This window comes from Caretta caretta, chromosome 5 (assembly GCF_965140235.1).
Source record: "Caretta caretta isolate rCarCar2 chromosome 5, rCarCar1.hap1, whole genome shotgun sequence".
NCBI classification, from domain to species: domain Eukaryota; kingdom Metazoa; phylum Chordata; order Testudines; family Cheloniidae; genus Caretta; species Caretta caretta.
The window spans coordinates 133,617,054-133,688,732 of NC_134210.1; the positions used below are offsets into that span (position 1 = coordinate 133,617,054).

General features: G+C 47.0%; 2 protein-coding genes across 3 annotated transcripts in view; one reads left to right on the forward strand and one right to left on the reverse strand.

Annotated features, from left to right (window-relative positions):
* Nucleotides 1-20,933: 20,933 nt before the first annotated feature.
* On the reverse strand, nt 20,934-22,802 carry LOC142072070 (uncharacterized). The gene is made up of 2 exons (XM_075128276.1): nt 21,892-22,802; nt 20,934-21,504 (listed from the first exon to the last, which is right to left on the reverse strand). The coding sequence occupies exons 1-2, from the start codon at nt 22,469-22,471 to the stop codon at nt 20,984-20,986; spliced, it is 1,101 nt and encodes a 366-aa protein (XP_074984377.1). The 5' UTR covers nt 22,472-22,802; the 3' UTR covers nt 20,934-20,983.
* Nucleotides 22,803-66,488: 43,686 nt separating this feature from the next.
* The window catches only part of SLC44A1 (solute carrier family 44 member 1), an 87,472-nt gene continuing 82,281 nt past the window's right edge, over nt 66,489-71,679 (forward strand). The window contains exon 1 of one of the 2 annotated variants that reach the window (XM_048849897.2): nt 66,489-66,797. In XM_048849897.2, the coding sequence (XP_048705854.1) occupies nt 66,771-66,797 (27 nt within the window). In that variant the 5' untranslated portion in view covers nt 66,489-66,770. The remainder of the gene's footprint in view (nt 66,798-71,679) is intronic. The other variant, XM_048849898.2, reaches the window with a different exon arrangement.

The following is a 71,679-nucleotide window of genomic DNA, read 5'->3' on the forward strand; positions in this document are numbered from 1 at the left end:
AACTCTACCCTGTCTTTTCTGATCTATAAAAATCTCTCTAAGGGTCAGGCATACAGATGGCATAAATCAGTGCCATGCCAAATCACTGGGTCGGCTCCAAGGTACACCAGCTGACGAGCTGCCCGGGTAACAGTAACGAGGCAAATGGTTCAGTTTTATCCCTGTCTTGCTCTGTTTTCCAAGATACACTTCTATTAACACAGCTCCCCGAACTCTTGTATAGAGGGAGTCCCGTACACTAAGACACTCTCAAACCAGGGCACCTTTTAAAAATCAAGCCACTTTTAATAAGAGGCCTAAATATGGGTTTAGGTACCTAACTTTAGGCCCCTGGATATGAACCCCAGGTTAGTATAAAGTCACTGATGAAAAAAACTGTAAGGCCATTTCCAAGCAAGTGTGAAAATTGTGGGGGGAGGAGAGAGTGTCAGAGCATCCAGCCTGCCATTGACTTGGGCCAAGAATAAGGATGGAGGGGTGGTATGACACAGGCTGCGTACAATGGCATGAAAGAGGGGCTGTTCATTGGTCCCACTCTCTGTAGCTATTTACTTCTCTGGTTGCTTCATGAGCAGCAGTGCTCTAGGTACGGGCCAACTTCACAAACCATCCAAGCAAGGCTTTGGGCAGCCTCAGCAGCCTTCCGAGGCACCGTCAGTTGTGACATAACATTACTGTCCAGAAATAGCTGCCAGGGCTCAGGAATTTCGGCTCCCAAAGGGTGATGACAATGGCCCCAATTCAGCAAGGTGCATAAGCCGGCAGTTAACATTAAAACACAGAAAACATGACCTATGAGGAAAGACTAAGGAAAAAATGGGTTTGTTTAGTCTGGAGAAGAGAAGACTGAGGGGGGACATGATAAGTTTTCAAGGACATAAAAGATTGTTACAAGGCAGAGGGTGAAAATTGTTCTCGTTAACCTCTGAGGATAGGACAAGAAGCAATGGGCTTAAATTGTAGCAAGGGCAGTTTAGGTTGGACATTAGGAAAAATTTCCTAACTCTCAGGGTATTTAAGCCCTGGAACAAATTGCCTAGAGAGGTTGTGGAATCTCGGTCATTGGAGGTTTTAAAGAACAGGTTAGACAAACACCTGTCAGGGATGGTCTAGTTATTACTTAGTCCTGCCATGAGTGCAGGGGACTGGACTAGATGACTTCTTGAGGTCCCTTCCAGTCCTACACTTCTATGATTCTGTGAATAAGTATGTGCTTAAGTATCAGAGGGGTAGCCGTGTTAGTCTGGATCTGTAAAAGCGGCAAAGAGTCCTGTGGCACCTTATAGCAATTCACCCATGAAAACTTATGCTCCAATATGTCTGTTAGTCTGGAGCATAAGTTTTCATGGGTGAATTTCTATAAGGTGCCACAAGACTCTTTGCCTCTTTATGTGCTTAAGCTCATCCCTATTCAGCAATGCATTTAAACACATGCTTAATGTTAACCGCCTGCTTACACGTTTTGCTGAATTGGGTGCCCAGGTCAATCCTGTTTGAATTTCTCCACCACACTGCGAGTCATCCCTAGGAACCAATGTTATGAAAAGCATTTTATGATGAATAAACAGTCATTATATCAAGAATAACAATACACCCTATTGGGGATTTAATCTTTGGCTGTGAATATCCCTGAAAAGTCATCGATAGCTCTTTTTCCCCCTTCTCCAAAATTAGCACTGAAGCATCCCATTGTTTTAAAGAGCCTGGCAATCGAAGAGAACAATCCTAAATCATTGTTTGCAAAACTAAAAAAGCTCTTATCTTGGGAGAACAATTGCAATGTAGGAAAAATTCTTCACTGCAAAGCTACTGTTTTAAAAGAGGAGTTAGCATTTGTGCTCAGACTCCCAAATGTCAGAGGCTAAAAATACTTTGTCCTGTTGCAGAATTTCAATATGCACAAAGGGGAAGTTGCTCTTTTCTCTGAACTTGGAACAGGTCTGACTTCTAGGGCCAGCTATTCAAAAGAGTAGAATAACATGACTTTGCACACACACACACACACACACACACACACACGCATGCAGCTGTGTTCTATTTTATACATGCAATTACTGCAAGTGTGCAGCAAACTGGGTACTTGCATGTGCAGATGGTCAGATGAGCATCTAATTGGACATTTGCATCTACAAGTACCCAGCTTATGTGTACATTGGCCAATATGCTTGTGCAAAACTATTCTGTGAAACCCCTGGCTTCCACCCTCTTGAAAATAAACTGCCATAAAAATCAAATCTTAAAAATTGGACTGAAAATTGTATTGCTTATCTTAAGCAAGAGTGCCTATGGCAGGCAAAGGGGATCGTGTCACAGATGCTAGTGGGTGCCCCTTCCTGGCCACCCACTGGGATTGCTGTGAGGAGAATTCAAGCCTCTCTGCTCTGGATTCTCGGGGCTGTTTCAAGCTGCTGGAGCCTAAATGGAGTCCAGCCCCTGCCCCAATCTGTTGTCCCTAGCACAGTCTCACACTTCTACCTGACACCCCTATCAGAGTATTGGAACCTGCTGTCCAGCCACCTAGCCCCTCTGGGCTCAGTGTGGCCCCTCAGACTCCTGGGTACTTAAACACACCCCGCTCCCAGAACTCCACCCCAAAGGTGGGAAGCTTCTGGCAGACAGTTGAACTCTCTCAGGGGCACGCAGTGGTTGTGAAGCCGTCAACACAGACATGCACACTTGATACAGTCCAACATCTTCAGGCTCTTTAATCATGTAAAGCACAGGAGAGTACAGACCATAGAAAACATCCTCAACACAATGCCTCTCACTAGCTCCCCCTTCCCTGAGGAGTCCTTAGGGCAGGGGTGGCCAACCTGAGCCTGAGAAGGAGCCAGAATTTGCCAATGGACATTGCCAAAGAGCCACAGTAATACGTCAGCAGCCCCCCATCAGCTCCCCTCTCCCAGAGCCGCACCCGCTCCCCCCCGGAATCTCCGGATCAGCTGTTTCGTGGCGTGCAGGAGGCTCTGGGGGGGAGAGGGAGGAGCAAGAGCACGGCAGGCTCAGGGGAGGGGGCGGGAAGGGGTGGAGTGGGGGCAGGGCCTGGGGCAGAGCCAGGGGTTGAGCAGTGCGCACCCCCCGGCACCTTGGAAAGTTGGCACCTGTAGCTCCAGCCCCGGGGTCGGTGCCCAGACAAGAAGCCGCATCTTAACTTCTGAAGAGCCGCACGAGGCTCCGGAGCCCCAGGTTGGCCACCTCTGCCTTAGAGGATTATCTGTATTCTGTCAGTCAGGCAGGGTCCTCTGCCCCATTGCCTGCCCTCCTGCAGCAATTTCCCTCACCTTAATTTGTTGTTAATGACTCTCCCCTCCACTTTCCCCCCTTGAGTCCCTTTATAGACTCTTGCTGGGGTCACCTGCTTCTTTTGTTCTGCCTTTTGGTAATTTCCCACTGGTCTCAAACCCCCCTTCTTTTGGACAAGAGGAGGAAGTGTCTTCTCCCAGCTACAGCAAATCTATTGTCCCAAGTTGTTTTACTTTGTACACTCAGTATTTGTAGCTGTGTTGGTCCCAGGATATTAGAGAGACAATGCGGGTGAGATAATATCTTTTTTGGACCAACTTCTGTTGCTGAGAGAGACACGCTTTCAAAATGAGGGCTGATCACCCAGCATTGTCTCTGGCCTGCCAAAGAAGTCACACAGCCCTGCTACTCCAGGATGGATCCACACACACATAGGCTTTCCATGGCACACTAATTTCCTAATACAATTTCATAATATCATCCACAGTTCAGAAGTGATCAAACAGAACCCCTAAATCGTCACCGAATAAACATAATATTTACCATAGCAGAACTCACTCAAATATCCTGTCTCCAGCAGCCAATGGCAGATAATGCAAAGTGTGAAACGTCCACATTGCATTTAACTGTGCAGTACGAAACTATGGGAGAAACCTCCTTCCGGAAATATAGCTGGTGACCAGCTTATGGCTAAAATAGGGCTGTCAAGCAATAAAAAAAATGAATCACGATTAATCGTGTGATTAAAAAAATTAATTGCAATTATTCGCACTGTTAAGCAATAATAGAATATCATTTGTTTAAATTTTTTTGGATGTTTTTTACATTTTCAAATATATTGATTTCACTGACAACACAGAATACAAAGTGTACAGTGCTCACTTTATATTTATTTTTATTACAAATATTTGCACTGTAAAAACCAAACAAAAATATTTTTCAATTTACCTAGTACAAGTTCTGTAGTGCAATCTCTTTATCGTGAAAGTGTACTTTACAAATGTAGATTTTTTTTGTTACATAACTGCACTCAAAAACAAAACAATGTAAAACTTTAGAGCCTACAAGTCCACTCAGTCCTACTTCTTGATCAGCAAATCGCTCAGACAAACAAGTTTGGTTACAATTTGCAGGAGATAATGCTGCCCGCTTCTTGTTTGCAATGTCACCTGAAAGTGAGAACAGGCATTTGCATGGCACTGTTGTAGCCGGCATCACAAGATATTTATGTGCCAGATATGCTAAACATTGTATGTCCCTTCATGCTTCAGCCACCATTCCAGAGGACACGCTTCCATGCTGATGATGCTTGTTAAACAAATAATACAATAATTAAATTTGTGACTGAACTCCTTGGGGGAGAATTGTATGTCTCCTGCTCTGTTTTACCCGCATTCTGCCATATATTTCATGTTGTTATAGAAGTCTCGGATGATGACCCAGCACGCGTTTGTTTGAAGAACACTTTCACGGCAGATTTGACAAAACGCAAAGAAGGTGCCAATGTGAGATTTCTGAAGATAGCTACAGCACTCGACCCAAAGTTTAAGAATCTGAAGTGCCTTCCAAAATCTGAGAGGGACGAGGTGTGGAGCATGCTCTCAGAAGCCTTAAAAGAGCAACACTCCAATATGGAAACTACAGAACTCGAACCACCAAAAAAGAAAATCAACCTTCATCTGGTGGCATCTGACTCAGATAATGAAAATGAACATGAGTTGGTTCACTCTGCTTTGGATCATTATTGAGCAGAACCCATACTTGTATGAGGTGAATTGAAAAATACTTTTATCTTTTGTTTATCATTTTTACAGTGCAAATATTTGTAATCAAAAATAATAATATAAAGTAACCACTGTACACTTTGTATTCTGTGTTGTAATAGAAATCGATACATTTGAAAATGTAGAACATCCAAAAATATTTAATAAATTTCTGTTGGTTTTCTATTGTTTAACAGTGCAATTAATTGTGATTCATTTTTTTTTGTTAATCGCGTGAGTTAACTGCGATTAATCGACAGCCCTAGGCTAAAAGCATGAACACTTTTCTTCTGATGGAGGGAGGGAAACTGGCTGCAGTCAGCCACTCTGGCTTTCTTGACTTCTTAAGCTGTTTATATCCATATCCGTTTCTTCCCTAGTTACCACTGCTATCTCCAATGCTTTACCACCCACAGTGTGAAAGCAGAAGCTTTGCATGTGGCTCTTTGGTCTGGACTAGCTCGAAACTGTTCTCCTTTGGGGCCCACCGCCAGGCCAGGTTTTCAGGCATAGGGGACATAAGAGCTGCTGTCTGGCTAGGTTGGGTTTTGATTTAATCTTTGGTTAAATATTTTCTGGCTTTGGGGTGAGACGCAGCTGCTGTGTTAATTGTTTCTACGTGAGTGTATTTGTAAGGTGTGGCGAAGGCACACTTCTAATGTGAGAGAAATGGGGCGGGAGAAATAAATAAATTGCCATTTGCTAAGAAAAAAGGAAATTCTTAGTAAAAACTTCCTACAGAAGAGACATAGGAAACAAACATCTAAGTGCAAGAAACCCAAGGGAGCAAGAAAAAACAACATTAAATTGATTGAGCCACCAAGAGAAGCAATTGCCTTCTGGGCTTTCAATGTGCAAAGCTGGTGAAAACAGTTGAGAAAGGTTAAGAGCACTGAAATGTGGGTGTATACAGAAGAATTCTCAGTGGGGGCTCAGTAATTCTTGGGGCTTGGCTCAGCTCATTACAGAGATGAGCCAGAGTGTGTGAAATGCAGATTTTGATCTAGATCCATATGCTTCCCCCCAAAACAGGGGATTTTGGTGCAGATTCTTAAACCAGACCCACCTCTAACATCACCCCTACACACAACTGAGAGGAAGCAATCTCCCTTAACCCCAGCCCCAGTGATATCAGATGCTGTACTGATGTGTGCAATATTAGAACCTGAATGAAATGTGAGGGGGACAGGGGAGTTCTTCCCTTAACCAATGCAATGATGTATTACAGTAACTTCAGGATTAACTCCTTAGAGTAGCTGTAATTTTGATCTGATCTACTTCACACATTGTTTCATTCTGTTTTACCTTTTTTCTAATGTATCTGGGCTCACTATGTCAGTAAAAAACCCACTCCCAAAACATCTCCCTCCCCCTGCCATTGTTTTCCATTAACCAAAATGGCATTGAATTTAGAAGGAACATTAACAAGCTGATGCCCTAGCTTGTGTGACACAGGAACCCAGTGCGAACACAAAGAAGCTAACCACAAAAGACTCTCCAGGTCTGAGATTTTCCAGGTGCCTTAGTTCACCTCGCTCTCAGCGATCTGGATCAAACCTGAGGCCTCTTTTGGCCCCTTGAGTGCACTGGAGGAGAGAGAGAGATAGGTGTAAAGGCCAGATGGACATGAATGCTGGCCCAGTGCCACAGGCCCCCTCCTAGATACAGATTCTTGTCGATCAAGCTTTCAACATGTATAGGCAGCCCAACAACCGCAGAAATTGCTGGGAAGAAGTTCTGAGCCACCCCTCTTAGTCAGCTAAGAAGCCAGAGCTAGAGGGATGCTCTCCAGAAAAGACTGGGTAATTATAGAGCGGCAATGAGTCCTGTGGCACCTTATAGACTAACAGGCGTATTGGAGCATAAGCTTTCGCCGGTGAATACCCACTTCATCAGATGCAGTTATAGAGACGTAATTATAGAGACGCAACTGGACTTCTTTACCCTGAGCCCAGTATAGTGCTATCACCAGCCAGCTGTGTACGAGAACTGCCTCGAGAGGTTGCCATGCAGTATGTAAGAAACGGAACCGAGATTGTTCCACCCCACCTCTCCCTCCACTGCACCCTTAGCAAATGCTGAGCAATGCAATCTGCAGGAGGGAATCGAGAAGTCAACTGTAACCATTAAGGAAATCCTGCACGGTTTAGTAATGCCAATTCTGCCATCTAGTGACAAAGGAAGATGAACCTAGGCTTTCTCAAAGGGGTGAGGGAGCTGGCTCGCGGTTAAAGCTGGGCTTTAAAAGCCATCCCCTTGCATGGGACGGTGCCGAGGGTACCGCACGAGTGGCAGTTCCCGAGGGCTTTCGGCCTGTATAGGACAGAGGCAGGGTAGCTCTGGAGGCAGTGGCTATAACCAGATGCAGTATATGCTGGCCCCCGTCTGCTAGTCAGCTCAGAAAAGGGTCACATCCAGGATTCAGCCAGCAGCACACCCTTGCACTGCTTGAGCTGCAACTTGCAGACCTTTGCTTGGTAAAGGTTCCGATGTCACAAGCACAGGAGCACAAGGGCTGTTGGCGGGGTGGGGGGCAACATCCTCTCCCCACCCTTTTGCATCCCTGAAAGAGCAGACATAATCTGGTCCTAAATTCCTAGCCGATACTCTAGTTATTCAGATGATTCCTCCTATGCAAAGGTAATGTATATATGAGCCCTTCAAGCAGCAGCATCCACTTGAAGTGGAGTTCCAGAGAATCCCTATCCAGACAAATTGCTGGCAATCACAGGGCTCTGTCTCTCCAAAGCTTGTGAGCCCCTGTGTGAGTCAATGCAACTTATTAAAGGGCCAGGGGAATCTTCCAAGCTGAGCAATACATGAAAAGGACATCATCTGCATCTAGTGAAAATGTATGCTCCCCTCCCTGTCCAGGATCCCATACATGTATTTGTATTGCCTGGCACTCGTTGGTAAGGATGCCATGGGGAGCACAAACAGCAAAAGGTGGAAAAGGCACAACTGTTCCTGCTGCTATTAAGGGAAAGAGCGAATAGCCTGGTATTTGGGGACGTTCCCACAACCAAAACATCTCGGTGAACAAAATTGACTTCTACAAACCGGTTTTGGAAGCAGCCCAAGCAGAAATTCCCCAGCTGCATCCCTTCCTGCTGTGCTTCACTTTCCCACCTCTGTAAAATAGATGAGCAAAGCTGTCCAAGTGCAAAGTAAAACATCTTCACCTGTTTACAGCTGGGAAGGCAGGCCTGCTTCCTGCTCACGACCCAACTGCCTTCAAAAACTAATCTTCACTAACAGATGCAGGAACAGATGCAGTTCCTTGCTCTTAACTACTAGAAAATCTCTTTTCCCTGAAATAATGTGTAGATCTTTACTAAAGCCATGATAGAAACAGCAGTTGGAAGTAAAGCTGCGGGGTTTAAGCTTTACTGGAGGCAAATGGGCCAGTTTCTGATTTTGCTTACACTGATGTAAAGCAGGACCCACTCCATTGAAATCAGTGGCAATAGACCAGCGCAGGAGGAGAAACTGGCCTAATGTCTTAAACTTCATTTCCTCATGAGACCCTGATTCCTGAAAGCATCTCTGGTCAGGAAAGCCCTGAAGGAGGGTTTTAAATTCCATTGGCTTCAGTACTTCAGCACATGCTAAACTTTGTGTTTTCCTGAGTTGGGGGCCTTAAAGCATCCTAAATAGCTAAAGCTATTTGCAACAGCTGGCTGAGACAAACAAGGAAGTAAGTGTTGTAGCAACCAGGCAAGGTACTAACCAACTTCAACAGGACTTTATTTTTAAAGTCTTTACGAAGCTGCTGCTGCACCCTCAGTAGCTCTCACTCAGCCTTCTCAACTCCTCTCCCCTCCCCCCATTCCTGTTTCCTGTCCTTTCAGACTCCAACAGCCAGTGCTCCCAGTTCTAATAATTACAAGCAGCATCTAAACACCATATTCCCTCCTCTCTTAAGAAACTCTCCCAATTAAAATAAACATTGTTGTTCTTACCACAGGAACAAATATGAAACAAGACACTATACTGCTGGCAGAAATATTACACTGAAAACACTGGAGATACTACATAACCTAGTCTCTAGTCCAGACAGGTGGTTGTCTGGGTCTGACAGGCCGTCTCTCAAGCCCCGGTTCCAGTGCAATGTCTTGTTGTGTTGATACTACGGTGAAACCATCCCATGCAGGCTGGGTGTTGGCATAATCTCCTCTTGGTGCATAGGCAGGTGCCAGAGAAGAAGCATGCCATACCCGCCCATCAGAAAGTCGATAGGTGTAAGGTCCCTTCTTCTCTATGATTTTAAGAGGAGCTGTGAATTTATGGTCCCCTTTGCGTAAAATTCCAGGTTTTCGTATTCTAACGAAGGAACCACACTCAAACTTTGGTTCCTTAGCACCCTGCCGCTTGTCTGTGAAAGCCTTAGAGTTTGCTTGGTTCTGTTCAACTGTTTTTCTCACGTCATCCTTAATTGGGGCATCAGGTCGTGCCTTTAACAATCCAGCAATGTTCCGTTTAGTATTTATCTGTTTCCCATGCCGTAACTCTGCGGGTGACCTTTGCGTTGTGGCATGTCGTGTAGCCCGGTATGCTTTCAAGAAATCAGTTGTGAAGGTTATCCACAATCGCCCTTCCAGTTTAGCCATTTGCAAACTCTCTTTCAAACTTCTGTTAAACCGTTCGATTTCCCCATTGGCTTGAGGGTAATATAGGGATGACCTTCTGTGTAAAATGTTTCTCTCTGCTAGAAAAGTTTCAAACTCCAGGAAAGTAAATTGACTATCATTATCTGAAACCCGTTCTTTGGGGTTACCTTCCCTGCTAAAAACTGAAGAGAGGAACTTAATTACTGTAGCAGAAGAGATTTGCAATGTAAACGTTCCCTCAGGCCATTTTCTGAAATAGTCTATTAAAGTGATGGCATAACGGCAGTCACTTGGAGCAATATCAAAGGGTCCTACAATGTCAATCGCCACTTTTTCCCATGCAGATTCAGAAAGAGGAACAGGCTGTAATGGAGGGGTACATGTCACTGCTGTCTTATCACGCATTTGGCAAGTGACACAGGATTTTATGAGTGCTTCAGTTTAAGAGTCCATCCCTGGCCACCAATACAGATTCTGTAGTCATCGTTTGGTTCTGACAATTCCTTGATGAGTATCATGTGCCAGGTGTATGAGTTTTGACTGTAATTCTTCTGGCACAAGTAGCTGGTGAGTACCTCGTAGCACACCGCCATCAAGCAAAGAAAGTTCATCCCAAACTCTAAAATAAGGCAGCAAAACTGGGTCAAGGTTTTCAGGGTTACTGGGCCATCTCTTTGTCAGAAATCCCCATAGTTTTTGTTGAATTGGACACGCTGAACAAGCAGCTTAAAATTGTTGTCTTGTAACTGCAGTAAGAGTGCTTGTAATAAGCGCAACCACTACATCCTCATCCTCCAGTGGACCATCTGGTGAAGGCAAAGGCAGGTGAGAAAGGCAATCAGCAACCACATTTTGGTTTCCAGGGTTATATTCCAGTTCATAATTGAAAGAGAGTAGTCTTGCAGACCATCTAGCAATACGATATCCTGCTCTTCCCAGTCCTTTCGTGGTGAGCAACGTCGTCAAAGGACTGTGGTCTGTGCGCAACTTAAACGTGCGGCCCCACAGGTAAGTTCTCCATTTTTCAGTAGCCCAGACACAAGAAAGTGGTTCTTTTTCGACTGTAGAATATTTCCTCTCAGCATTACTTAGTGTCCTTGAAGCAAATTCAACAGTCCTCTCTGTGTCGTCCTCATGAAGTTGTGTGAGAACAGCCCCAAGTCCATAATCAGAAGCGTCAGTAGTTACAATTGTTGGCAATGCAGGACTGAATAGTGCAAGTACTGGACTATGTACAATCAAGTCTTTCACCGTTTCAAAACTAGCTTGTGCATCTGTTGTCCACACTAAGGTTGAACTTCTCCGTAGTAATTCTCGTAACGGTTTAATGACAGAAGCATAACTGGGAATAAATTTTGCATACCAGGAGGTAAGACCCAAGAAGGAACATAAGGTTTGCAAATCTGTTGGAGGAGGAGCATCTGAAATTGCCAGGATATGATCTGGATCACGTTTTAGTCCAGCCTGTGAAATTGTATGCCCCAGAAAGGAGAGTTCAGTTTGTCTAAATTTGCATTTGGACCTATTGAGCTTGAGGCCTGCTTTGCTGATGCAGTTTAATATAGACTGCAGGTTATTCTCATGCTCCTCAGAAGTATTTCCAAACATGATAATATCATCCAGATAGCACTAAACTCCATGTTGATTCTTCAGAATCAATGACATCATTTTTTGGAAGGCATTTGGGGCAGATGCGAGACCGTATGGAACAAGTTTAAAAATAAATAGTCCCTCATGTGTAATAAATGCTGTGAGGTCTCTGCTATCTTCATGCAACATAACCTGGTAGTATGAGCTCTGCAAATCAAGAGGAGAAAATATCTTTGCTCCACAGAGTTCTGCAAATACTTCTTCTATGTGAGGAAGAGGATGGCTGTCAATCACAATAGCTTTATTTGGCTCCCTTAAGTCCACACAAAGGTGAATGCCTCCACCCTTTTGCGTCACTACTATAGGTGAAACCCATTCCGAGGAATCAATCTCCTCAATTATGTCCTTTTGAATACGTTTTCTCAGTTCCTCTGAAACAGCTTCCCTGACTGAAAATGGTAAGCGCCATAACATCTGTCATACAGGCATCACATTATTCCACATTTTAACTTTATGCAGAAACCCATAAGCACAGCCGAGTTTCTCCTCAACCTGGTGTTGGGTCCCAGTTGAAACTGGTGTGTGTACCGCAAGAGTGCTTTGCTGAGGAAGATCAATTCATCCATTAAGTACCCTGAGATTTAAAACAGCCAACACATCTCTGCCGAGGATAGCAGTGCCTTTGTGGACAGTGTAGAACTCTGCAGTTACACAGCAATCACCAACAGTAACTATCCTGGCAGGCAGTCATGTACTGGAATATGGTTTTTCAAATAGCACGCCAAGTGAAGTTTGGGTTCAGTAAGAGGCACATCTTTAAAGTAATGCAGATAAATGGAATCAGGTAGTATAGATACTGCTGAGCCAGTGTCCAGCATTAGCTGAATAGAGTGTGATTTACCTGAGGGTATGGTGGAAATGTTTACAGTGCACTTTATTTGTTCTTGAATATGTGCAGCAGTGATTTTGTCCACGCTCAGCAGCAGTAACATCTGGTGTTGTAACTGCATGCACCTGTTGATTGAACTGGCTGCTGCGACATACTTTAGCAAAATGCCTAATCTTTTTGCAATGATTGCACTGAGCTACTTTTGCCGGACATCCTGTGTAGTTTGCAAGGTATTGTGGGGATCCACTGCGAAAGCATGCTTTTACTGTATTTTGAATTTACTGATTCGGTGGTTTTTTATTAGGTTTCCTCTTGTAATCATTTGTTTGCAGTGATAGTGAACTTTTCTGCAAAGGAGTCACAGCCTGGACTGTGCCTCTTATATCCATGCTCATTATTTTGGCTTCAGCTGTAGCTGACTCAATCTGCGTAGCAATGGTTATTGCTTTTTCTAGTGTAAGTTGTGGTTCTAGAAGTAAGCGTTCTCTTACACGAAGCTTGGTTGTTTTCTCAATGAGCTGGTCTCTAATCATCACATCTGCCATATTCCCAAAGTCACAAGTTGCAATCAGACTCCTCAGGGAAGCAATATGCTGCATTATAGTCTCCCCTGTTTTCTGCTCACGCTGGCGAAATCTGTAGCGATTAGTTACTACATTCACTTTTGGCACAAAAAAGTTCTTTAATGAGTGAGTGCAGTCTCATATTTATCATCTGCAAGGGGAAAAGTGTAAAATATATGCTTCCCTTCTGCTCCAAGGCAGTGGATTAGCAGAGCACGCTTTCTTACTTCAGAAATCTCTGTAGCAGTGATTGCAAGCAGATAAGTCTCAAACATATGGATCCAGGCAGTAAAAGCAATTGGAGGCTCACCTGGGCTTTGCAGAAAGGGTGCAGGTGGGTTCAGAGGCAGAAGATCCATCCTCGTCACCAAAATGTTGTAGCAACCAGGCAAGGTACTAACAAACTTCAACAGGACTTTACTTTTGAAGTGGAAACCTCTTTACCAAGCTGCTGCTGCACCCTCGGTAGCTCTCACTCAGCCTCCTCAACTCTCCCCCTCCTTCCTGTTTCCTGTCCTTTCAGACTCCCAACAGCCAGTGCTCCCAGTGCTAATAATTACAAGCAGCATCTAAACACCATGGTAAGACAAAAGGCATTTGCCTTCAGTGCTGAAGGAGAGGTTTTCTGCCTTGTGCAATTATTCCTACGATACTTGTGTAAGCAGTGTCAGGATGAGCTCCACCCTGACATCTGGTGGTGAGGTGTGGCAAGTTGTGGAAAAGAACTTTAGGGGCTGATCTCATTTGCATAGGCACACCCACCCCGCCTAGAATGAGGCCATAGCTGCCCAAATGGTCACTTTGGCTGCTGTGGGATCCCCAGTGTCTCTGTTATTGGGGCAGGAAGAATAAATTGTTATTACCCTGATTATGGGAACTGTGCTTGGAACTGTACTTGGCCTTTTGTTATGATGGAGGGACTCACCATCAACTAAGTAGCACTTGCTAGGCAAGGGTCATGGGTTCCAAAACTCTGTGAATTGAGAGAGGTTGGGGACAAGTATTAATACTTGGTGGTATGGGCCCCTGGGTGGGGGCCTTACATGCTCATTGTACTTTCTCCTCTCTCCCCTGTAGAATATCAGAGCTAATTCTGATTCTATTAGGAGTCTAGTTACAGGCTACTGAGCTCACTTTGGGCTAATGGTGGACCAGCACTGAGGCTCCCCTACTACAAGCTGAATTCACCAAAGAGCTGAACTGACTAAGAGCTGAAATCACTGAGCATTGTGTTAAGTGTTGGGGAAGCCTGAAGATACATTGTGGAGCAGTTTGTGGGATGGCTGGAGTGCCTTGTGGACAGGCTGGTGGAGCAGTTCATAGGACAGCGGGAGCTGCTTGTGAGATGCGGAGCAGTCCTGTACCAGGAAGTGGAAGGCAAACGTAAACCTGTAGCCTTTGCCAGCCGAGGATTGTCTGATAGTGAAACTCGCTATCCCACCCAGAAGCTGGAATTCTTGGCCTTGAAATGGGCCATTACTGAGAAATTTCGAGACTACTTGTATGGTGCTCAGTTCCAGGTGTGGACAGACAACAATCCACTAACTTATGTGTTAATAAGTGCTAAGCTGGATACTACAGGGCAGAGATGGGTGGCTGCCTTGGCTAGCTATGAGTTCAGCATTCAGTACCAATCAGGGAGAAGCAATGTAGATGCAGATGTATTGTCCAGGCGTCCGCAGGCTCCAGAAATTGCTGTGATACCCACAGATGGAGTGAGAGCTATTTGCAGTGTGAGTCGCCGAGAGCCAGAGGCCCGTGAGAGCCTTCAGGGATGTGTTGCAGAAGCTTTGGGCCTGCCCCCTGAATGCATCTCTTCTGCTTCAGTGAACTATAGTGCATTGGAGCAATCTCCTTTGCCCATGCTCAATGCAGCTGACTGGCAAGAAGCCCAGCGGCAAGATATTGACATTCGTGATACACTACTTGCCAAAAGGGAGGGGCGAAGCCCAGCTGTGGTTGTCCCACCTAACCCGGAGGGTAAACTACTATTGAGAGAATGGACCAAACTAAAACTGATTCAGGGAGTGCTACACCAAATGACCACCGACCCTTTACAAAAACAATGAGCACAACTAGTGCTGCCAAAAAAGTACAGAGCCCTGGCCATGAGGACCCTGCATGATGACTTTGGGCATTTAGGGATGGAGAGGACCCTGGAACTTATTCTTAGTAGGTTCTATTGGCCCCGAATGGCTGAAGATGTTCGCAGGAAATGTGAGACTTGCACTCGATGTGTTCAAAGGAAAACTCTGCCCACGAGGGCTGCATATCTCAAGAACATCACCAGCAACAAACCTTTGGAATTGGTATGCATTGATTTCTTGTCTGTAGAGGTAGGCAAGAGGAATGTTGGGAACATTCTAGTAGTGACTGACCATTTTACATGGTATGCACAGGCATATCCCACACATGATCAGAGGGCCACCACCGTCGCTCAAGTATTGTGGGACAAATATTTCTCAGTCTATGGATTCCCGGCTTGGATACACTCTGATCAGGGGCAGGATTTTGAGAGTCACCTTCTGAAGGAGATGCTGAAGGTAGCAGGAATTAAAAAGTCTAGGACAACACCTTATCACCCCCAAGGTGATCCTCAGCCAGAGAGGTTCAACCGAACCCTATTAGATATGTTGGGAACCTTGCGACCAGAGCAGAAGGCAACCTGGAGCCAGCATGTCGCATTTCTGGTGCATGCCTACAATGCCACAAAGAACGATGCTACGGGAGTCACACCATATCTCTTGATGTTTGGGCGAAAACCAAGATTACCTATAGACTTGTGCTTTGGTGTATCAGAGGATGGAGATAGCTATGAAACTCATCAGCAATATGTATCCCGACTAAGAGAAAAGCTGCGGGATGCTTATCACTTAGCTACCGCGGTGGCTCGGATGAACGCAGACCGCAACAAACATCGATATGATGCCAGAGTGCATTCGCAGGAGCTCCAGCTGCGGGACAGAGTCCTGCTGCGAAATTTGGGTAGCTGTGGGGCGGTCAGCTTCAGATCATGTAAGGTGCCCCTTACCTCTCTCCCACCCCCCCATCTCCACCCAGGTTGGGAGGTAAAGCTCTGCAGATAAACTTTTGAACTCTGGGGCTGCCCTGACCAGGGACACAGCCTTTTGGGTCATTGGACTTTTGGGACTTTGGGTGATTTGGGGTTGCTGGACTCAAGAACCAAAGGGAAAGGGCATGCCCCAATTTGCTTGGGGTGGATTTTTTTTGCTCATGGGTTGTGTTATGAATCCTGTTGGTGGTGTTTCCCCAACGTAATACCACATTGTTTCTCTCTGTTATTAAAAGGCTTTTTGCTACACTCAGACTATGTGCTTGCGAGAGGGGAAATATTGCCTCTTGGAGGCGCCCAGCGGGGGTGGTATATATTTGTCCCAGGTCACTGGGTGGGGGCTGGAGCCGGTTTGCATTGTGTTATTGGAATGAATCCCCTAGATATTGAACCCGGCCCTTGTTGCTGAAAACTCTGACGGGCAGAAGGGTTACATTTTTGGGGGCTCATCCAGGATCCCTGGGACAGTACCCCTAGCAAGCACCTGTTGAGTGATCCACTACATTGGGAAACAATTTATATTTTGTTTGTGCTTATATTTTGAGGAAATTATATTATATGTTTGTATCATGGCTAATATGTCAGGTTTGTTGGGCCCTGGCTCAGCAGCTTCTAGCTCAGAGGCTGCAGCCTCGGCTGATGATTGGACAAAAGCTCTGGGGCAAACATTGGAAAAGGTTGTGCTGTCCCATGCTGCATCAGACTCCTGTCGTAAGTTAAGATTATTTGCTGGGGAGGAGGAGTTTGAACCCTGGTTAGAGCATACCACTGAAATGCTGCAAGAGTGGGCCGTACCAGATGCAGAAAAGCGAAGATGCCTCATAGAGAGCCTTGGCGGCCCAACATTAGATGTGATTCGCACCCTGAAGCTCATTGACCCTGGGGTCAGTGTGAAGGACTACCTAGAGGCCCTTGAACACACCTTTGGGAGCGTAGAGGGCCCTGAAGACAGCTACTGTAAGTTCCTTAATTCCCGACAGCAAAAGGGCGAGAAGGCTTCAGCCTACATACAGAGACTGGAGAGACTGCTTCAGAGAGCTGTCATGAGGGGAGCAGTGACTGCTGAGCAGATGGATCAGACCAGACTGGCTCAAACTGTAAGAGGAACTCAATATCAGAACCCGATTCTACTTCATCTCCAGCTTAGAGAACGACAGGAACATCCCCCAAGTTACTCCCAGCTGATAAAAGAGGTCAGAGAGGAGGAAGAAAGGCAGGCTGCCAGTGAGTTTTGGGAAGCTCAAACATGGGATCCAGCCAGCACAACACCACTGCGAACGGCCAGTGTACTGATGGTGAGCACCAGAGAGGAACGAGTCCCCAAAAATGTAACCCTTCTGTCCGTCAGAGTTGGCAGCAACAAGGGCCGGGTTCAATATCTAGGGATTCATTACAGTAACACAATGCAAACTGGCATTTTTTGCTCATGGGTTGTGTTACGAATCCTGTTGGTGGTAAGATGAAAAGGAGTACTTGTGGCACCTTAGGGTATGTCTACACTACGGAATAAGGTCGAATTATAGAAGTCGGTTTTTTAGAAATCGGTTTTATAAATTCGAGTGTGTGTGTCCCCACAGAAAATGCTCTAAGTGCATTAAGTGCATTAACTCGGCGGAGCGCTTCCACAGTACCGAGGCAAGCGTCGACTTCCGGAGCGTTGCACTGTGGGTAGCTATCCCACAGTTCCCGCAGTCTCCGCTGCCCATTGGAATTCTGGGTTGAGATCCCAATGCCTGATGGGGCTAAAACATTGTCGCGGGTGGTTCTGGGTACATATCGTCAGCCCCCCGTTCCCTCCCTCCCCCCGTGAAAGCAAGGGCAGACAATCATTTCGCGCCTTTTTTCCTGAGTTACCTGTGCAGACGCCATACCATGGCAAGCATGGAGCCCGCTCAGGCTATGTCTCACCCTATGTCTCCTGGGTGCTGGCAGACGCGGTACGGCATTGCTACACAGTAGCAGCAACCCCTTGCCTTGTGGCAGCAGACGGTACAGTACGACTGGTAGCCGTCATCGTCATGTCTGAGGTGCTCCTGGTCGCCTCTGTGAGGTCAATCAGGAGCGCCTGGGCAGACATGGGCACAGGGACTAAATTTGGAGTGACTTGACCAGGTCATTCTCTTTAGTCCTGCAGTCAGTCCTATTGAACCGTCTTATGGTGAGCGGGCAGGCGATACGGACTGCTAGCAGTCGTACTGTACCATCTTCTGCCGAGCAGCCATGAGATGTGGATGGCATGCAGTCCTTCTGCACCGTCTGCTGCCAGCCAAAGATGTAAAAGATAGATGGAGTGGGTCAAAACAAGAAATAGACCAGATTTGTTTTGTACTCATTTGCTTCCCCCCCTCCCCTGTCTAGGGGACTCATTCTTCTAGATCACACTGCAGTCACTCACAGAGAAGGTGCAGCGAGGTAAATCTAGCCATGTATCAATCAGAGGCCAGGCTAACCTTCTTGCTCCAATAAGGACAATAACTTAGGTGCACCATTTCTTATTGGAACCCTCCGTGAAGTCCTGCCTGAAATACTCCTTGATGTAAAGCCACCCCCTTTGTTGATTTTAGCTCCCTGAAGCCAACCCTGTAAGCGCCCCTCCCAGCGTCAGAGCAATGGCAAACAATCGGGCATCTGAGAGTGCTGTCCAGAGCAGTCACAATGGAGCACTCTGATGGGGCTAAAACATTGTCGCGGGTGGTTCTGGGTACGTGTCGTCAGGCCCCCGTTCCCTCCCTCCCTCCGTGAAAGCAAGGGCAGACAATCATTTCGCGCCTTTTTTCCTGAGTTACCTGTGCAGACGCCATACCACAGCAAGCATGGAGCCCGCTCAGGTAACCGTCACCCTATGTCTCCTGGGTGCTAGCAGACGCGGTACGGCTTTGCTGCACAGTAGCAGCAACCCCTTGCCTTCTGGCAGCAGACAGTGCAGTACGACTGGTAGTCGTCCTCATCGTGTCCGAGGTGCTCCTGGCCGCGTCGGCTGGGAGCGCCTGGGCAGACATGGGCGCAGGGACTAAATTTGGAGTGACTTGACCAGGTCATTCTCTTTAGTCCTGCAGTCAGTCCTATTGAACCGTCTTATGGTGAGCGGGCAGGCGATACGGACTGCTAGCAGTCGTACTGTACCATCTTCTGCCAGGCAGGCAAGAGATGAGGATTGCTAGCAGTCGTATTGCACCATCTTCTGCCAGGCAGGCAAGAGATGGGGATGGCTAGCAGTCGTACTGTACCATCTTCTGCCGAGCAGCCATGAGATGTGGATGGCATGCAGTCCTTCTGCACCGTCTGCTGCCAGCCAAAGATGTAAAAGATAGATGGAGTGGGTCAAAACAAGAAATAGACCAGATTTGTTTTGTACTCATTTGCCTCCTCCCCTGTCTAGGGGACTCATTCCTCTAGGTCACACTGCAGTCACTCACAGAGAAGGTGCAGCGAGGTAAATCTAGCCATGTATCAATCAGAGGCCAGGCTAACCTCCTTGTTCCAATAACAACGATAACTTAGGTGCACCATTTCTTATTGGAACCCTCCGTGCAGTCCTGCCTGAAATACTCCTTGATGTACAGGCACCCCCTTTGTTGATTTTAGCTCCCTGAAGCCAACCCTGTAAGCCGTGTTGTCAGTCGCCCCTCCCTCCGTCAGAGCAACGGCAGACAATCGTTCCGCGCCTTTTTTCTGTGCGGACGCCATACCACGGCAAGCATGGAGCCCGCTCAGCTCACTTTGGCAATTAGGAGCACATTAACCACCACACGCATTATCCAGCAGTATATGCAGCACCAGAACATGGCAACGCGATACCGGGTGAGGAGGCGACGTCAGCGCGGTCCCGTGAGTGATCAGGACATGGACACAGATTTCTCTGAAAGCATGGGCCCTGACAATGCATGCATCATGGTGCTAATGGGGCAGGTTCATGCTGTGGAACGCCGATTCTGGGCTCGGGAAACAAGCACAGACTGGTGGGACCGCATAGTGTTGCAGGTCTGGGACGATTCCCAGTGGCTACGAAACTTTCGCATGCGTAAGGGCACTTTCATGGAACTTTGTGACTTGCTTTCCCCTGCCCTGAAGCGCATGAATACCAAGATGAGAGCAGCCCTCACAGTTGAGAAGCGAGTGGCGATAGCCCTGTGGAAGCTTGCAACGCCAGACAGCTACCGGTCAGTTGGGAATCAATTTGGAGTGGGCAAATCTACTGTGGGGGCTGCTGTGATGCAAGTAGCCCACGCAATCAAAGATCTGCTGATATCAAGGGTAGTGACCCTGGGAAATGTGCAGGTCATAGTGGATGGCTTTGCTGCAATGGGATTCCCTAACTGTGGTGGGGCTATAGACGGAACCCATATCCCTATCTTGGCACCGGAGCACCAAGCCGCCGAGTACATAAACCGCAAGGGGTACTTTTCGATAGTGCTGCAAGCTCTGGTGGATCACAAGGGACGTTTCACCAACATCAACGTGGGATGGCCGGGAAAGGTGCATGATGCTCGCATCTTCAGGAACTCTGGTCTGTTTCAAAAGCTGCAGGAAGGGACTTTATTCCCAGACCAGAAAATAACTGTTGGGGATGTTGAAATGCCTATATGTATCCTTGGGGACCCAGCCTACCCCTTAATGCCATGGCTCATGAAGCCATACACAGGCAGCCTGGACAGTGGTCAGGAGCTGTTCAACTACAGGCTGAGCAAGTGCAGAATGGTGGTAGAATGTGCATTTGGACATTTAAAGGCGCGCTGGCGCAGTTTACTGACTCGCTTAGACCTCAGCGAAACCAATATTCCCACTGTTATTACTGCTTGCTGTGTGCTCCACAATATCTGTGAGAGTAAGGGGGAGACGTTTATGGCGGGGTGGGAGGTTGAGGCAAATCGCCTGGCTGCTGGTTACGCGCAGCCAGACACCAGGGCGGTTAGAAGAGCACAGGAGGGCGCGGTACGCATCAGAGAAGCTTTGAAAAACAGTTTCATGACTGGCCAGGCTACGGTGTGAAAGTTCTGTTTGTTTCTCCTTGATGAACCCCCCCCGCCCCTTGGTTCACTCTACTTCCCTGTAAGCTAACCACCCTCCCCTCCTCCCTTTAATCATTGCTTGCAGAGCCAATAAAGTCATTGTTGCTTCACATTCATGCATTCGTTATTCATTCATCACACAAATAGGGGGATGACTACCAAGGTAGCCCAGGAGAGGTGGTGGAGGAGGGAAGGAAAATGCCACACAGCACTTTAAGCACAGCACTTTAAAAGTTTACAACTTTAAAATTTATTGAATGACAGCCTTCTTTTTTTTGGGCAATCCTCTGTGGGGGAGTGGCTGGTTGGCCGGAGGCCCCCCCACCGCGTTCTTGGGCGTCTGGGTGTGGAGGCTATGGAACTTGGGGAGGAGGGCGGTTGGTTACAGAGGGGCTGCAGTGGCAGTCTGTGCTCCAGCTGCCTTTGCTGCAGCTCAACCATACACTGGAGCATATTGGTTTGGTCCTGCAGCAGCCTCAGCATTGAATCCTGCCTCCTCTCATCACGCTGCCGCCACCTTTGAGCTTCAGCCCTGTCTTCAGCCCGCCACTTACTCTCTTCAGCCCGCCACCTCTCCTCCCGGTCATTTTGTGCTTTCCTGCACTCTGACATTATTTGCCTCCATGCATTCGTCTGTGCTCTGTCAGTGTGGGAGGACAGCATGAGCTCGGAGAACATTTCATCGCGAGTGCGTTTTTTTTTCTTTCTAAGCTTCACTAGCCTCTGGGAAGGAGAAGATCCTGTGATCATTGAAACACATGCAGCTGGTGGAGAAAAAAAAAGGGACAGCGGTATTTAAAAAGACACATTTTATAAAACAGTCGCTACACTCTTTCAGGGTAAACCTTGCTGTTAACATTACATACATAGCACATGTGCTTTCGTTACAAGGTCGCATTTTGCCTCCTCCCACCGCGTGAACGGATTTTGGTTGAATGCCAGCAAACATACACTGCAATGCTTTGTTCTACAGTGATTCCCCAGTACGTGTTGCTGGCCTGGAGTGGTAAAGTGTCCTACCATGAAGGACGAAATAAGGCTGCCCTCCCCAGAAACCTTTTGCAAAGGCAGAACCGCAAATGCCAGGGCAAAGTAATCCTTTCACATGCTTGCTTTTAAACCATGTATAGCATTTTAAAAGGTACACTCACCAGAGGTCCCTTCTCCGCCTGCTGAGTCCAGGAGGCAGCCTTGGGTGGGTTCGGGGGGTACTGGCTCCAGGTCTAGGGTGAGAAACAGTTCCTGGCTGTCGGGAAAACCGGTTTCTCCGCTTGCTTGCTGTGAGCTATCTACAACCTCCTCATCATCATCTTCTTCGTCCCCAAAACCTACTTCCGTATTGCCTCCATCTCCATTGAAGGAGTCAAACAACACAGCTGGGGTAGTGGTGGCTGAACCCCCTAAAATGGCATGCAGCTCATCATAGAAGCGGCATGTTTGGGGCTCTGACCCAGAGCGGCTCTTCACCTCTCTGGTTTTCTGGTAGGCTTGCCTCAGCTCCTTCAGTTTCACGCGGCACTGCTTCGGGTCCCTGTTATGGCCTCTGTCCTTCATGCCCTGGGAGATTTTCACAAAGGTTTTGGCATTTCGAAAACTGGAACGGAGTTCTGATAGCACAGATTCCTCTCCCCAAACAGCAATCAGATCCCGTACCTCCTGTTCGGTCCATGCTGGAGCTCTTTTGCGATTCTGGGACTCCATCATGCTCACCTCTGCTGATGAGCTCTGCATGGTCACCTGCAGCTTGCCACGCTGGCCAAACAGGAAATGAGATTCAAAAGTTCGCGGTTCTTTTCCTGTCTACCTGGCCAGTGCATCTGAGTTGAGAGCGCTGTCCAGAGCGGTCAGAATGGAGCACTCTGGGATAGCTCCAGGAGGCCAATACCATCGAATTCTGTCCACAGTACCCCAAATTCGAGCCGGCAACGACGATTTAAGCGCTAATCCACTTGTCAGGGGTGGAGTAAGGAAATCGATTTTAAGAGCCCTTTAAGTCGAAATAAAGGGCTTCATTGTGTGGACGGGTGCAGGTTTAAATCGATTTAACGCTGCTAAATTCGACCTAAAGTCCTAGTGTAGACCAGGGCTTAGAGACTAACCAATTTATTTCAGCATAAGCTTTTGTGAGCTACAGCTCACTTCATCGGATGCATACTGTGGATAGTGTCAAAGATCTTTTTATGTACACACAAAGCATGAAAAAATACCTCCTCCCACCCCACTCTCCTGCTGGTAATAGCTTATCTAAAGTGATCACTCTCCTTACAATGGGTATGATAATCAAGTTGGGCCATTTCCAGCACAAATCCAGGTTTTCTCACCTCCCCCCCCACACACACAAACCCACTCTCCTGCTGGTAATAGCTTATTTAAAGTGACCACTTTCCTTACAATGTGTATGAAAATCAAGGTGGGCCATTTCCAGCACAAATCCAGGGTTTAACACAAACGTCTGAGGGGGGAGGGGTAGGAAAAAACAAGGGGAAATAGGTTACCTTGCATAATGACTTAGCCACTCCCAGTCTCTATTCAAGCCTAAGTTAATTGTATCCAATTTGCAAATGAATTCCAATTCAACAGTTTCTTGCTGGAGTCTGGATTTGAAGTTTTTTTGTTTTAATATTGCAACCTTTAGGTCTGAGATTGAGTGACCAGAGAGATTGAAGTGTTCTCCGACTGGTTTATGAATGTTATAATTCTTGACATCTGATTTGTGTCCATTTATTCTTTTATGTAGAGACTGTCCAGTTTGACCAATGTAAATGGCAGAGGGGCACATGATGGCATATATCACATTGGTGGATGTGCAGGTGAACGAGCCTCTGATAGTGTGGCTGATGTTATTAGGCCCTGTGATGGTGTCCCCTGAATAGATATGTGGGCACAGTTGGCAACAGGCTTTGTTGCAAGGATAGGTTCCTGGGTTAGTGGTTCTGTTGTGTGGTATGTGGTTGCTGGTGAGTATTTGCTTCAGGTTGGGGGGCTGTCTGTAGGCAAGGACTGGCCTGTCTCCCAAGATTTGTGAGAGTGTTGGGTCATCCTTCAGGATAGGTTGTAGATCCCTAATCATGCGTTGGAGGGGTTTTAGTTGGGGGCTGAAGGTGATGGCTAGTGGCGTTCTGTTATTTTCTTTGTTAGGCCTGTCCTGTAGTAGGTGACTTCTGGGAACTCTTCTGGCTCTATCAATCTGTTTCTTCACTTCCGCAGGTGGGTATTGTAGTTGTAAGAATGCTTGATAGAGATCTTGTAGGTGTTTGTCTCTGTCTGAGGGGTTGGAGCAAATGCGGTTGTATCGCAGAGCTTGGCTGTAGACGATGGATCGTGTGGTGTGGTCAGGGTGAAAGCTGGAGGCATGTAGGTAGGAATAGCGGTCAGTAGGTTTCCGGTATAGGGTGGTGTTTATGTGACCATCGTTTATTAGCACTGTAGTGTCCAGGATGTATCTCTTGTATGGACTGGACCAGGCTGAGGTTGATGGTGGGATGGAAATTGTTGAAATCATGGTGGAATTCCTCAAGGGCTTCTTTTCCATGGGTCCAGATGATGAAGATGTCATCAATATAGCGCAAGTAGAGTAGGGGCGTTAGGGGACGAGAGCTGAGGAAGCGTTGTTCTAAGTCAGCCATAAAAATGTTGGCATACCGTGGGGCCATGCGGGTACCCATAGCAGTGCCGCTGATCTGAAGGTATACATTGTCCCCAAATGTAAAATAGTTATGGGTAAGGACAAAGTCACAAAGTTCAGCCACCAGGTTTGCCGTGACATTATCGGGGATCGTGTTCTTGATGGCTTGTAGTCCATCTTTATGTGGAATGTCGGTGTAGAGGGCTTCTACATCCATAGTGGCCAGGATGGTGTTATCAGGAAGATCACCGATGGATTGTAGTTTCCTCAGGAAGTCAGTGGTGTCTCGAAGGTAGCTGGGAGTGCTGGTAGTGTAGGGCCTGAGGAGGGAGTCTACATAGCCAGACAATCCTGCTGTCAGGGTGCCAATGCCTGAGATGATGGGGCACCCAGGATTTCCAGGTTTATGGATCTTGGGTAGTAGATAGAATATCCCAGGTCGGGGTTCCAGGGGTGTGTCTGTGTGGATTTGATCTTGTGCTTTTTCAGGGAGTTTCTTGAGCAAATGCTGTAGTTTCTTTTGGTGGGATCATAGGGTAATGGCTTGTAGAAAGTGGTGTTGGAGAGCTGCCGAGCAGCCTCTTGTTCATATTCCGACCTATTCATGATGACAACAGCACCTCCTTTGTCAGCCTTTTTGATTATGATATCAGAGTTGTTTCTGAGGCTGTGGATGGCATTGTGTTCCACACAGCTGAGGTTATGGGGCAAGTGATGCTGCTTCTCCACAATTTCAGCCCGTGCACATCGGCGGAAGTACTCTATGTAGAAGTCCAGTCTGCTGTTTCGACCTTCAGGAGGAGTCCACCCAGAATCCTTCTTTTTGTAGTCTTGGTAGGAAGGTCTCTGTGGATTAGTATGTTGTTCAGAGGTATGTTGGAAATATTCCTTGAGTTGGAGACGTCGAAAATAGGATTCTAGGTCACCACAGAACTGTATCATGTTCGTGGGGGTGGAAGAGCAGAAGGAGAGGCCCCGAGCTAAGACAGCTGCTTCTGCTGGGCTGAGAGTATAGTTGGATAGGTTAACAATATTGCTGGGTGGGTTGAGGGAACCATTGCTGTGGCCCCTTGTGGCATGTAGTAGTTTAGAAAGTTTAGTGTCCTTTTTCTTTTGTAGAGAAGCAAAGTGTGTGTTGTAAATGGCTTGTCTAGTTTTAGTAAAGTCCAGCCACGAGGAAGTTTGTGTGGAAGGTTGGTTTTTTATGAGAGTATCCATTTTTGAGAGAAAAGGAGTACTTGTGGCACCTTAGAGACTAACCAATTTATTTGAGCATGAGCTTTCGTGAGCTACAGCTCACTTCATCAGATGTTTACCGTGGAAACTGCAGCAGACTTTATATACACACAGAGAATATGAAACAATACCTCCTCCCACCCCACTGTCCTGCTGGTAATAGCTTATCTAAAGTGATGAACAGGTGGGCCATTTCCAGCACAAATCCAGGTATTCTCACCCTCCACCCCCCACACAAATTCACTCTCCTGCTAGTGCTAGCCCATCCAAAGTGACAACTCTTTACATAATCAAGTCGGGCTATTTCCTGCATAGATCAAGGTTTTCTCACATCCCCCCCACCCCCATACACACACAAACTCACTCTCCTGCTGGTAATAGCTCATCTAAACTGACCAGTTTAGATGAGCTATTACCAGCAGGAGAGTGAGTTTGTGTGTGTATGGGGGTGGGGGGGATGTGAGAAAACCTTGATCTATGCAGGAAATAGCCCGACTTGATTATGTAAAGAGTTGTCACTTTGGATGGGCTAGCACTAGCAGGAGAGTGAATTTGTGTGGGGGGTGGAGGGTGAGAATACCTGGATTTGTGCTGGAAATGGCCCACCTGTTCATCACTTTAGATAAGCTATTACCAGCAGGACAGTGGGGTGGGAGGAGGTATTGTTTCATATTCTCTGTGTGTATATAAAGTCTGCTGCAGTTTCCACGGTAAACATCTGATGAAGTGAGCTGTAGCTCACGAAAGCTCATGCTCAAATAAATTGGTTAGTCTCTAAGGTGCCACAAGTACTCCTTTTCTTTTTGCGAATACAGACTAACACGGCTGTTCCTCTGAAACCTGTCATTTTTGAGAGCTCATTCTTAATCTTTCCCTGTTTGCTGTAGAGGATGTTGATCAGGTGATTCCGCAGTTTCTTTGAGAGCGTGTGGCACAAGCTGTCAGCATAGTCTGTGTGGTATGTAGATTGTAATGGATTTTTTACCTTCAGTCCTTTTGGTACGATGTCCATCTGTTTGCATTTGGAAAGGAAGATGATGTCTGTCTGTATCTGTACAAGTTTTTTCATGCAGTTTCACAGGGCCTAATAACATCAGCCACACTATCAGAGGCTCGTTCACCTGCACATCCACCAATGTGATATATGCCATCATGTGCCCCTCTGCCATTTACATTGGTCAAACTGGACAGTCTCTACGTAAAAGAATAAATGGACACAAATCAGATGTCAAGAATTATAACATTCATAAACCAGTCGGAGAACACTTCAATCTCTCTGGTCACTCAATCTCAGACCTAAAGGTTGCAATATTAAAACAAAAAAACTTCAAATCCAGACTCCAGCAAGAAACTGTTGAATTGGAATTCATTTGCAAATTGGATACAATTAACTTAGGCTTGAATAGAGACTGGGAGTGGCTAAGTCATTATGCAAGGTAACCTATTTCCCCTTGTTTTTTCCTACCCCCCCCCCTCAGACGTTTGTGTTAAACCCTGGATTTGTGCTGGAAATGGCCCACCTTGATTTTCATACACATTGTAAGGAAAGTGGTCACTTTAAATAAGCTATTACCAGCAGGAGAGTGGGTTTGTGTGTGTGGGGGGGGAGGTGAGAAAACCTGGATTTGTGCTGGAAATGGCCCAACTTGATTATCATACCCATTGTAAGGAGCGTGATCACTTTAGATAAGCTGTTACCAGCAGGAGAGTGGGGTGGGAGGAGGTATTTTTTCATGCTTTGTGTGTACATAAAAAGATCTTCTACACTTTCCACAGTATGCATCCGATGAAGTGAGCTGTAGCTCACGAAAGCTTATGCTGAAATAAATTGGTTAGTCTCTAAGGTGCCACAAGTACTCCTTTTCATCTTACCACCAACAGGATTCGTAACACAACCCATGAGCAAAAAAAACCCCATCCCAAGCAAATTGGGGCATGCCCTTTCCCTTTGGTTCTTGAGTCCAGCAACCCCAAATCACCCAAAGTCCCAAAAGTCCAATGACCCAAAAGGCTGTGTCCCTGGTTAGGGCAGCCCCAGAGTTCAAAAGTTTATCTGCAGAGCTTTACTTCCCAATCTGGGTGGAGATGGGGGGGTGGGAGAGAGGTAAGGGGCACCTTACATGATCTGAAGCTGACTGCCCCACAGCTCCATAGGCCTCCGCTCCACTCAGCTCAGCCAGCTGCCCCACGAACTGCTTCGCTCGGCTCCGCGACCCACAAGCAGCTCCCACCTCCCCACAAGCAGCTCCTGCCATCCTATGAACTGCTCCACCAGCCTGTCCACAAGGCACTCCAGCCATCCCACAAACTGCTCCACAATATATCTTCAGGCTTCCCCAATACTTAACACAACACTCAGTGATTTCAGCTCTTAGGTGAATTCAGCTTGTAGTAGGGGAGCCTCAGTGCTGGTGCACCATTAGCCCAAAGTGAGCTCAGTAGCCTGTAACTAGACTCCTAATAGAATCAGAATTAGCTCTGATATTCCACAGTGGAGAGAGGAGAAAGTACAATGAGCATGTAAGGCCCTCACCCAGGGGCCCATACCACCAAGTATTAATACTTGTCCCCAGCCTCTCTCCATTCACAGAGTTTTGGAACCCATGACCCTTGCCTAGCAAGTGCTACTTAGTTGATGGTGAATCCCTCCATCATAACAAAAGGCCAAGTACAGTTCCAAGCACAGTTCCCATAATCAGGGTAATAACAATTTATTCTTTCTGCCCCAATAACAGAGACACTGGGGATCCCACAGCAGCCAAAGTGACCATTTGGGCAGCTATGGCCTCATTCTAGGCAGGGTGGGTGTGCCTATGCAAATGAGATCAGCCCCTGAAGTTCTTTTCCATAACTTACCACACCTCACCACCAGATGTCAGGGTGGAGCTCATCCTGACACCGCTTACACTTGGAAGGCATTTTTTGTTCCTGTAAACTGTATTTAGCTTTCCCAGTTGGAGGAATCCATGATACTTGGGGTTAACAAGGATGCTATGAAATGTATGTAGACTGTCCAGAAAGCCAGTCTTGGTTTTATCCCACTGAAATAAACATTGTCATGCAAAATAGACATGCTGCATTCTTGGTGATTAAAGCATGTATCAGAGCAAGTAAATAGAGCAAGGAGCTGCAAGGGGAGAGAGAAATGCCAGCTAGGTGTTCCACAGTGAATTTTATCTTCCAGCTCCATCTGGTTCCCAAGCCTGCCCTGTTTTGTGTGTGGAATAGCAAATTACACCACATCTAAGAAAAGCCCTGGCTGCTCTAGAGAACAAGAAGTAGAACCTGTGGTGCCGTGATGGTGGTGGTTTTCAAAAACAAGTTGGATTCAAAGGGCAAGGGGGGAGGAAAAAGCAAGTTTGGGGATCACAGAGAGATGTTTTTAGCTCCCCATGTAGAATGTTGTTGTCTTAATGATACACATACTGTACAATGGCTAAGATGTTCAAGAGTGATTAGGGATTTTGGGTGCCCAACAGGCCTGATTTTCAGAATGGGTGCTGTGCACTCTTTGAAAATCGGACCCCAAAAATCTGAGGCCTGCAAGACACTCCTTAAAAAAAATCTTACTCGGGGATGTTGGTATGACACCCACATGATAATAGATCACTGAACATCACTGACTGAAAATCAAAATGTTTGCCAGTTCTTCAGATGAAAAACACCTTGTTAGGCTCAAGCACATAACTGGGCTGAGGTTTTCTAAGCTAGAGAGAAGTAGAACCAGGAAGAGACCTGAAGGCAGCCAAACTCAGAAGTAGACCTGAGCAGAAAGTTCCAAATGAAGTAGTGGGTGGTTGTGTGTTTTGATTTGTGGGAAAGGACAATTTTTCATGAAGAAGTGCCCCTCTTCCAGATGTGCTCTGATCAAAGAAAGCCCAGGCTCTTCCTTTTATTTACGTTAAAGGCAAACGCCTGAAAGGGAGAGGGTGAGGTTGGGCCAATATTGCATGTCAGGAACAGGCTGGGAACAACAAATAAGAGGGCTCCTCTGGAAAGCCATATCTCTTTGCTCCCGGGGAGGAACAACTACAATAAGATGGACTTTTTCACTCCCTGTTCAGAGCAGCTGTGACAACAACAGGAGCCAAGGTTGTCTCTTCACCCCTCACTACCCAGGGTAGAAATAACTGTGTTTTCCCTCTCTGCGCAGAAGGCAGGACAATCATCCCCCATCTGCTGAATTCCACGGCGAGTGACAGAATCAAACCTTCTTCTAGCAGAGTCAAGTTTAATCATGGGGCCAAATGAGTCCAACACCTAGCCAGTGTAGCTGGGCTGGGTTCTGCAGAGATGGCATGTGCAGTCACCATCCTCTTCCCACCCAAGCCCGTGGAACTGCCCCATAGGTTACTCCAGAGATATTCCACTGCAGCATAGAGCGGGACCAAAGGACCTCTCTAAAGGAGGAACAAGGAATTTGGGCCGTCCCTTCCTTAGGCCACCTATAGCTTAGCCCCACTGACCCCCCCAGACCTGGATGCATTCCATGCAGCATGTGAACCTCAGAATGCTCCCAAGGAATACTCCCCCCACCTAGCATATCAGGATTGGGCTGGTTTCATTGTCCAGGGAACTTGCAGGTTTGGAATTGGCCCCTATGAACAGTGTGAGCAAAGTGTTAACTATACTAGGGAAACTTGTCATTGTAACACTAGACAATTTTAGAAGATTCTTGGTGCCGCAAGACTGAAGGAGTGACAGTCCCTCTACCATCACTGAGGCACTTCAGGAATCTGACATTACCATTAGTTTTGTTTCACTGTCCCTGAATCAAGTTCCATTTAGATCGTGTTAAAATAATGAGGCCAGTTTCTCCTCTCTCTGCATCACAGATCTTTTTGACCCTCATGGCATTCATTCTCTGCATGTTGGTCCTATTGACATGAATGGAAATTGCATGCACTGAACAAGTGCAATCAGGCCTGCCCACAGCAATTCTGGGTCCCAGGGGCAGGGCCATCCCTAGGGGGGTGCAAGGCCTGGGGCAGAAGGGACAAATCCGTCACTTCCGGGACCGACCCGTCACTTCCAGGACTGACCACACTGGCTAATCATGCCAGCCCATGGGGCCTGGAGCAGTTGCCCTGATTCACCATACCCTAGGGACACCTCTGCCCAGGGCAGAATAGTCAGTTGGACCCCCTTGAAAGGTCCACCTGACATTTGGGCAGCGCAGCACCTGTGCTGGCTGGTGCCCAGCGAGCTGCCAGCTGCGCTGCTGGGCGCACACTTCCAGCATGGCCAGAGCTTCCACATGCCCACCTGGCTGCCTTCGCTGCTGACGGTATCACCCTGCACAAGCCTAGAAGCCCTGCGGCCCGCCCGGGCGATTTAAAAGGGCCCAGGGCTCCCAGATGCTGCTACTGAGGCAGCGGTGGTGGCCGGGAGCCCCTGGGCAATTGCCCCTTTTGCCCCCCTTGTCGGCGGGCCTGAGTGCAATATACAATCGAGATCTGGAGCCAGAGAGGAAAGGTTTTCCTAGTTGTTTCCAAAATTTACATGAGAGCTTCTGGTAAGCATGTACCGCATGGACGCCAGTTGGATCTTCCAGTCTTTGATCATCAAGGGGGTTCCATCTGTGTCTAGAAGATGGGACACTTTTGCAGTATTGTTGCTTTCTTTTGATTTTTTGAATAAATATTTTGGGTTGGAATAATCTTTGTCTGGGCTTGAAAAGCCTTGCCAAATATTCAAAATTAAAAGTCAAAGACCTAGTTTCAGTCCTCTCACCCAAGTGACCTGCCCAGAATAACAGGCAGGTTAGGGTGCTTGCTTGGGTTGTGAGAGAATCATAGAATATCTGGGTTGGAAGGGACCAGAGGAGATCATCTAATTCAACCCCCTGCTCAAAGCAGGACCCATCCCCAATTTCCCTCCCCCCCTTGATCCCTAAAGTGGCCCCCTCAGGGATTGAACTCACAACCCTGGGTTTAGCAGGCCAATGCTCAAACCACTGAGCTACCCCTCCCCCCCACTGAGCTACCCCTCCCCCCCACTGAGCTCTCCCTCCCCCCTGTTCGAGAGAGGCCTAGTTCAAGTCTCTGACTTCAAACAGGAACTTGAACCCTGATCTCTCACATCGCTGGCGTGTGCCCCACGTCACTGTCAAGTGTCAGAGGGGCGGCCGTCTTCGTCTGGATCTGTAAAAGCGGCAAAGAGTCCCGTGGCACCCTACAGACTAACAGACGTATTGGAGCATAAGCTTTCGTGGGTGAATATCCACTTCGTCAGATGCATGAAGTGGAAGTTTCCAGAGGCAGGGATAAATATGCAAGCACTAAGCCACTGTGTTATTGGCTGTTCTAGGGTGGGGCTCTCTCAAGATTTCATCCTGGACCTCAGAAACTTTCCCACTGAAGGTTTGTCAGAACTGACCCCTTTCTATGAAAAGTCTTGGTTTTGACAAATGGCCTTTTCTGAGGGGTGGGGGAATCATTTTGTCTAAAAATTCCTAACCATATCTACAAATAATACCCAGCCTGTTAGCCAGATCTCTCCTCAAAGGCCAGCCATAACAAATGGTTCTGCTGTGTGCCCAGGAAGTCAGCAATTCTGGGCTATTTCAGAGCAGGGGCAGGAGGGCATTAGAGTCCAACCGCTTGAGAACTGCCCAGACTCATAGACTTTAAGTCAGACTATGATCATCTAGTCTGACCACCTGCACATTGCAGGCCACATAACCTTATCCACTCAATCCTATAATAGACCCCTCACCTCTGGCTGAGTTACAATTAGATTTAGAGGGGATCCAATGTCAGTGTCTCTGCTGATAACCATGACACTGTCATAGGAAGAGAGCTGTTTCTCAGGTAAGCTGGTCCCCAGGCCTCAGAAGGCTTGATAGATTTTTAGGTGATGGTTTTTAACCTAACAGAACAGGCCCTGGGACACAGGTGTCACATCCTCTCTAGAGGATGCTGCTTACCAACCAGGCCTTCTGTACCAGTTCCAGCTTGCAAATTTAAGATCTAGACCCACCAAGGCATGCCTTGTAGTAATCTAACTGTCAAGTGAAGCTAGCAGAGGTGGGAATATAAAACAATTAGTTACAGCCAAACTGCTTATGACGTTGCACTCCATGTGCTTTATGGAAATATGAATATGACATAACTGGCATATGTTTTATGCTAAATACTCCTTGTATGGTGCCATTAGAAAGCTTGTAATCTACCAAGTGTGTTCATCCTATTTGTTCCCATGTATTATCTAGAGAGATGTCTGATGGATCTAACAAAGACTGTACCGGGGAAAGGATTGGGCCCAGAATAGGAAGGAGTCTAGTCTGTGAAAGAAGCTTATTGGAACATCTCTGAGGGAGAGATATTACCTGTAATCAGTTTCTTAATGTATTAGGCTTAGACTTGTGTGTTTTGTTTTATTTTGCTTTGTGACTTACTTTGTCCTGGCTGTTATTACTTGAAACCACTTAAATGCTACTTTTTTATACTTAATAAAATCACTTTTGTTTATTAATAAACCCAGAGTAAGTGATTAATACCTGGGGGAGCAAACAGCGGTGCATATCTCTCTATCAGTGTTATAGAGGGTGGACAATTTATGAATTTACCCTCTATAAGCTTTATACAGAGTAAAACGGATTTATTTGGGGTTTGGATCCTATTGGGAGCTGGGTGTCTGGGTGCTGGAGATAGGTAACCTGCTGAGCTGTTTTTAGTTAAAGTCTAAAGCTTTGGGGGCGTGGCCCAGACCTGGGTCTGTGTTGCAGCAGGTTAGCGTGTCTGGCTCAACAAGGCAGGGTTCTGGAGCCCCAAGCTGGCAGGGAAAACGGGCTCAAAGGTAATTTCAGCACATCAGGCGACAGTCCCCAGGTGATCTCTGTGACCGAACCCGTCACACTGCTGCTCCCTTTTCCTTGAGACTGCTCTCCTCTCCACCTCCCATCTGGAAACTTAACCTGCTCCCATGTAAGCATTTATAAGTCTAAACTGGGGTAGCTGAGTGTGAAGCCTCATTGAAACCTGTAGTTACACCAGTGTCAAGGGCCAAGAAAGGCAGCCAGGATGACTGGAGAATGCTGTTAAATTCATAATTGCAAAAGGGGCAAAAAAAAATGAGACAAACTCCCAGCAGAGACAAACTCCAACTGGTTGCACATTATAAAACAATTTATTTGGTAGACATTATCCCGGTGGTTAGTGGAATAGTTTGTCAAAGGCAACAGACAGAGCCAGAACAAAAACGTTGAATGACTGTGTGCCTCTGAAATGACTGTGAGGTTGAATACACAGTAGAGTTGCATACAGGCAGCATTTATTCCTGTGCATTTCTTAGCTCTACGGTAGCCTCCAGGTAAACAAAGATTGATAAAGTGCGACAAACTGAAATGTTCAAGAAATTAATAGGACTTGTTCTCCTTGAGAGAACCTTTCAGCCATAACTCAATGGTGTTTTATTGAGCCCACAATGCAATAAATATTACACATCAGTAAGGATTTTTCTTCTCTTTACTGTGCTTGTAAGTGGATCGATTTAGGGGCCACATCCTCAGCCAAAGTCAATTAAAGTAGATCCACTGGCACGACAGCCAGCTGAGGGTTTGGACCTAGGTGTTGATATAGTTGGCAGCCGGTATCAAGTGGAGTACCCCAAGGGTCGGTCCTGGGGCCAGTTTTGTTCAATATCTTCATAAATGATCTGGAGGATGGTGTGGATTGCACTCTCAGCAAATTTGCGGATGATACTAAACTGGGAGGAGTGGTAGATACGCTGGAGGGGAGGGATAGGATACAGAAGGACCTAGACAAATTGGAGGATTGGGCCAAAAGAAATCTGATGAGGTTCAATAAGGATAAGTGCAGGGTCCTGCACTTAGGATGGAAGAATCCAATGCACCTCTACAGACTAGGGGCCGAATGGCTAGGCAGCAGTTCTGCAGAAAAGGACCTAGGGGTGACAGTGGATGAGAAGCTGGATATGAGTCAGCAGTGTGCCCTTGTTGCCAAGAAGGCCAATGGCATTTTGGGATGTATAAGTAGGGGCATAGCGAGCAGATCGAGGGACGTGATCGTTCCCCTCTATTCGACATTGGTGAGGCCTCATCTGGAGTACTGTGTCCAGTTTTGGGCCCCACACTACAAGAAGGATGTGGATAAATTGGAGAGAGTCCAGCGAAGGGCAACAAAATGATTAGGGGTCTAGAACACATGACTTATGAGGAGAGGCTGAGGGAGCTGGGATTGTTTAGCCTGCAGAAGAGAAGAATGAGGGGGGATTTGATAGCTGCTTTCAACTACCTGAAAGGGGGTTCCAAAGAGGATGGCTCTAGACTGTTCTCAATGGTAGCAGATGACAGAACGAGGAGTAATGGTCTCAAGTTGCAGTGGGGGAGGTTTAGATTGGATGTTAGGAAAAACTTTTTCACTAAGAGGGTGGTGAAACACTGGAATGCGTTACCTAGGGAGGTGGTAGAATCTCCTTCCTTAGAGGTTTTGAAGGTCAGGCTTGACAAAGCCCTGGCTGGGATGATTTAACTGGGAATTGGTCCTGCTTCAAGCAGGGGGTTGGACTAGATGACCTTCTGGGGTCCCTTCCAACCCTGATATTCTATGATTCTATGATTCTATGATATATATATGCATGTACAATACTCAGCATTCCTCACCCATAGACCTCAAAGCATTTCACAAAGGTTGGTAAATATCATTATCCCTAGTTTATCTTGGGAGCAGGGAGCGGGAGAACCAGAGGTGGAATTATAGTAACACAGTGAGACATCAGCAGAGCTGAAAATGGAACTGCAGGATCTTGACCACCAGGCCAGCCTCCCGCCCACTCCACCTAGCTTTCTGCCCACCTACAGGGAATCAGTCAAATGACTGTGCTGAGGCAGATGAACTGGCCTAGAAGTTTTTTCCCACAGTAGTTTATTTTCCCCTTTTTTTACAACCCCGATTTTTCTGTGTGCACAGGGAATCAGCAGTGGGTAATATATTTTGTGGGATGCAGATGTCATGTTGTCATAAATATAAAGGGAAGGGTAAACCCCTTTGAAATCCCTCCTGGCCAGGGGAAAGCTCCTCTCACCTGTAAAGGGTTAAGAAGCTAAAGGTAACCTCGCTGGCACCTGACCAAAATGACCAATGAGGAGACAAGATACTTTCAAAAGCTGGGAGGAGGGAGAGGAACAAAGGGTCTGGGTCTGTCTGTATGCTGCTCTTGCCAGAGACAGAACAGGAATGGAGTCTTAGAACTTTTAGTAAGTAATCTAGCTAGGTATGTGTTAGATTATGATTCCTTTAAATGGCTGAGAAAAGCATTGTGCTGAATAGAATAACTATTTCTGTCTGTGCATCTTTTTTGTAACTTAAGGTTTTGCCTAGAGGGGTTCTCTATGTTTTTGAATCTAATTACCCTGTAAGATATCTACCATCCTGATTTTACAGGGGGGATTTCTTTATTTCTATTTACTTCTATTTTTTATTAAAAGTCTTCTTGTAAAAAACTGAATGCTTTTTCATTGTTCTCAGATCCAAGGGTTTGGGTCTGTGGTCACCTATGCAAATTGGTGAGGCTTTTTATCCAACATTTCCCAGGAGAGGGGGGGTGCAAGTGTTGGGAGGATTGTTCATTGTTCTTAAGATCCAAGGGTCTGGGTCTGTAGTCACCTAGGCAAATTGGTGAGGCTTTTTACCAAACCTTGTCCAGGAAGTGGGGTGCAAGGTTTTGGGAAGTATTTTGGGGGGAAAGACGCGTCCAAACAGCTCTTCCCCAGTAACCAGTATTAGTTTGGTGGTGGTAGCGGCCATTCCAAGGATAACGGGTGTAATATTTTGTACCTTGGGGAAGTTTTGACCTAAGCTGGTAAAGATAAGCTTAGGAGGTTTTTCATGCAGGTCCCCACATCTGTACCCTAGAGTTCAGAGTGGGGGAGGAACCTTGACACGTGTTTCTGTGAAGGTGCCTCAGGGCAGAAATTATGACTTCTCTCTGTCAAGCACCTAGTAAAATGGGGCCCTGCTTCTGATTGCAGCCTATAGCTAGTCATAATCTTCATTTGGGCTGCTGAAACTAAAATCTCTACCCCATATTGCACAGGTAGAACTTGGGGGGAGAGAAGGTCTGCTGGAGGAATTTATCTCAGAGGTGGATAGAAAGCAGCCTAAAGGGTTAATCTCAATGCAGAATGGTATGGATAGGCAAGAAAGCACAGAAGTCTATTCTATTATTTGCATCACAGTAGCACCCAGAGGCCCTGATGAGGGCTCCATTTTGGCCCTGGACAAACACAGATGTTACAACAAGAGGGACTAAAAGGGATTCCAACCAAACTGCATTGAAGTTATGAAAACAACACATATGGGGAAAGATTTTGAAAAAAATTCAGTGAAAATGATGCTGGGGACAAAAGAACCAAGGGCCAGATTTTCAAATGTCATTTCTTTACATTACAACCCAGCACAGTGCTTAAGTATAGCTCAAAGTTCAGCACATTGACTTCAGTGAGACTGAAATTAAATTTAAGCACGTGCTTTGCTGAATTGGGGCCAGAGTTACTGCAGGATCAGGGGAATCACTTTTGACCTGAGAGTGAGTAGGGTACTGTCTTGCTAGAGAGCTGTCACTGAGAAGGCTACTGCTCCAGTAATTCCAGAGAAGTCTATATAGGCTGTCCCCTTGCTACACACTGTAGTAGGAAGAGAGCCTGAAACACAAGGCCTTGTATCAGAGGCCTGGTATGAGGCCTGAGGCCTGAACTAAAATAATTGTCAAAACTTTGATGCAATAAAGCAAAGTTAAGTTGTGAGCAAGTGGCAGGCCCTGTTCATAGAATTTGGTAAGAACACATGTTCTGATATTGCGGAAACACATCTTTCTAAGAAGTGCCAGGTACAAAAATATACACATAAACACATTGCAGAAGGTTGGTTCCAGCACACCTCGATACCAACAGGTACACGCTGACCCATTCTAAAGATAAGGTCAGGATGACAGTGTGATGAATAGAAATGTACAAGGTGATGGATGGTAACCAGCTACGTCAGAGGGGCAGTACATATCTTGTTTGTATTAATGTATAAAATGGAGTCTCAGAGGGAGTGTCTCTGTCTGTCCGAGGGAGGAACGAAAAGTCCTGCCGTTCACTGAGCCGGTCCATTGTCACGGGCATACATGTAGTAGTGTACCTGTAACCACTGAGCCGGGCATTAGCACCATGCCTCATCAGCAATAAACCTGACCAAGTTCCTTCGCTATGAACCAAGTCTGTAAGTTTATTGGGCAGTTTGATGGGAGCCTGCTGTACGGGCTATCTGGCCAGAGTCAGTACAGCAGGCAGAAAGAAAACACGCATGCAGCCAAACATCTGATGACACATAAACATCTGACCACACTTCTGACCCACAACCGCTGATTTGGTAAGTCTGCTTCTACTCCTAACCACTAACTAATATTTAAAACAGGGGCTTTCCTTATTACCACATAGCACAGTTTTAAAACGAAGCTAATATAAAGTAATAAAAAATACAACCAAGATGGCAAACAATATACATTTTTATCAATTTTTAATAAAAGTTTTAGATAAAAAGGTAATAACTTGTTTTATTTAAATGCTTCCTCCTTTTGTTTATTTTTTATTTTTGTTTGCCTTATTTTGTATAATTATAAATAAAAGTCTGGCACCATTTGTTTTTAATTGTTTGTCCCTGTATGTCATGTGTGTTGTCCTGCGTTGTATCTGTCACACACCTATTTTTTTTTATTTTGTTGCGAGAAAAGTCAATTTAGACCTCTGTTTAAAAATATTTTAATCTTTTAATATTTTAATCCTATGGCTGGAGTAGAACCATCTTAGAACCACGCTGCAGGAAGCAGCGTGGGCCAAGGGATGTGCTGGCCGCCGCTTACTGCAGCCCCCATTGGCCTGAAACAGCAAACCGTGTCCAGGGGGAGCTGTGATCGGCCGAACGTGTGGACACTGCAGGTAAACAAACTGTCCCAGCCCGCCAGCGGATTTCCCTGACGGGCCGCGTGCCAAAGGTTGCCGATCCCTGGTATACGGTAAAGGAACCCCCAAGCATCAATCAATCACGTGCTTTTTAAATAAGAGTCTGGTCAAATACACCTCAATCTACCATATATAAACAATTAAGTTAGCAATCAGCTGGAAACCACTGTCAGTTGAGTTAAACTTGGCTACTATGTAAAAGCAACCGTATTATTGCTGTCCATCATTTACAATGTGCATAACGTTGAGTAAGGTGGTCGCGGTTCTCTCCCCGTCTGTCAGGGAGGGAGACCATGCCCTCTCTCTCTGCAATGTTCCTAGAGCGATTCCCTTCAGGGGTGGGATTAGCCGGCAGTTAATTCATAATAGGTCCAAGCCTGCAGTCCAGGCCAGGCAGCAATTGGATCTTTGAGCCCCAGCTCTCGGCCAGAGCAGGGCAGTACACAGCTAATGCTTCTGGCCTGCAGTCGGGCAGGGTAGCAGTAAGTCTATAGGCCCATAGCCCTAAATCGGGGTGGGACCCTAATCAGTTAATGGCTCTGGCTTGCAGTCAAGCTGAGCAGTAGTGAGTCTGTCTGTCCCGGGGCACCCAATCAGGGCCGGGCTCTGGCCTGCAGTCAGGAAGGCTAGGGGGGATTAGCTCTCTGGTGAGAGAGCCAGGAAAACCCGTCTGGCATCCTAGTTCAGGCAGGCATCAGACCAATGCAGGCCTCCTGGCCGAAAGGTGGGGAGTCTGCAACCCCGAGTGGCATGGGGACGCAGGCCCGCTCCACTGCGTCCCAGCCCACTGGGTCAGCTGGGAAATCCGGCCACAACACACTGGCCAACTTGCAGTTTGTAACACAGCCAAACCTTATTCGGCTTCCCTGGGCTCCTTCCTACACTCCCAGTCAGCGGGTACCTGGTCTCCTGAGGTCTCTTCCAACCCTAATCTTCTATGATTCTATGATTCCGAGGTAGTCATTCACCTCGCCGTGGCAGCCCCAACAGCTCCTTGGTGTCCCCGGTTTCTGGCAGCTCCGGCAGTCCCTCTGGGTCTCTGACAGTGTAGGGGCTGCCCTCGGGTCTGGGCTCCAGCAGCTGGGGGGAGACGTCCTGCTCCTCTGGCCACTCTGGCCCAATTGAGCTGGAGGGCCAGCCTTTTATAGTTCCGGTTCCTGTCCCGCTCCTCTGCTTCCAGCGGGGTGACCACAAGTATCCCAGTTCTGCCCACCAAGGGGCGGTCATGGTTCTCTCCCCATCCGTCAGGGAGGGAGACCATGCCCCCTCGCTATACATTGCTAAACTATTTAACCAACACACAGGTAAAAATCAACAAATGAACGTCAGGAAACAACATAAAGCCCCCCCTCCCCCCTCCCAAAAAACCCTAATTGATAAAAAACATTAAGTTATACAGTAAATACAAAATCCCTGGTAGTACCAGTCACACTTTGGGGTCAGTAACACTGCATCCTAATTAAGGCACATGTTATTCAAACCAATCATGTTCAATGTCTGGGTACTAATACTAAATCCGAACCCAGCAATATTTAATAAATTGGTTACTGTCCATTCAGTAGGTTATCTAAAACACAGCATTCATAAAAAAACAACTAACCCTATGTCAGCTACTGGTGTATCACAAAGCAATAACCAAAGAGTGACAATCAGCAGTAAGGGTAACCCTGCAACATGAATAAGCAGTACCAAGCAGTAACTAATTACAAAACATTTATATATAAAGGCCTCATTTGTAATGTCACTCCTCCAAATTTCTGTTTTACTTCTCATATACATAGCACAGTGCCTGTTCCAGCACTTCACAGCACTCAGATGACTGCCCGGTAATAACCCCAGGTGCCCTACTAAAAATGTGTTGCTCTCTGCAAGACCACAAGGGTCGAACTACAGCAGCAAATTTAAAAAAAAATGGTTATGCTGAATATAAGGTGGTGTCATATGTACATATACACATATATACTCATACACACTACAAATATATACACCGTATCCATATTATTCATATATATTAACTATTTGGAAGTGCCTCTAAAGCTCAATAATAAAACGACATTCCTCAATCAAAGTCCCAGGCCTAACATTCCCAGGCCCACCATAAAAAACTGCAATCAATCTGTCCATCAGTCATACAAAAAATGCAAAAACTAAGAAACAAATGGGGGGGCATAAACGTATAAGTGGATGGATCTAGACTGTTCTCAGTGGTAGCTGATGACAGAACGAGGAGTAATGGTCTCAAGTTGCAGTGGGGGAGGTTTAGGTTGGATATTAGGAAAAACTTTTTCACTAGGAGGGTGGTGAAACACCGGAATGCGTTACTTAGGGAGGTGGTGGAATCTCCTTCCTTAGAAGTTTTTAAGGTCAGGCTTGACAGATCCCTGGCTGGGATGATTTAGTTGGGGATTGGTCCTGCTTTGAGCAGGGCATTGGACTAGATGACCTCCTGACGTCCCTTCCAACCCTGATATTCTGTGATTCTAGGATTCTAAGTGGTAAAGTAAGGTAACCACATAACAGTGTTTAGCCCACTGGGTCATCTTCAGTCCATGCATTATGCTTTTCTGGAACGACGGGTACACATCCTCCCCATAAAAAGAGAAAAAGTGGGGGAATGTAGTCGGGGGCGGCTCTACCAGTTTTGCTGCCCCAAGCAGCCACCGCCGAATGGCCGCTGCCAAAATAGTGGCGGATCTGCTGCGAAATTGCCGCCGCCCCCCAGAAGAGCGGCGGGGCTCCCGCCCAAAAGCCGCCACAGCGGGAAGAGTGGCGGAGCTGCCACCAAATTGCCGCCCCGGGACACGACGGCCGCCCCGTTCTCACTGCCGCCCCAGGCACCTGCTTGGAAAGCTGGTGCCTGGAGCCGGCCCTGAATGTAGTAGGAAGAGAGCCTGAAACATAAGGCCTTGTATCACAGGCCTGGTATGAGGCCTGAGGCCTGAACTAAAGTAGCTCTCAAAACTTTGCTGCCATAAAGCAAAGTTAAGCTGTGAGCAAGGTGCTCACGGACTCTGGCAAGAACAGGGCTGATATTGCAGAAACACATATTCCTAAGGTACAAAAATATACACGCAACCACATTGCAGGAGGGTGGTACCAGAACACCTCAATACCAACACATTCCCACAAGATAAAAGGAACACACTGACCCATCCTAAAGATAAGGTCAGGATGACAGTGAGATGTACGAGGTGATGGGTGGTAACCAGTTATGTCAGAGGCTGTCAACTAACTACGTCAGAGGGGCAGTACGTAACTTGTTTTTATTAATGTATAAAATGGAGTCTCAGAGGGAGTGTCTCTGGCTGGCTGAGGGAGGAACAGAAAGTCCTGCCGTTCACTAAGCTGGTACATTGTTACAGGCATACATGTCTTAGTGGTGCGGTACGGTCTGCGGGATATTAGTACCGTGCTTCGTCGACAATAATCCCGGCTGGGTGCCTTCATACCTTAACGGATCTTGTGGTCATGGGATGGTTCACCCGAAGTCTGCTGTGCCAACTGTCTGTGCAGAGCTGGGACAGCACACAGGGCAAACACAAACACACAGCCAAACATCTTGCCACACATTTTGTTACAACATGTTAAATCCAACCTGGGCCACTCACAAACAGCCTGCAGGTCACCCCCTGAGTGTCTGTGTATAGCCCCAGCCCTGGGCCAGCAGCCTGTCAGCAACACTCCAGCCACACTCTGGCTTCCCCAGCTTGATCTCCTACTTGCAGGGTGGCCCCACCAGACTCCCAGTCCCAAATTTTTACCAAAACATGTGTTTTGCATTGACCAGCCATCTCCCGGGCACTTCTGATTTTAGAAGTGCTTTGCCCCTGTAAGCGGTCAATATTCAACAGTTTGCTACTTTAACTAGAGTCACCAAACAGTTCCATTTAACACAACACTGGATTAGTTTTGATTAAAAAATAAAACTAGTTTATTTAACTACAAAGAGAGATTTTAAGTGAGTACACATACACAGTATTAAAAGTCCAAAATGTTTACAAGTGAAATAAAGAGAAAACGCTTTCCAGTTGGTCAAACTTAACAAGCTAGACTTGGTTCAAGGTAAAATCCTTACCACATGTTCCCAGCAAAAGGACCAACAAAATTCTCAAGTCAGGATCTCCCCCAAAGTCAATGGGCTGGATCCTTTGTCGTCTTAGGTGAAAGAGAGAGAGAGAGAGATGCCTTGGGATGTTTTTGTCTCTCACTTTTATAGTCCAGTCTCCCTTTGAAGTGGATTCTTTTGAGGATTACCCTTCAAAGCAAAGTTTATTCAAACAGTAAAGAAGGCGATGTGGAGTCTAATGATGAAAGTGGCTCCATGGTCTTCTCCCCTCTGTGTGCTGAAATGTGGATTTGCCTTGTCTCCTGCCATTTGCCCCTCTTACTGTCTCAAGGACCCTATTTACTACTTATATGTAAGGCTACAATTTAGTCATGGGTATTTAGTCATGAGGCTGCTTCGGCCAGCGGGGGACCGCTGCCTGGGGCCGCTGGAGCAGCCCCTGCTCCTGCCAGCGGGGACCGTGACTTCCGCAACCTCTGTGACAGACATGGAGCCCTACGTATATGCAAATTGAGGTAAGCAGATGTTCTTTTGTTTAGGAGAGACCTATTTAACAACTTTTGCCTAGTCAAGGCTGTGTGGGCTTGAACATGTGCTAACACCATCTTACAGGGGGAATTCATAACTTCAGATATAACGTTGCTGCACACATTTCACCAGGATATTATTGACCAGCAAATTATTAGTTTTCAAATAACACCTCACAAGGAGTATTTTGTACAAAGATTATCACAATGACGCGTAGGGCGTGAATACAGAGGTGCTTTCGTTCACAGCTATAGTTTCTTCTGTAAACAGAGAAGCTACTGTTCTGTGGGATGTTTAATATCAACTTTAAAAAAAAACATGGTGGAAGTGAGCTAAATGCTGAACCGTCCACTCTTGCCAAGACTAAGTTATTTTCTTAAATAAACAACTTGCTTTTTCCAAAGTGATACTAAAATCAATGGGAGGTGCTGGACATTTGAAATTCAGGCTACTTATTGATGGGGCTACAGATGGAGTTGGGCTACTACCTTAAGCCGTGGATTTAAAAAATAAATAAATCTTGGCTTTTATTCATACAATAATACTTCACATTTATTCTGAGCTCTTGGCTGACAGGCTCTCTTTACAAACCTGAATTAGTTAGGCTTCAAGCCCCTTTGACATCCATTTTAAAGATGGGTGAAGTGAAGCACAGAGATATTTAAGTCATCTGGGGAATAATCATGAGTGAGTATCTTCTGACAGCAAATCAGTGACAAGGTTGGGAATGAAACCCTGGATTTCGAAACCTTCCACAGAGTAAAAACTTCCCGCTGAAGCCATGTGGGAATTACTTTTATACTGTGGTGTGAACTCGGGCTCCACACCACCCTTTCCTCCAACCGCTGAGCTACAGTATCTCTATACTACAGCCACGGCACTGCCATTCAAATCCCCAGGGGACTATCTGGCATGGTCACGTATTTTTAATTGAAATAACCCAAATCAGTCATGGTCTTTGGAATATCTCCTGAGATTGGAGGAAACGCCACTAAGAGGAGACATCCCATCCAAAAGGCTATAAAGGAACCTGAGATAGACAATAGGCTGGAGGTTGCCTTATCTCTTTTCTCGTGTTTTGGACTGAGAATAAGCTGCGTTTCCTAGGATGGATGCTTCCTTCCATGACATTAAAGAGTGTGGAGTGGAACAGTTTCAGAGTAACAGCCGTGTTAGTCTGTATTCGCAAAAAGAAAAGGAGGACTTGTGGCATCTTAGAGACTAACCAATTTATTTGAGCATGAGCTTTGCATCCGATGAAGTGAGCTGTAGCTCACGAAAGCTCATGCTCAAATAAATTGGTTAGTCTCTAAGGTGCCACAAGTCCTCCTTTTCTTTTTGAGTGGAACAGCGTGTCCCTTCACAGCCCCTCTTCCTAAGAAAACAAATCGCAGGTCCCTTCCGTGCAGTTCTTAATACAAAGACTTTTCTCTGAGAGATTTATTGTAGCAGCTTTGCAAGAGATTTGTAGCAAGTAGTGTTCCGCCTTGTAGTCTTACATCCCCAATGCCACAGCCATAATTCTCCCAGAGCGAAATGATAGATCACAATGGCTGCTAATGTATTATGATGATACTGCCTCCGCAGGAAAGATTGCACTTGGCTTTCAGCATCTCATTTGGACGGCAGGAAACTTTCCTGTCAAACCGAAACAAACAATGCCGTCCTGGTCACAACTGTGAGATCAAGTGAAAGAAACTTCATCAGCAGTGGCTGGTTCATTTTGAGGAGTGTTTTCTGGGGGCTCAATTTCTCGGTGTGCTGATATTGGAGCCTTCCAGTGCTAGGCCGCAGATTTGAGCATGGCTAAGGCTGAAAACGACTTAAACATCTGACAGGTGTGAAAGGAGCTGTTCTCTTAGGGCAGTTCTTCATGCACAGGAATCCGGTGCTGGAGTGAAACCCATCAGCTTTTTAACAATGCAAAGCAACACTACACAGTACTTCAATACAGGAAGGGAAGATCACCGAGCTTTGCTGAAACTGCAAGGGAGCAAGGGTGAGGTAAGGCAGCAAAATGACAGTGTCACTTCATAAAACTGGAAATGGCCCAGGATATCCACCTACTCTTTTTAAAAGTTCTGCGGGGCCTTAATGATCACAAGTGTGTAGGACCTCCAGAGTACATCTGGCCCAAAAGAAGGCACCTCCCCCAGCACAGGGCACCAAGAAATCAGTTCAGAAAGGATGAAGGAAGACTTCCTCTCCGATTGCTTGCGCCACTTCTTGCAGCACCCTACCTCTTCTTTGGAGGCCTCCAATCCAAGTACTGAAATGGTCCCGTCCTGCTTAATGTGACTTGCATAATGACAGGTTTCAGAGTAGCAGCCGTGTTAGTCTGTATCCGCAAAAAAAACAGGAGGACTTGTGCCACCTGAGAGACTAATAGATTTATTTGAGCATAAGCTTTCGTGAGCTACAGTGCATCCGATGAAGTGAGCTTCACGAAAGCTTATGCTCAAATAAATCTATTAGTCTCTCAGGTGGCACAAGTCCTCCTGTTCTTTTTGCTTAACGTGAGGAGACACAGCACCATCGCAGCACTAGCTCTAGGGAATGCAACTGCAGGTTTAGTTCTGTGCCTTGGGCTCCCCAGAGTGGTCACTGGCTTGAGAGTCCCCTCTGATGCCAGTCAGGCAGTGCAGAATAACTCTCAGCCCTAGGGCAAGGTCTTTGATCTTCTGACTAACCATGTGCAACTTGTTTCGTCAGAGGGGAAAAGCTTGTGGGGCTGAAGTGTGAGGAAGGTTAAAGCTCTCAGAGTTCCTAGTGAGAGGGAGACCAATTTGAACCCTTCTCCAGCTGAGTCAAATTCACCACTGGCACAGCCATCAGCAATTAGGGTGCTAGCCTGGGACCCAGGTTCAATTCCCTTCTCTGCCACATCTTCTCATGTGATCTCGGGCCCGCCACTGAGTCTGTCTCCATTCCCCGTAACAGCACTTCCCTACTTTACTGGTCTGTTGTGAGAATAAACTAGAGATTATGAGCTGCACAAATACTATGGCAATGGGAGCATTAAAAGTACCTTAGATAGGTGGTGAATATGGCCTACAGTCTGATTTGCAGCATATTGACCTGACTCTCTTCTCTGGTACAAGTCTGACTTCAGTGGACTTACTCTGATTTGCAATGAACGGAGGATCAAAACCTGTTTCTTGAAAGTTCACATTATGGCATGCTGTAGGGAAGAGACTTTAAAAACAAAAAACGGATGAAAACCATCAAACAGCCTGTGGTGTTTACCCCCACACCAGCCCTGAAGGGGTTAAGGTGGCCGGGAAAGAAACAATGACCCTTCACAGATGCACCTGATGGGAGGCCCATGGCTTTATAAACACTAATTGCTGGGGGAGAAGTGGGGAAAGGGTTATAAAGAGAGGATGTTTGCATAGATGCCAACTTTTCCCGGCGCTGGTGGGTGCTCGACCCCCTGCCCAGCCCCGCCCTGACTCCACCCCTGCTCTGCCCCCTCCTTCCCCTGCCCCATCCCCATTCCAACCCTTTCCCCAAAGTTCCCGCCCCGGCCCCGCCTCAACTGTTTTGTGGCGGGAAGCATTGGGAGCTAGGGGGAGAAGCAGGGAAGGCGCGCTCAGGGGAGGAGGTGGAGCAGAGGCGGAGGTGAGCTGGGGCAGGGGGGTGGGGAGCTGCCAGTAGCTAGAGCACCCACAGAGTCGGTGCCTGTGGATGTTTGTGCAATAGGGTGTTATAGAGAGAGAGAGTCTTTAATCACTCTCTGAGAGCAGAGGAAACAACAACCACCACCACCACAACCCTGCAACTAAGCCCTGAGATCCTAGCCTTGAAGAAGGGAGAACCCCCAAGGAGTTGTGGGATAGAAAGCCTGAGAAGGCAGGGTAGGGAGAAGCCCAGGGAAACAGCAGCAAGGAGGCTGGAACCCAGTGCAGAGGCAGGGTCTGGGTTCCCCTATCAGTCACTGGGAAGTGGCACAGGACTGTTGGAGGTGCCACCCTGAGAGCTGGTCCGGTGCGACTTTGATACAAAAGGAGTGGGGGGACTACCTAGTGACCTAGCCAGAGACCTGAGTTGTAAATAGAGAGCATTGTGAATTACAGCGAGACCACTGCAGTGATGGAGTGACCACCAACAGGGGGTGCTGTACAGGGGAAAAGCCTCCATGCCGCTTCTGGCGAGGTGGAGTTGCTCTTGGGGTGGGTAAACCTGTTACATGGTGGAGACTTTCCAGAGTGGATTCCTAAAGTTAGATACGTAGGGTAGGATTTTCAGAAGTGCTCAGCATTGGCCTAACCTTCAGTGGGAGCAGAGTTAAGTCACTGCTGTGCTGTCTTGAAAACTCCATCTTTAATTCTATATATTTGCACATAACTAAGGGGACTGATTTTTAAAAGGCACTGCTATCATTGAGCTGAAATGGAGCTTAGATATGGTGGTACGTGCCTAGCTCCTATAACTTGAGCTTTCTCAAATGCTTCCTTCTAATCTTCTTGTTTTCCCCCTGTGCTTCCTGGAGTGGAAACAGGTTGGAAACAGGTTACATTTTTTTTAAAAAGCGCACCTCTTTGTTTAGAGATCTGGAGCTCTGAAAGGCATTTTGTCATTTAGGGCTTTCTTTCTCTGTGTTGCTGTCTCCCTTTCTCTGCACCATATGAAGCATCAATAAATTCTAAGCTGTCATTTTGAGACTAGAAATAAAATGGAAATATAGACAAAACCAGTACTGCTTTGGCTGAGGGGAAAAGGGCCAGATTTTCTCATTCATACTAAGGCCCCTTTACACCAATATAGAAGGCTTAAATAAGGTGTACCTTTTTAACAGGGAGAGTAATTAACCATTGGAACAACTTACCAAGGGTTGTGGTGGATTTTCCGTCACTGGCAATTTTTTAAATCAAGGTTGGCTGTTTTTGTAAATAATCTGCTCTAGGAATGATTTTGGGGCAGTTCTCTGGCCGTGCTAGACAGGAGGTCAGACTTGGGCCAGTCCCTTCTGGGCTCGGAATCTATGAACTGCTCAGGGAGTTAACGTTCATTGGGAATTTTTCAGCTGAACGGTTTTTCCATCCCAAAATGCTGATTCATCAAAACAGAAACTTTTCATGGGGAGCATGCCAGTTTTGACTACACTTTAGGTGTGAAAGGTTTCTGTGGTCCAAGATATAAGAGAGACACCCATGACAAAGCCCTGGCTGGGATGATTTAGTTGGGATTGGTCCTGCTTTGAGCTGGGGGTTGGACTAGATGACCTCCTGAGGTCTCTTCCAACCCTAATCTTCTATGATTCTACGACACTGCACCCTGTATTCTTCATAGTTGTATGATTATGATATGACATAATTATGATGCATTTTGTACTAGATGTGCCACGGAAGGTGTTATTGGAAAAGTTATGATCTGTGAATATGATTATCCTATTTGTATGCATGTATCCTTTTTGGAACTGCAGTTATGAATATTGACGATGTATCTGTATTTCTAATGTGGTTACACCTGGGTAACACCCACTAGGCAAAATGCTTCCAGTCTAGACAGCTGGTTGTGAAGGCCCTATTCAAGGTAATCATAGAATCATAGAATATCCGGGTTGGAAGGGACCTCAGGAGGTCATCTAGTCCAACCCCCTGCTCAAAGCAGGACCAAGCCCCAACTAAATCATCCCAGCAAGGGCTTTGGCAAGCCTGACCTTAAAAGCTTCTAAGGAAGGAGATTCCACCACCTCCCTAGGTAACACTTTCCAGTGTTTCACCACCCTCCTAGTGAAAAAGTTTTTCCTAATATCCAACCTAAACCTCCCCCATTGCAACTTGAGACCATTACTCCTTGTTCTGTCATCCACTACCATTGAGAACAGTCTGGATCCATCCTCTTTGGAACCCCCTTTCAGGTAGTTAAAAGCAGCTATCAAATCCCCCCTCATTCTTCTCTTCCACAGACTTCCCAGTTCCCTCAGCCTCTCCTCAGAAGTCATGTGTTCCAGTCCCCTAATCAATTTTGTTGCCCTCCGCTGGACTCTTTCCAATTTTTCCACATCCTTCTTGTAGTGTAGGGCCCAAAACTGGACACAGTACTCCAGATGAGGCCTCACCAATGTCGAATAGAGGGGAACGATCACGTCCCTCGATCTGCTGGCAAAGCCCCTACTTATACATCCCAAAATGCCATTGGCCTTCTTGGCAACAAGGGCACACTGTTGACTCATATCCAGCTTCTCATCCACTGTAACCCCTAGATCCTTTTCTGCAGAACTGCTGCCTAGCCATTCGGTCCCTAGTCTGTAGCGGTGCATGGGACTTTTCCGTCCTAAGTGCAGGACTCTGCACTTGTCCTTGTTGAACCTCATCAGATTTCTTTTGGGCCAATCTTCTAATTTATCTAGGTCCCTCTGTATCCTATCCCTACCCTCCAGCGTATCTACCTCTCCTCCCAGTTTAGTGTCATGTGCAAACTTGCTGAGGGTGCAATCCACCCCATCCTCCAGATCATGAATGAAGATATTGAATAAAACCGGCCCCAGGACTGACCCTTGGGGTACTCCACTTGATACCGGCTGCCAACTAGACATGGAGCCATTGATAACTACCCGTTGAGCCCAACAATCTAGCCAGCTTTCTATCCACCATATAGTGCATTCATCCAGCCCATACTTCTTTAACTTGCTGGCAAGAATACTGTGGGAGACTGTGTCAAAAGCTTTGCTAAAGTCAAGGAACAACATGTCCACTGCTTTCCCCTCATCCACAGAGCCAGTTATCTCGTCATAGAAGGCAATTAGTCAGGCATGACTAGATTAGTCAGGCATGACTTGCCCTTGGTGAATCCATGCTGACTGTTCCTGATCACCTTCCTCTCCTCTAAGTGCTTCAGAATTGATTCCTTGAGGACCTGCTCCATGATTTTTCCAGGGACTGAGGTGAGGCTGACTGGCTTGCAGTTCCTAGGATCCTCCTTCTTCCCTTTTTTAAAGATGGGCACTACATTAGCCTTTTTCCAGTCGTCCAGGACCTCCCCCGATCGCCATGAGTTTTCAAAGATAATGGCCAATGGCTCTACGATCACATCCGCCAACTCCTTTAGCACTCTCGGATGCAGCGCATCTGGCCCCATGGACTTGTGCTCGTCCAGCTTTTCTAAATAGTCCTGAACCACTTCTTTCTCCACAGAGAGCTGGTCGTCTCCTCCCCATGCTGTGCTGCCCAGTGCAGTAGCCTGGGAGCTGACCTTGTTCGTGAAGACAGAGGCAAAAAAAGCATTGAGTACATTAGCTTTTTCCACATCCTCTGTCACTAGGTTGCCTCCCTCATTCAGTGAGGGGCCCACACTTTCCTTGACTTTCTTCTTGTTGCTAACATACCTGAAAAAACCCTTCTTCTTACTCTTAACCTCTCTTGCAAGCTGCAACTCCAGGTGTGATTTGGCCTTCCTGATTTCACTCCTGCAAGCCCGAGCAATATTTTTATACTCTTCCCTGGTCATTTGTCCAATCTTCCACTTATTTTAAGCTTCTTTTTTGTGTTTAAGATCAGCAAGGATTTCACGGTTAAGCCAAGCTGGTTGCCTGCCATATTTACTATTCTTTCTACACATCGGGATGGTTTGTCCCTGTAACCTCAATAAGGATTCTTTAAAATACAGCCAGCTCTCCTGGACTCCTTTCCCCCTCATGTTATTCTCCCAGGGGATCCTGCCTATCAGTTTCCTGATGTTGTCAAAGTCTGCTTTTCTGAAGTCCAGGGTCCGTATTCTGCTGCTCTCCTTTCTTCCCTGTGTCAGGATCCTGAACTCGACCATCTCATGGTCACTGCCTCCCAGGTTCCCATCCACTTTTGCTTCCTCTACTAATTCTTCCCGGTTTGTGAGCAGCAGGTCAAGAAGACCTCCGCCCCTAGTTGGTTCCTCCAGCACTTGCACCAGGAAATTGTCCCCTACACTTTCCAAAAACTTCCTGGATTGTCTGTGCACCGCTGTATTGCTCTCCCAGCAGATATCAGGGTGATTGAAGTCTCCCATGAGAACCAGGGCCTGCGATCTAGTAACTTCTGTGAGTTGCCGGAAGAAAGCCTCGTCCACCTCATCCCCCTGATCCGGTGGTCTATAGCAGACTCCCACCACGACATCACCCTTGTTGCTCACGCTTCTAAACTTAATCCAGAGACACTCAGGTTTTTCTGCAGTTTCATACCGGAGCTCTGAGCAGTCATACTGCTCCCTTACATACAATGCAACTCCCCAACCTTTTCTTCCCTGCCTGTCCTTCCTGAACAGTTTATATCCATCCATGACAGTACTCCAGTCATGTGAGTTATCCCACCAAGTCTCTGTTATTCCAATCACATCATAATTCCTTGACTGTGCCTGGACTTCCAGTTCTCCCTTCTTGTTTCCCAGGCTTCTTGCATTTGTGTATAGGCACTTGAGATAACTTGCTGTTTGTCCTGCTTTCTTAGCATGAGGCAGGAGCCCTCCCCTTTCGCGTTCTCCTACTCATGCTTCCTCCCCGTATCCCACTTCCCCACTTACCTCAGGGCTTTGGTCTCCTTCCCCTGGTGAACCTAGTTTAATGCCCTCCTCACTAGGTTAGCCAGCCTGCTTGTGAAGATGCTCTTCCCTCTCTTCGTTAGGTGGAGCCCGTCTCTGCCTAGCACTCCTCCTTCTTGGAACACCATCCCATGCCAAAGAATCCAAAGCCTTCTCTCTGACACCACCTGCGTAGCCATTCGTTGACTTCCACGATTCAATGGTCTCTACCCCGGCCTTTTCCTTCCACAGGGAGTATGCACGAAAACACCACTTGCCCTTACTGAATGAGGGAGGCAAACTAGTGACAGAGGATGTGGAAAAAGCTAATGTACTCAATGCTTTTTTTGCCTCTGTCTTCACTAATAAGGTCAGCTCCCAGACTGCTACGCTGGGCATCACAAAATGGGGAAGAGATGGCCAGCCCTCTGTGGAGATAGAGGTGGTTAGGGACTTTTTAGAAAAGCTGGACGTGCACAAGTCCATGGGGCCGGACGAGTTGCATCCGAGAGTGCTGAAGGAACTGGCGGCTGTGATTGCAGAGCCATTGGCCATTATCTTTGAAAACTCGTGGCGAACCGGGGAAGTCCCGGATGACTGGAAAAAGGCTAATGTAGTGCCAATCTTTAAAAAAGGGAAGAAGGAGGATCCTGGGAACTACAGGCCAGTCAGCCTCACTTCAGTCCCTGGAAAAATCATGGAGCAGGTCCTCAAAGAATCAATCCTGAAGCACTTGCATGAGAGGAAAGTGATCAGGAACAGCCAGCATGGATTCACCAAGGGAAGGTCATGCCTGACTAATCTAATCGCCTTCTATGATGAGATTACTGGTTCTGTGGATGAAGGGAAAGCAGTGGATGTATTGTTTCTTGACTTTAGCAAAGCTTTTGACACGGTCTCCCACAGTATTCTTGTCAGCAAGTTAAGGAAGTATGGGCTGGATGAATGCACTACAAGGTGGGTAGAAAGCTGGCTAGATTGTCGGGCTCAACGGGTAGTGATCAATGGCTCCATGTCTAGTTGGCAGCCGGTATCAAGTGGAGTGCCCCAAGGGTCGGTCCTGGGGCCGGTTTTGTTCAATATCTTCATAAATGATCTGGAGGATGGTGTGGATTGCACTCTCAGCAAATTTGCGGATGATACTAAACTGGGAGGAGTGGTAGATACGCTGGAGGGGAGGGATAGGATACAGAAGGACCTAGACAAATTGGAGGATTGGGCCAAAAGAAATCTGATGAGGTTCAATAAGGATAAGTGCAGGGTCCTGCACTTAGGACGGAAGAACCCAATGCACAGCTACAGACTAGGGACCGAATGGCTAGGCAGCAGTTCTGCGGAAAAGGACCTAGGGGTGACAGTGGACGAGAAGCTGGATATGAGCCAGCAGTGTGCCCTTGTTGCCAAGAAGGCCAATGGCATTTTGGGATGTATAAGTAGGGGCATAGCGAGCAGATCGAGGGACGTGATCGTTCCCCTCTATTCGACATTGGTGAGGCCTCATCTGGAGTACTGTGTCCAGTTTTGGGCCCCACACTTCAAGAAGGATGTGGATAAATTGGAGAGAGTCCAGCGAAGGGCAACAAAAATGATTAGGGGTCTGGAACACATGAGTTATGAGGAGAGGCTGAGGGAGCTGGGATTGTTTAGCCTGCAGAAGAGAAGAATGAGGGGGGATTTGATAGCTGTTTTCAACTACCTGAAAGGGGGTTCCAAAGAGGATGGCTCTAGACTGTTCTCAATGGTATCAGATGACAGAACGAGGAGTAATGGTCTCAAGCTGCAGTGGGGGAGGTTTAGATTGGATATTAGGAAAAACTTTTTCACTATGAGGGTGGTGAAACACTGGAATGCGTTACCTAGGGAGGTGGTAGAATCTCCTTCCTTAGAGGTTTTTAAGGTCAGGCTTGACAAAGCCCTGGCTGGGATGATTTAACTGGGAATTGGTCCTGCTTTGAGCAGGGGGTTGGACTAGATGACCTTCTGGGGTCCCTTCCAACCCTTATATTCTATGATTCTATGATTCTATGCCCCTCAAACTCCTTTATCCTTCCCAGAGCCACTTAGTCCGCAGTGATCTGCTCAAGGTCATTCTTGGCAGTATCATTGGTGCCCACGTGGAGAAGCAGGAAGGGGTAGTGATCCAAGGGCTTGATGAGTCTTGGCAGTCTCTCCGTCACATCGTGAATCCTAGCGCCTGGCAAGCAGCAGGCTTCTCGGTTTTCCCGGTCAGGGCGGCAGATAGATGACTCAGTCCACCTGAGGAGAGAGTCCCCGACCATCACCACCCACCTTCTGCTCTTGGGAGCGGTAGTCGTGGAACCCCCATCCCTAGGACAGTGCATCTTATGCCTTCCAATCGGCGGAGTCTCCTTCTGTTCCCTTCCCTCAGATGTATCATCTGGTCCACTCTCCGCATTAGTACCTGTGGAGAGAACATGAAAATGGTTGCTTACCTGTATCTGCACTGCTGGTACATGGACGCTCCCCTTTCTTCTTCTGGAGGTCACATGCTGCCAAATTTCTTCACTGTCCTCCTGTCCCCACTGCGCAGCCTGCTCTGAATCTCCAGAACATTGTGCTCGTAGAAGCATATCCTGACCTCTGTCCAGGAAATCTTCAGTTTCTCTTATGCAACGCAGGGTCGATACTTGTTTCTCCAGACCTTGAACCTTCTCTTCCAATATGGAGACCAGCTTGCACTTTGTACAGACAAAGTCGCTTCTGTCCTGTGAAAGAAAGACAAACAATGGCACAGGAAGTGCTGGTCCCAGGTGAAAAAGATTTCTAGCCTGGCAGACTGCTTGTATCATCCAGTGCATACAAGTGTTGTGACATGCAGTGCAGGTCACAACAGCTGAACGCTCCCCATCCATATTACCTTCCTTCTACGAGCTTCCTCAGGAGTTGTAATAACTACTCAGAGAAGCCGGCAAGATATAAGCCTCAGTGGGCTCTCCCCAGGCAAACTCCCTCTGTTAGCCTCTCTGCGGTTCGCAGCTGACTGGCTTTTTATAACAGTCAGGCCCACTCAAGGCTCACCTGGAACAAAGCACTCTCAATTCACACTTTTCAAACAACCAATCAAGCACATGGTCAAACTGTCAAACTGTCCCCACAACAGATACGCAGATACTTACCAACACGTCGTTTGGCTGCCTGCTCTGTACACTGCATGTCAGATTTTGTGGAAGAGCAGTGACTTTACAAGGGAGCATTGCATAAGTTCCTCTTCTCTGCCTCCTTCCCCTCCCTCCCAGCGCTTCCCCCGCCGCCAAACAGCTGTTTGGCAGTGCTTAGGACTTTCTGGGAGGGAGGGGGAGGAGCAGGGAAGTGCTGTGTCTCCACTCCTCCTGCTCCCTTCCAGAAAGTCCTAAGCCCACCAAACAGCCGTTTGGTGGCGCTTAGGACTTTCTGGGGGCGGGGAAGGAGTGGGGATGCAGCATGCTCCGGAGAGGAGGTGGAGTGGGGGTGGGAAGAGGTGGGCCTGGAGTGGAGCGGTGACGGGAAGAGGCGGGCCTGGAGCATCCCCCACCAAAGTCGGTGCCTGTTCTTCTCCGGTTAAGCTGCTACTGCTGCTGCGAAGGTGCTTCCTAGTGTCCTTGCCTGCAGTGGACTGTGCCTGGGTGGGGTAAGCCAGGGGCACTTCCCAACCACAGTACAGTACTGTACTGTACTGTACAGTATATAATGTCTTTTGTCTGCCCCCCAAAATTTCCTTGGAACCTAACCCCCCGCATTTACATTAAATCTTATGGGAAAATTGGATTTGTTTAACATTGTTTCACTTAAAGTTGCATTTTTCAGGAACATAACTACAACGTTAAGTGAGGAGTTACTGTCTAGATTGGTTTTCTAAGATTATTCCCAGGGCAAGTAACTGTGTCTAACTCTATATAATGTACATTATCAAGTGGAGTACACTTCCACAACAAATAAGCATGTAGTGGGAAGAAGATGGTGGTGGTGGTTCATTCTTTGTATTATTGTAGCATCTGGATCAGGGCCCTGTTGTGAAAGGCACTATGCAAACACTGTGACAGTCTGTAATCTTATGTTCACCCTTTTAACATGTCTCTGATCATTTTTGTACAATGTATCTTGGGTGGAGCATTGGGGCATTACCCCCCAAACTGCAAGCCTTGGGCAGGTGGCCTGACTGGAGCTGCCCCCCACAAATACAGAAGTCAAACTATGCCTATGCAAAGTATGCCTTGTGAGGTATCATTTGAAAACTCACAGTCTGCTGAACATTATTGTCCTGGTTAAATATGTGTGGCAACATTGTATGTAAAGTTATAAAAGTCTACTGTATAAGGCATGTTCCAAGTCTGGGAAAAACAGATGCAGATCAGTACCCCAGAGGCAAAAGGCTAGCAAACACCTCAGCTATGTGTCAACATAATCAAATGGACTATTGCCTCGTTAAGTGGCCATTATTAGTTTGACATTATTAGTTTGACTTTTATTTCTTTGTAACCAATTCTGACTTTTATGCCTCATTACTTGTAATCGCTTAAAATCTATCTTTCTGTGGTTAATAAACTTGTTTTATTGTTTATCTAAGCCAGTGTTTTTGGATTGAAGTATTTTGGCACCTCCATATGAAATAACAGGGTTCGTGTACATTATTTTCTATTAATGAAATGATGGACTTTCTATGAGCTTGTATTGATTGGGGGATGCTGGGCAATACAAGATGCATGTTTCTGGGGGCAAGTCTTTGACTGGGAGTTTGCTGGTGTCACTCTGAAATATAATTCAGGAGTGGCTGGCTAGAAGCACTCATCATTCAGCTGGCAGTGATTTTGTACGCTGGAGGCTGTGTCTGAACAGAGAAGAAGCAGTAGTTCTCACAGTGAAGCAGTGTAAAAGACACCCCCATTTGGAGAGTTGAGGGGACACAGCTGCCCATCAGTCCAGACTGTACCCTGGGTATTGTTGCAGACACACTGTAACTTCTCTGTGGGCAGGGACTTCCTCTTATGTGGGGTATGTCATATGACATACAGAGACTAGCCAGAACAGAAATATTTGCTGCTAGTCATGTTTAATCCTAACTCCACAGCAGCCTGAAGTCAATCCATGCAATAGGACTGTACTTGGTCAGATACAACTCTACACTGTCTCTGAATGTCTCTTATGTGGTGTATGCTTAAGAGTATGGAACAACTTTGGTGTGAGGAGATGTGATGGGGTGAGCTCCCCCCACTAGCCCTGCAAGAGCTGAATTGAGCCAGGTGGATCCAGTCAACTAATTAGGCTGCAAACCGGGGAGCTTTAGGCCACAGGCAGCTAATTGGAGAGAGGCTCACTTGTGCAGGAACAGGCAGGGCCTATAAAGCCAGGTAGCTGGTTGCTGACAGGGCTACTGGAAAAGGCCACAGGAAGGCAGGCCGCAGTAGTGACTCCCTGGGAAGAGGGAGGCCTGTTTGGGGGCTGCAGGAGATAGTCTGCAGTTACTCGCTGGGAGAAGGGTTCTTGGAGCTGGTACATCCAGAGAGAGTAGGGGAACCAGAGTAGTAGGAAGCAGTCCAGGGAAGGAACAGTGAGGGCAGAGAGAGGGAGCCCAGAACTGCTGAGCTGAGGGTCCCTGTCTGGAATCTGGAAAAGATGATGGGCCTGGGTTCCCCTATCAGCCACCAAGGGCATGGCATAGAACTGAGGCAGTGAATGGGAAGGCTGCCTAGGATTGCTGATGGACTGTACCCCAGAAGGGGGATCTCTGAGTGACCTAGTCAGAGGGCTAAGTCACAAAGGAGACACTGAGGCTCATGGAGCTGCAGACCAGAAGGAGAGACAGAGTAACAGCATGTACACTTAGGAAGGGGATATCTACCTCAGGTGCTAATCCCCAGAGCCACCAGCAGGAGGTGCCAACCAGCAGTGAGTGATGTGCCCTGTGAAAAGAGGGTTTCAAAACACTGGGACTTTTCAGCATGGAGAAGAGATGACTAAAGGGGTGGGGAGATATGATAGAGGTCTATAAAATCGTGACTGGTGGGGAGAAAGTGAATAGGGAAGTGTTGTTTACGCCTTCATATAACACAAGAACCAGGAGCCACCCAATGAAATTAGTAGGCAGCAGATTTAAAACAAAAAAAGGAAGTACTTCTTCACACAACGCACAGACAAGCTATGGCACTCATTGATAGGGGCTGTTGTGAAGGTCAAAACTAGCTAACACAACTAACTGTCTTCAAAAAAGAACTAAATAAGTTCCTGGAAGATGGGTCCTTCCATGGCTATTAGCCAAGATGGTCAAGGCTGCAACCCCATGCTCTGGGTTTTCCTAGCCTCTGATTTCCAGAAGCTGGGAGCAAACAGGGGATGGATCGCTTGATGATTGCTTGGTCTGTTCGTTCCCTCTGAAGTACCTGGCATTAGCCACTGTTGAAGGACAGGATACCTGGTTAGCTAGACCATTGGTCTGACCCAGGGTGGCTGTTCTTATGTTGTGTATTAAAAACTGTGGTCAAATTACAAGCTATAATTATATTATAAGGGGTTTCCTTGTCCTCCTTGAGGGAAGTATGCAATCTGAATCTTGTGCAGTAAGTCTACAAAGAGCCAACCTAGCGCCAGCAGGTGGGTTGTGCCTGTCTGCCTTAGGGAGCAGCCTGCTTTCTTCTCTTTGTGTTTTTGGTTCCGGTGCTGAATTCTAAGAAATCTAGTGCTATCTTGCAACCTTCCAGAAAGATTTGTTTATATTTTTATCTAACTTCTGTGTATAATGTGAAAATAACATCTCACTCTCTAAATAGGCAAGAGTCTTAAAGGTTGGGAAAAAGAAAGTGTTGTTCCTATTTCATAGTGGGAAATTGGGGCAAAAAGAGGATAAGTGCCTTGCCCAAAGTCAGACAAGAATTGATTCTAGGTTTCTTGATATGTAGTCTAGTGTCAACCATGAAACCAGTGCAGTGTTAACCACAAAATTATACTTCCTGCTAGAGGACTCCTCTAATAACTCAATTGTGAAAGTAACTGTGATAGTAAACTCATGACCATGATCGATGTAAATACTTAGATGAAATGAAATAAAAGAATCAATGAGGATGTATATAAGTAACGAAGAGACTTTTGCAAGCATCAGACAGAAAATAAGAATTCCTCCTTCTGAGGAGGAGACCTGGATAACTAGGGAGAAGTGATACCACTTACTATTAAACTAAGAACAGCTAAGATTTGTGACTCATGATTAAAGTTATGATTTAGACACGGAGGTCATGGCAGTCACGGATTCTGCGACTTTACTGGACCTCTGTGACTACTTCAGCTGTCAGCCACTGAAGCGGTGGCTGGAGCCATGGCTGGGGCTGGAGCCGGAGCTATGATCCCCAGATGGCCCCGTGGCGGGGGCCGCTGCTGGGGCTGTGCACCTCTGGCCCCTGGTGGGGACTGCAGCTGGGGATGTGTGCCTCTGCCACGGCTTGTACGGTTATTTTTAGTAAAAGTCAGAGGCTCTGTGAATTTTTGTTTGTTTGCCTCTGATCTGTTTGTGACTTTTACTAAAAATAACCGTGACAAAATCTTAGCCTTGCTCAGGATCCATTTTCCATATGCCAACTTTTGTTGTGTGTAGGGTGGTTGTAAAATGTGTCTCGGTCTAGTCATCTGGCCTCTTTTTATTCACTAAAGGCTTGTCACCAGTGACCATGGAGCTTTCACACCAGCTACAATGGTGAGTCATTAGAACTCAACACCGGCCTATTCAGAGTGAAACTCCTTGGGCCAATGGGTTTGCTGAAGCTGGAAGAAGATTCCTCCTGCCCTTCAGACAAGAGGAGGAAGTAAGGGAGAGTGGAAATTCCCCAAGAAGGACCAAGGGACAGAAGTGACAAGGCAAGAGATTATAAAAAGACTCACAGGGAGAAGGTGCAAAGTGCCATTAACCCAAATGTCACTGCGGTGTTTTCTGACCAAGTGCATTCCTATTGCATGGATTGAATTCAAGCTGCCGTGGAGTCAGCATTAAACATGACTAGCAGCAAATGTTTGTGTTTTGGCTACTCTCACATTTACAGTTGCCACTTTAAATGTATTTAACACATGTTAAAACACAACTAAAAGTCAAGAGTAGACCTAACCTTTCTGGGGCAGCTGGCTTCCCCAGAGCACTCCCCTCCATGCAGAGAGGGGCTCTTGCCCTTGTGGTCTGACACAACAATGTCAGAGCCAGCTTGCCATGGAGTCACAAAGCTTCCTTTCTCTTTCTTTAGTTGTGTGGTATCTGCTGCTCATTCCAGGCCTCAAGAACAACTTGGTTCCACCAACCATATGTTTTATGCCTCCAGAGTCTGCATTGGAGTCCAGGCACTGTTCCTATCTCAGGGCCTCTGGGAACACACTCAGGGTGCAGTTCATATGTCTGGCACCCTGTCCTGTGGGTGATGGGCAGCACGGTCACAGCTCTGTCTCTGGAACCAGTGCGGAGACCTTAGAGTCTCTTCCTTGCTTAGCCTTCTGGTTTACCTCTTCAAGGGGCTACATGGTAGGGGCAACATAAAATGCACAGACATTTTGCACAGGATTTAACTCACAACTGCTCTTTCTTTACTAGCACAAGAAATACAGAGAGCTATACAAAAATAATAAACCCTACATGCATTTCCCTGACTCAGTTTCCTCACCACTTCAAGGCATACTTTGGCTGACAGAAGTCAGGGTCCTCTGGCGCCATCCAGGGTCTTTCCATTTCAGTGCATGGCTTGGGTTCTAAAACATGGAGTCTTCTCCACAACTTTGTCTGCTCTGCCCTTGGCCGGTCCTCCCCTTTCCTCCTCCTGCTCAAACTTCCAGTGTGATTCTCTGCACCTTCCCCCTGTGAGTCTTTTTATAATCTCTTGCCTTGTCACTTCTGTCCCTTGGTCCTTACTTCCTCCTCATGCCTGAAGGGAGGGAGGAATCTTCATCTAGCTTCAGCAAACCCATTGGCCCAAGGAATTTCACTCTGTATAGGCCAGTGTTGAGTTCTAATGACCCTCCATTGTAGCTGGTGTGAAAGTTACATGGTTATTGGTGACAAGCCTTTACTGAATATATGTAGACAGTGAGGCATTCGTGATACAGCAGTTTTTACAGCAACAGCTTCATCATATTTATCAGAATTTATAAGGTTTCCAAGATCATAGCACAGGGGCAGGGCTTCATGTAAACATAGGAATTGCCACACGAGATTCTGGCAAGCTCCATCAAGTGCTGGCCTCAGTTACTGGCTCTTCACGGGTCCTGCCAGAAAACCCTCTCCCACTTCACCATAGACACCTCAGAACTGTTTTTTCAAAAGCTCCATAAATCTTTCTTGATGAGCAAGGACCCAGCACTCCCAGAACGTTCATCCTCACCTCCATTTAGAGGTGTTTGAAATTACATGGGTTTGACCTCTTTTCTCCCACAATCCCATTGGGCTCCCAGAAGCCAGTGTTTCAGGGAGCTGTGCTGGGTGAATATCTAACGTCCGGTGCAACTACAATAGTGTATTACAGAATTGGTATGGACATGGGGCAAAACTGGATTCACCACATTGTAGGTGCTTACTGTGACCGATGTGACAAATACAAGTAAATCTTGAGACTATTGTGTAGTAGGAAGAGAGCCTGAGACATAAGCCCTTGTATTAAAGGCCTGGTATGAGGCAGGACCTGCTTACAGAATCTAGCAAGAACAGGGCTAATATTGCAGGAATACATATTTTTAAGAAGTGCTAAGCACAAAGTACTTATTCAAACACATTCTGATATCAAGTGGTACCAGAACATCCCAATAGCAAGGATGGTACAAAAACATTTCCCAAGGATAACAGGAACATAGACACCTTTTAAGAGATAAGGTCAGGATGACAGTATGTAATAGAAATGTTTTGATTGAATCAGTATGTACAAGGTGATGGGTGATAACTAGCCACGTCAGGGGACAGTAACTGTCAGAGGCAGTATGTAATTTGTTTATTTTAGGGTATAAAGATTTATTTTAGAGGGAGTACCTGGCCTGGTGCCTTCGTACCCTAATGGATCTTGTGGTCATTGGGCAGTTCGCTCAAGGTGTGCTGTGTTGGCTGTCTGCACAGAGCTGGGGTAGCACACAGGGAGAACACACATACTCAGCCGAACATCTAACAACTTATTGTATTTAACTTTATGAATGTTAATGAATTGTTGTGGGCTAAGGATTGCATTCTACTCCATGGGGGAGCGTTATCACAGCTCCTTCAGGAACTGAAAACAGTGGTGGCTAATTACTGCAGTCCTTGGGAGCGCAAACTGCTCAGCGAAGTATCTCCCCCAGTGTAGTTTGCATATAGTTCAAGCCAGATTTTCAAGAGATGCAGGAGACCAAAAACAAACATGAGGTAAAAAGAGCAAGCTTGATATGACAGAGAGGCCTTCTTTTTGATTTAACAAATGGACATGATGTTTTGCCTAAGGGAGGACCCCACCCTGGTGAAGGTTGGAAAGACTGGAACCTACCAGGGTCCCCATAGGATAGATGGACGACTTCTGGTACATTTAGTGGGTATTTAGACCATTGTATTGTTTTTTATATTTTTTTCTGGGTGCTTTTGTTCCTTAAATATATGTACCCTGCTTTGGAAGAGCTGTCCAGTCACTGGTAAACCACTGTCATTGTCCCTGGAGAAAAAGTGAAAATGACAGGGGCTGAACGCTAGTCAGCTCTGCGTGGGGTAATTGCAGTGAGATGCAGCGTAGCTGTAGCCTAAACCTCCTGTCAGGAAGGAGAGGGATGGCTAGTGGCCTGAGACCTCCGAGGGGATTCCTTGAGATGACTGTAGAGGGGGGTCAAAGATGCAGTTACGCTGAAACTTACATTGCTGCAATCCTAAAGGCTCAGCTATGAGTGGCTCAGATCTCTAGTGTAGACATAAAAAGAAAAGGAGTACTTGTGGCACCTTAGAGACTAACCAATTTATTTGAGCATGAGCTTTCGTGAGCTACAGCTCACTTCATCAGATGCATACCGTGGAAACTGCAGCAGACTTTATATATACACAGAGAATATGAAACATAGCTTCTCTCAGAACCCACATGGCTTCCTGGCACAGATGTAGTTACTCTGGGAAGGATCCCAGCGAAAGGGTGATAATTGAATTCTTCTTGCCCTGAATTAAAACACATACACAAAAATCTAAAGTGTGATGCTAACCCTGGTCTACGCAGCTTGTGGAAGTGGGTCTATTTGCCCAAATAAACTATGTCAAGGGGGCCAGCAATATCCTCAGTGATGTTCTGGGTGGAAGAAAAGTATTTTCTCAACTGTGCCCCCATATCCTTGAACTTTCAGGTACATACATTAGGGGTGGGGGGGGACGCGGGGGAGGTTTGAAATGTAAAGGCTATAAACCCTTCCCCCTGCTGCTGTTGTTGTTGTTTAGTATATTCCACATACCCAGATGCTTTAGTCTGTCTCAATTACTTTCACTGATAGTATTAGACAATTACTAGAAATCCATATTTTTCCCAGCATCGAGCTTAACTTTTGGTTTTAAATCCTTCATCTTATATCTTGCTGCCTGCTCTGACCTTGTCTCAATAGCAAATTGAGACTGGTCTGTCTGTTCCCTGGCTCGCCTGCAGCTCTAACAGTGCCCCTTGAGTAACTGTCATTAGAAGAGCCACTTCAGCACAGCCAGCAACTGCAGATTTCACCAGCTGCAGAGACTACGTAGCGCTAGGAGGATAGAAAAGGAGGACTTGTGGCACCTTAGAGACTAACCAATTTATTTGAGCATGAGCTTTCGTGAGCTACAGCTCACTTCATCGGATGCATACCGTGGAAACTGCAGCAGACTTTATATATACACAGAGAATATGAAACAATACCTCCTCCCACCCCACTGTCCTGCTGGTAATAGCTTATCTAAAGTGATCATCAAGTTGGGCCATTTCCAGCACAAATCCAGGTTTTCTCACCCTCCACCCCCCCACACACAAACTCACTCTCCTGCTGGTAATAGCCCATCCAAAGTGACAACTCTCTTCACAATGTGTATGATAAACAAGGTGGGCCATTTCCTGCACAAATCCAGGTTCTCTCACCCCCTCAACCCTCTCCAAAAACCACACACACAAACTCACTCTCCTGCTGGTAATAGCTTATCCAAAGTGACCACTCTCCCTACAATGTGCATGATAATCAAGGTGGGCCATTTCCAGCACAAATCCAGGTTTTCTCATCCCCCCACCCCCATACACACACAAACTCACTCTCCTGCTGGTAATAGCTCATCCAAAGTGACCACTCTCCCTACAATGTGCATGGTAATCCAGGTGAGCCATTTCCAGCACAAATCCAGGCTTTCTCACCCCCCCCTTTTTTTTTCCCCCGGGGACACACACACACACACACAAACTCACTCTCCTGCTGGCAATAGCTCATCCAAACTGACCACTCTCCAAGTTTAAATCCAAGTTTAACCAGAACGTCTGTGAGGGTGGGGGTAGGAAAAAATAAGGGGAAATAGGCTACCTTGCATAATGACTTAGCCACTCCCAGTCTCTATTTAAGCCTAAATTAATAGTATCCAATTTGCAAATGAATTCCAATTCAGCAGTTTCTCGCTGGAGTCTGAATTTGAAGTTTTTTTGTTTTAAGATAGCGACCTTCATGTCTGTGATTGCGTGACCAGAGAGATTGAAGTATTCTCCGACTGGTTTATGAATAATTCTTGACATCTGATTTGTGTCCATTTATTCTTTTAGGTAGAGACTGTCCAGTTTGACCAATGTAAATGGAGTAACAGTTGGTGGTACATTCATTTAGGCCTCATTGACTCTGAGGGGGCTCTGTGCAGCTACAGGGATCTCTTCATGTGGATGAACCTGCAGGAGCCAGGGTATGCATGCATGCACACACATATGTATATAGTTTTCAAAGCAGCCACACGATGCAGTTTTCTTCCAGTGAAGGGTGTGGTTTAGAGTAGATGCCTTTAGTAGGTGGTATGAGGAAAATCTCTCCCAGAGAACCTTATGGAAAAACTTCCACCCGCTTCCCCCCTTCTCTTCCCCCCCCTCTCCCCCAAAATCAGCATCACACAGACAAGAGCTGTATTAACAAGGAGAACATTCAGTCACATTTTATCTCAGTTACAGAGGAGAGACTAGATTGGAATAATGGGGACAGGAGCGCATATATAGTGAGGGTTGTCAAAACTTGGTTTTTTATTTGTTCATATAATTTTGATGGATCTTTGTTTTAAGCACTTTTTTTATTTGTACCTAAATTTTCACAGTTGCAGGAAATTATGGGCTGGATGGATCAGACAAGGAGAGGCCAGGATAATTATTTAATGAAGTAGATGCTGTGATTCAAAAAGATAAAGCTTTATAACTGTTACAACACAAATTGTCAACATCACATGTCAAAATACACAAAGTATGGTTCTTTTTTCTTTCTTTGCTTATCTGTAAACTTTATCAATGGAACTATGTTTTCCATCAGTTTGTGCCTCTAGAGCAGGGGTAGGCAACCTATGGCATGCAAACTGATTTTCCGTGGCACTCACACTGCTTGGGTCCTGGCCACCGATCGGGTGGGAGGGCTCTGCATTTTAATTTAATTTTAAATGAAGCTTCTTAAACATTTTTAAAACCTTATTTACTGTACATACAACAATAGTTTAGTTGTCTATTATAGATTTATAGAAAGAGACCTTCTAAAAACCTTAAAATGTATTACTGGCACACAAACCCTTAAATTAGAATAAACAAATGAAGACTCGGCACACCACTTCTGCAAGGTTCTGTGGGGGGAGGGATAGCTCAGTGGTTTGAGCATTGGCCTGCTAAACCCAGGGTTGTGAGTTCAATCCTTGAGGGGGCCATTTAGGGATGGGGCAAAAACTGGGGATTGGTCCTGCTTTGAGCAGGGGGTTGGACTAGATGACCTCTGAGGTCCCTTCCAACCCTGATATTCTATGGTTGCTGACCCCTGCTCTAGAGTGATGGTGATATTTACTAACATTTGCCAATAAAAATCTAATCGTTCCATGCCTACACATGTTTCCTCACAAAATACACCATGGACCTGCCATTCAGAGAGGGTGTGCACTCCAGCTGAAGTGAATAGGATCGGAGGACGCCCAGCACCTTTGGTGATCAGGCCCTATATATCTTCTTCACAAGGCAGTGTTGGCAACTCTTTTGTTTTTATAAAAGCCCGCGGAGGGCTGATTTTCCTGGGTCTCCCCTATACTGAAGTCCAGTGATCTACCCAAGAAGCTCAGCTTTCATTTAAAAATAGAAGCTTCTAGTCCACGTCTTGTGGAAAAGCTGGAAAATAGGGAGCTTTAGTGGCCACGAGGCAATTTGTTTAATAAAATTCATTATTTTTTAAAAGTCCTGGGCCAGCTGGGGGCCTGACTCGGCGGGCCCGGCAACACTGAGAGGCGGGGAGTCACGCAGACACGCGACCAAAGCACGGGCTGGGGGGGAGTCAGGCGGCTGTGGGATTGGGGGGGGGGGGGGCAAAGCAGGGGGGAGGCCGAAACGGGTCGCAGGCACGAGGGAGGGGCCAGAGACGGGCCGACGCTGAGGGGGGGCAGACAGACGGGCACCCAGGCACGGGGGGAGACGCCCACAGCTGCCCCAGGGCAGGACACGGGCACCGGCCTGGGCGGACAGCAGGCAAGCGCGGGGCACCCCTCGGGCCGGAAGTGGCCCGAGCCCTTTCTGCGGCGGACAGCAGCGCACACGCCCTATCTTCCCTCGCGGAGGGCGGAAATGGCCGCGGCGCGCGCCAATCTGTGTCCGGGCGGGCGCGCTGAGCCGGCACTCGGCGCCCGCCGCACTTTGCGGTCTCGGCGCGGCCGGCGGCTTGGTGAGCGGAGCAGGCCCCGCCCCTTTCTCCTGAGCCGCCGCCGCCGCGTCGCGCCGCCGCCGCCGGGGGAGGATGAGGAGCGCGGGGCGGCGCTGCCGAGGGACTCGAGCCGCAGCCGCGCTCCAGTGACCGACCGAGCGACCCGCCCGCCTGCGCGGAGGAGCCGGGCGAGGCCGGAGCGGCGCCCCCACTGCCCTGGGGCGGGTGATCGCGGCGGTTGGATGCCCGGTGCCTAGCGGGGACCCCCGGCCCGGCTCCCCCGGGACAGAGACCCGCGCCCGCCATGGGATGCTGCAGCTCGGCCGCACACGTGAGCGGGACCCCCCCCCCCGCACAGAGCTCCCCCCTTCCCCCGCACTGCTCCCCCGTGCGGGGACCCGGCCCTCCCCCGTGCGGGGACCTGGGGGACACGGTCCCCCCCGTACGGCGCCACCTTCTTCCCAGATCCCCCTTGCAAGGCGCTCCCCTCCCCTTCCCCCCCCCCCCCGCGGGTTGCGGGGCGCCCCTCCCCTCCCGGTGCCCCCCATCCCGGATTGCCGGGCGCCCCCCATTCCCTCTCCTCTCGGGGACCCAGGCGACCCTCCTCCACGCGGTGCCCCCCATCTCCTCACCCACTGGGACCTAGCCCCCCGATACGGCACCCCTTTCCCCATGGTGCCCCAGCTCACAGGACACCCCCGTCCCTGTTGCCCTGCTTCACACCCCGCCAGCTCGCCCCCTGGGTGGGCAGAAGGTGGGGATTGGGGGACACAACTTCATCACCTTGGGAGTAGCGCCATCTGTTCTGAATAACTTCTCCTTTTTCGCTTCCTAGGGCAGGGCTCTCCTCTGGGCAGAGCATCCCCACCCCTGGCCCCACTCTGCACTGGGCCTGGCCAGCCATCAGGTTCCCCAGCAGCCAGGGGAAGGGCTCCAGTCAGGCTGCAGGGCCAGGTCCTCTCCCCATAGCCTCACTAAGCCCTGTAGCTTCTTTCCTCACTCTGCCCCAGTTTGGTCTTTTTTGCCCTTGCTGCCTCTTTCTTCCTCCCCAGGGTGGTGCTGCCAGTCTCCTAGATGGGAGCCACAATGAATAGCTCCACCCCATGCTCCAGTTTGCAGCTCTGTCTCCCATTTTAACATTCCCTTTGAGCACAATGCTCAGCGTAATAACATGTTTCCAGGATAGAAATGTTGCTATGTCCTACATAAACACGGGTACCAAACTATAGCCTTACTTTTCCACAGCCCTGCATCTCTCCCCTCTTTAAAACTACATTCAATTAATAGATTTTAAAATCATGATTACATGGAGCAATTGCGATACTTTAGTTGAAGTGCTAATAACTCTAGTCTTCCTGTGCCTTTGGTATTTCCCATCAGCAGGCAAAAATCTGACCTGCTAGATGTTAGGTCATTGATTGTAGGGTTTTACAGCTACTGCCCCTGTTTGAAGGCAACATGAATGGCAGTGTGGGTGGCTCCCAAGCACTGTAGTCATAAATGTAAATTTCCTTGGTGATTTCATCTGTCTCGAGTTGACAGTCACAAAAGGGGAAGGTGTGTGTGTCTGAATATCCATTTCTTCTGCTCCTAATGACTCATCAATGGTATGAACTGAGTGTTCGTGTCCTGCCACATTCAGACAGCTTTCTTACTAGGATTCTAAAAACACTGCTCGGAGCTTTCCAGTTGCACTAGGCTTCCCCTTTTCCAAACTGCTTTCATAACTATTTCACAGGCTCTCCTTTGCATTTTTCTTAGCCGTGGATCAAATCATCCATTCAGCATCTAGTCTGTGTACCTGGCATCATTATTACCCTCTTTGTTCTGTTCAAAATCAAAAAGGTTATCTATGTATCACCTTGGAGACCTTTCATAAAGAAGGAGAAGTAGAGAATAACTAATTGTTTCATGCTTGGTACAGTTATAGGTTTGCACTGTTTAAATTTTCCAGCTGGACTTGTATTTGTAAATCAGGGTTCAGGAGACTGTTAATACTATTCTGTTGAATCTTTCAACTGGATTTCCTTATGACTGGCAAGTTATGTGGTAAATGAGTTTTGTGTGTCCTTTTATATTCATAAAAATCTCAAGAACAGTTGACTCTCAAATTCCTTAACCAGGGTCCTGGTGGATCTCTTCAGATAATCCAAAAGAAAGTGTCTGAATATTTTAGCAGCTGCTGTTTTACTTAATCTGTTGGTTGTTGGGTAGGATACTAGAAATTTAGTGGTGCCTCTGTCTCTACCACCCTACCTCAATACTTAGTGCCGGTCTTGGGTTCCTCTTTTCCCTTTCCTGCTGCTTCTGTAAATCATTCCTGCATTTCTACTCCATCTCCTTGTTTGAGCAAAGCTCCATCAGACTCTCTTGCTACTCCATGTTGCTGTCATCTACTGCCCCTTGACTCTTCCCCAGCCTGCTTTCTCTCAGATTTGACATGTGACTCCTTTTTCCTCTCATCACAACCTCCCACACTTATTCTTGGTGACTTCAACTTCTGAGTTGATGTCTCATTGGATTCATTAACTACACAAATCCTTGCCTTCACTCATTTGATCTTCAGCAGTGGATCAAATCATCCATTCAGTAGAAAAGCTGGTCACTTGACACTGACTTCACCAGCTATCTCTTCATCTCTGAGCTCTCATTATGCAAGTTCCCTCTTTCTAATAGCCACTTCATCTCTTTTAACGTAGATCACTTGCCCCCTTCCTCAGGCTCCACCTGTGCCTGATGTGACCTCCGTCCCTTTCAAGATGTCCATGCTCTCCCTCCAGCATTGACTTTGCTCTTCCACCATTTGTTTCCTCTGCTCCTGGTTCTATGCAGACACATCTCTGGAGAGAGTTCCTTGGCCACGTGGACTTATTTCATTGCAGTGTTTCTTTCTTCTTCTTCAGCTCTGCCATCTTTCTGGTCAAACAGTCATGCATTTCATAATCCCTTTTGCTTATATGCAGTCTTTGACTCTGTCCTTAAACACTCCTCTCTCTATGCCATATCCCTCTCCATACAGGAATTTGCTGACTTCAAAGGCTAAATTGATAAAATCCTTACCTTCATTTTACCTTTCTCTACTCAACACCTGTCATAAATATAAAGGGAAGGGTAACCACCTTTCTGTATACAGTGCTATAAAATCCCTCCTGGCCAGAGGCAACATCCTGTTACCTGTAAAGGGTTAAGAAGCTCAGCTAACCTGGCTGGCACCTGACCCAAATGACCAATAAGGGAACAAGATACTTTCAAATCTTGGCGGGGGGAAGGCTTTGGTTTGTGCCCTTTGTTTACTGTGTTTCCTCTCTCTTGGGACAGAGAGAGGCCAGACAGAAATCCATCTTCTCCAACCCATTCTAATCCAAGTCTTCAATATTGCAACCAGTATGGGTAAGCCAGGCAAGGCGGATTAGTTTATCTTTTGTTTTATGTGAATTTTCCCTGTGTTAAGAGGGAGGTTTATTCCTGTTTTCTGTAACTTTAAGGTTTTTCCCAGAGGGGGATCCTCTGTGTTTTGAATCTGAATACCCTGTAAAGTATTTTCCATCCTGATTTTACAGAGGTGATTCCTTTACCTTTTCTTTAATTAAAATTCTTCTTTTAAGAACCTGATTGATTTTACATTGTTCTTAAGATCCAAGGATTCGGGTCTGTGTTCACCTGTACAAATTGGTGAGGATTATTATCAAGCCTTCCCCAAGAAAGGGGGTGTAGGTCTTGGGGGGATATTTTGGGGAAAGACGTCTCCAAGTGGGCTCTTTCCCTGTTCTTTGTTTAACACGCTTGGTGGTGGCAGCATACTGTTCAAGGCCAAGGGAAAGTTTGTACCTTGGGGAAGTTTTTAACCTAAACTGATAAGAATAAGCTTAGGGGGTCTTTCATGCGGGTCCCCACGTCTGTACCCTAGAGTTCAGAGTGGGGAAGGAACTCTGACAACACCCCTTTCTGTATGTGTTCTGTCAGCTCTCTCCATCTCCAGCTCGTCCATCTGCCCAGTATCCCAATCCTCTTAACCATCCTAGCCCCCTGCATTCTTTCCTTCAGTCCATTGCTGTCCTCTTTCTTTTCCCTCCCAATACAATTATGGTCTAATCTCCTCTATCTTCAAAACTAACCATTAACCCCTGCTTGCCTCTCTACCTACACTACCTTCAAACTCATTGAATATGCAGTTTACAACAATTGCCTTGAATTCTCTCCTTCATCTTCATTCTAGATTCATAGAACTGGCAGGGACCTTGAGAGGTCATCTAGTCCAGTCCCTTGCACTTGTGGGAGGACTAATTATCTTAGAATCATAGAATATCAGGGTTGGAAGGGACCTCAGGAGGTCATCTAGTCCAACCCCCTGCCCAAAAGCAGGACCAATCCCCAACTAAATCATCCCAGCCAGGGCTTTGGCAAGCCTGACCTTAAAAACTTCTAAGGAAGGAGATTCCACCACCTCCCTAGGTAACGCATTCCAGTGTTTCACCACCCTCCTGGTGAAAAAGTTTTTCCTAATATCCAACCTAAACCTCCCCCACTGCAACTTGAGACCATTAGTCCTTGTCCTGTCTTCTTCCACCACTGAGAATAGTCTAGAACCATCCTCTCTGGAACCACCTCTCAGGTAGTTGAAAGCAGCTATCAAATCCCCCCTCATTCTTCTCTTCCACAGACTAAACAATCCCAGTTCCCTCAGCCTCTCCTCATAACTCATGTGTTCCAGACCCCTAATCATTTTTGTTGCCCTTCGCTGGACTCTTTCCAATTTATCCACATCCTTCTTGTAGTGTGGGGCCCAAAACTGGACACAGTACTCCAGATGAGGCCTCACCAATGTTGAATAGAGGGGGACGATCACGTCCCTCGATCTGCTCGCTATGCCCCTACTTATACATCCCAAAATGCCATTGGCCTTCTTGGCAACAAGGGCACACTGCTGACTCATATCCAGCTTCTCATCCACTGTCACCCCTAGGTCCTTTTCCGCATAACTGCTGCTTAGCCATTCGGTCCCTAGTCTGTAGCTGTGCATTGGGTTCTTCCGTCCTAAGTGCAGGACCCTGCACTTATCCTTATTGAACCTCATCAGATTTCTTTTGGCCCAATCCTCCAGTTTGTCTAGGTCCCTCTGTATCCTATCCCTGTCCTCCAGCGTATCTACCACTCCTCCCAGTTTAGTATCATCCGTAAATTTGCTGAGAGTGCAATCCACACCATCCTCCAGA

Coding starts and splice junctions, on each gene's coding strand:
- LOC142072070 (XM_075128276.1), bottom strand. CDS start 22,471: ATGCAGAGCTCATCAGCAGAGGTGAGCATGATGGAGTCCCAGAATCGC. Junction 21,505..21,891: donor AGGCGGAGAAGGGACCTCTG/GTGAGTGTACCT, acceptor TTTCTCCACCAG/CTGCATGTGTTTCAATGATC.